Genomic DNA, 72,089 nt, shown 5'->3' with positions numbered 1-72,089 from the left:
AATTGCTTTCTTAAAAGAATTGGACAGAGTGTAGTCCAGTCAAACTTTCAAAAACCATAAAATTTAATCTACCATACCCAAAAAAGAAGCCATTAAGCTTTAGAGTTCAAATTTTACGGAAGAAACCTTTGACTTAAACACAAACATCAAAATCTGGAGAAAGTCCCAAAGTCAAAGAACAACCTTTTACAAATACAAAAAACCTACTTTCCACAAGTCTTTTAATCAGAAGAAAAATCAATGACTTTTTTTTTTCCTTCCTACTTTTCCTCATAATGACTTTTTCAAAGGAAATGAAATTCATGAAAGGAGCCTGATGGGAGGCGCTTGTCTGAACTATCAACTTTTTCATTTCTCTTTTTTTTTTTACAACCCAATCAAATTGGCTTCATATGCACCAAAAGCAACCGCCCTACAAACTACATTCACATAAATTCTTTCAGAGGAACAGATTGTTTTCTTCTTCTTTAACTCATTGGAGGTCACTGGAACACTTTTAAGGAAGTGGATACTACCCTTAAATCCCTTTTTGAAAAAAGACAAATTTTCGCATAATTTACAGAATCAAAAAGAAAAATTAAAGAAGAAACGGAAATTGCTCACAAGAAAGTGCTCTTATGCGTTTTCAGCTTTAATTTTGGTCAATCTTTAGACCAATTCATTAATAGGTGCGAAACAAAGTATTCAACATGAGAAGATATGGTGTTGTTCTGACTAAAAACCTTACGGTCCAAATTAATATCAGACTTTCAAAATGGACAAAGACACCAATTTATTTGGCTAAAGTCATGGGGAGACCAGATGGTACGATCTGGTTTTTTTTGGTATAAGAAAAAAATTCATAAGTGGATTACTCAACAGCCTTTATTTTTTGAGCCAAAGAGTTAGAGATCGTGTATTTAACGCGAAACATAGGTACAATTATGATATCAATCACTTATGCCAAAGTTGTGGCACTATTAATCATGAAGGCTTAAGTTAGTAATGAACTTAAGATACAATCTCAGAGAACATCTGAAGTCAAAAGAAACAAAGGTGAATTAGAGAGGAGACTTTTGTGACTCAGTTATGGGTACGAACCGATGTTCAAGCACCTTCAAGAAAATATTTAAAAAAGAATTATAAAAAAATACAAACCTTCCAAAAAAATATTACAAAAATTACGACAAAAAATATACAAAAAAGAGAAGAAAAAGAGAACTGAAGGAAACTTGCAAAAGTCAAAAGAAGGATAAACCTCAAAGCTTTAAGCAATCAAAAAACATGCTTCCAATATGTGGAAAAAAAAAGTGGACATTAGCAAGAGACTGCAGGTTAAGCAAGAAATAAAAGAACTTAACATAGGAAAGAAATTAAAAGTAACATGTTGAATTTCATTATCAAACAGTAGTTCATGAGATTCGAAACCACTTATTCAAGATCATCTGAAAAGAATTTATTAATAAAATAAATTTCAATGCTCAGAATTATCATCTAGTAATTCTCAAGAGAAGAACTTGTCAAGAAGATTAGGATTTGTTCATGAACAAATGTTCAAAATTGTTAAGGCTTATTTTCCAAAACAAATTGAATATTTAGAAATGATTGAACATATAAAGAACCAGAATTAAGATAAATACTTACAAAAATTGAAAAAGAAAATTTAGAAAAAGATTAAACTCCAAAATAAGTGAGGTTATTATCTTGAAGAAATAATTAACAAATTAAGACTAAAGGAATTACCAAAAGAGAATTTAACCCCTACAAGATTTACAAAGAGAAGTAGTTAAAATCAAACTAAAGAAGAAATAAAATCTAAGGAACAAGGTGAAGAGATTTAAACCAAGAAATGTGTATTTTAAATCAAAACTTAATAATAAGGGAAAAGAAAAGTATCTCTTCAGAAAGATGAAGATAGATGACTTTCAAATTAACAGGGGATTTCTTAATTATTTATCAAAGGTAACATTCACAAATGGTATTCTGACTGGTAAAATTGTAGTTATAAGGACTTTATTCTAAAGGTTGTGCTCTTCTCGATACAGGTGCAGACCTTAACTGCATTCAAGAAGGCCTTATTCCTACTTGTTATTTTGAAAAAACAAAAGTACAGTTATTCAGCGCAACAAAATCCCACACTCAAATACAATACAAAATTTCTAATGCTCATATTTGTAAAGATAACATTTGTCTTAAAACCACTTTCGTACTTGTCAAAAACATGCAGCAAGAAATTATTCTTGGAACACCCTTTTTTACAATGATCTATCCTTTTACGGTTAACGAAAAAGGAATTTTTACTTCCATCTGTAATCAAGAATTACGTTCGAATTTATAGATAAATGCAATTGAAAAAGAAATTAAGACTCCTCAAAGACTTAGGAACAAGTAAAATTAATCTTATTCAAAATAAACAAAAACATATTAAATCATTATCCAGAGAAATTTATCATAAAAAAATTGAAAACAAATCCAAACCCAGAAGTCAAAAGGCAAATAAGTTTATTACAAGAAAACTTGAAAGAAGTTTGTTCAGATTTTACCAATGCCTTTTGGAATAGAAAAAATTCATTCCGTCAAATTACCCTTATACAAAGATTTTTAATGACTATTAAAATACCTACAAAGCTAGACCAATTTCAAATGAATAAAGAATTACTTGAGTATTGTAAGAAGAAATACAAGAATTACTTAACAAAAAACTAATTAGAAGAAGTAAATCTCCTTGGAGTTGCGCAGCCTTCTATGTTCAGAATCAAGCTGAAATAGAAAGGGGTGCCCCAAGACTTGTCATCAATTACAAACCCTTAAACAAAGCCTTACAATGGATTAGGTATCCTATACCTAATAAAAGAGATTACTCAACAGAGTTAATACTGCTGTTATTTATTCAAAGTTTGACATGAAATCGGGATTTTGGCAAATACAAATTAATGAAGAAGATAAATATAAGACTGCATTCACAGTACCATTCGGGACACTACGAATGGAATGTAATGCCTTTCGGTCTCAAAAATGCTCCTTCAGAGTTCCAAAATATTATGAATGAATTTTTAACAAATATACAAATTTTACTATTGTCATACATTGACGACGTCCTTGTATACTCAGAGTCAATTAGTCAACACTTTAAACATCTTAACATATTTTATAATATTGTTAAGAAAAATGGTTTAGTTGTCTCTAAACCAAAGATTAATTATTCCAACCAATATTAGGTTTCTTGGACATCAAATTTACCAAAAATAAATTACTCCTATTCAAAGATCATTGGAATTTGCTGAAAAATTTCCAAATGAAATTACTAATAAGAACCAATTACAAGATTTTTAGGATGTCTCAACTACGTCTCAGACTTTATTCCAAATCTTAGAATTTTAATTAAACCTTTATTTAAAAGACTTAAGAAAAACCCCCCCCAAATTGGAATGAAGAATGTACTCAAATTGTTATTAAAGTCAAAACTCTTGTCAAAAATTTACCATGTCTTAGTCTTCCAGACCCAGAAGCATTCATGATCGTTGAGACAGATGCCTCTAACGAAGGATTTGGAGGTATACTTAAGCAAAGAATTAATTCAAAAGAAACTTTGGTAAGATTTCATTCAGGAGCATGGTCAGGTCCTCAAGTAAATTATTCCACAATTAAAAAGAAATGCTCTCAATGTTTTATGTATTCAAAAGTTTCAAGATGATCTTATCAATAAAGAATTTTTACTACGAATTGATTGTGCCAGCGCAAAAAATATTATTGAAAAAGATGTCAAAAATCTTGTTTCAAACACAAATTATGGCAAGAAGGCAAGCTATCCTCTCAGTTTTTTGACTTCAAAATTGATTTTATTAAAGGAAATACAAATTCAATTCCAGATTTTTTAACAAGAGAATTTTTACAGGGTAATTATGGCAAGAAGGCAAGTTGCTAGTGACTTTTATTCAAAAGCCTCTTCTTCAAAAGCCTCAGACATTGCTTTAACAAATAGATTCTCCCCACTGGAGAGTCTCTCAAAACCTTCAAACCCAAGCTTCAAAGATGTTATTGAAGGAAAAGTTTCTTCCAGACCATCCACTTCATCAAAAGGTCCTCCAAAAGGATTTTTTACCAAACATATTTATGAAGATTTATTTCCGATTGAACCTGAGTGGGAAGCCGCTCACCCTTTTGAAGTTATCAAAAATGTTTCTTCAGAGGATGTCATTTTGACACTCCTGATATTATAAAAAACAGAAGATTTTACCAATTAATTCTTATTGAAACCAACTCTGTTATCATTGATCATACTTATGATCTTCAAGAACCTCAAAAAATAAATTTTCAAAAATCAAAATTTTAAAGGTTATTACTCCAGGAGTTTGGGGTCAATATCCTCGAGCGTCAAAAGAATTTAAAGGGGTTTTTTATCCCTCAAACTTATGACTATCGAGATTATCAAAATGCTTGGTACTATGTTTTTTTTATATCAGAAATTTTACTCATTCTTGGTTTGTGCATTTTGACCAAAAAAATTGTCAAAACCTCCCAAAATGGTTTTTTAACCTGGTTCTCTTATTTTGGTGCCGAAGCTGGTATTTTCCCAAAAGAAATTAAAAATGATTTTGATTTATTCAGAAAAAATTTTTAAGCTTCCTCTTGACTATTCAAAGGGCCGCTGTGAAGAATCTGCCAGCCTGATGTCCTTCTGCTCATTATTCATGATCACTTGGATCTTTTGTTGGGACTATGTTATTGTCTCTCTAGAAGATAGTTCATTCGGGCATTCGAGAACTTTACGAAGAATTTTCAAAATTCGATGGTGGGACAAATTTATTATGCCAGAAGGTAAAGTTCGCGCATGGCTTTCAAAATCTTCAAGCCCAGAACCAGTTACTCAGAGTCAGAAAAGAAGATTATCATTGATGAAGAAGACGATACTATGTCAACAGTATCACTTTCTTCAAAAAAAGTCAAAATCTTCGGCAAAAGCAAAGTTACTCAAGATTATTGCCCAGCTTGCTTCGGACGAGTCCGGATCCGAACCCGACTCACCTCAGGCTCCGAACTTCAATTTGCTTGGATCGGATATTAAATCTTGGTACAAGTTCATGAACGATCCAAATGAAGACTGTTCCAAATAGTTATCAAGATTTTATTCCAAGGACAGGCCACCCTGTCGTCTTTCAAGAAATTCTTATCAAATCAATTAAATTTATTCCAAGGACAGGCCATCCTGTCGTCTTTCAAGAGATGCTTATCAAATCAGGATCTGAGTGGCAGAACAGTCTGCCATTTTATTATTGTAAATTATGAGTGAGGAGTGTTTTACACTTGTCCACCTTTCGGCCAGGGTTGTATTTTTTTTTTTATTTACGATATTGTATTTAAAGGTGGTGGGTCCTCCACACAAATGCAGCCGTCCATGTGCTGTCACCTTTATTTAAAGTATTCGTCGTTTGTGTCGGCTCGACAGTCTGTAAGGTTTCCGCGTGTGTTTTGAGTGTCGATGGGGCCCAAGGAGTACCCGCACTCATTTCCCCGGATTCCAAATCTTGTGAAGTCCGAGCCTGTCTTTCTTTAAATAAGGGGTTCAGCCTTGGTTGTTCCTCGCACCAAGTTGAGGGTTTAATTTCTCTTAGAGAAAGCCTGAGTCTTCGAGCTCCACTCAACTTCTCTCTTCTCCCATCCCTCTCCTTTCTGTAAGTCCTTCTTAACAAGAATTAATAAAATTGTGACTTTTATTCAATCATTTTATTTTTTCAAATAAGTATGCTCTGCACTTGCGGCCTTGACCGATCTTGTGCATCAGAAAAACTGCTGTTTTAAATTTATTCATATATTCTCAAGATTGCTCCAAGGTTTTTGGGTCGGATACTCGTGTCTGATTCCAAAGTAATAGCAGGTTCGCAAGAACTCGTTAGTCATCCTTGAAATCTGAGAAGAACTGCTTTCAATTTTATCATACTATTTATGATGCTTCTGTCCTTTTGCTTGACAATCGTTTAAACTTTCCTTTTTTTAAGAGTAATTTGGTAATCTGTTTCGTTTAAATTTCCCATTCTCCCCCAGCCTGAATCTCATTCCATAGAAGCTTCTTGGGATGAGAGGCAAAGGACTTTCTGTTATAATTTGCTTGTAACATAAGAGTTTCTCCCTTTTCACTTGTTTGAAGTGAATTTGGTAATATTGTTGAAGTTGTTGCTTTGTAATAAATTTGATAAATAAGTTCAAGATTTGAACTTCTTGAATCCATATTATAACCTTTAGTTTGAATGTCTAATGTTAATAGTTTGTATAATGATTCATCATTAAGATTTGCCCTAATATTTGGATAACATTCAAAATAAATTGGACCTTCAGCAATATTTGATTCTAACATCCCTAAGAGGGAATCGTTGAATTCATGATGCCTAGCATCACGAAGGACAACACAAACTGGTTTGTTAAGTCCTGCTCTGGTTAATGGAAATAGTCCTACTTGGACCATTCCAATATGAAGTCTATCATATTTTGACCTAAGGGATTCTAAATCTTCAGAACTAAAAAGTCTCTTTTGTTGTCTTGCTTCACAGGTTGTTAATGAAATAGATTTGTTAATTATTTTAACAAAATATTCTTCTTCTTTCTCAAGCGATCCTTTTTGTTTGATAATTTGACTTTCATGTTTAGTCATTTTCCAAATTTTATTTGAATCTTGACTTGGTAAACTTTTACCATTCCAATTTAATAATCGTCTTTCAATTTTGCTAAGTGATATTTGTAATTCTTTTTTATCAGTTCTTTTGCTTGTCTTAATTCGTTCATTCTTATCTTCTTTTAAGAATTTTTCTTTGTTCATGATACTTTGAACTAGTTTATCCATCTTCTTTTTTAAGTTTTCAAAAGTTTGAATGTTTTAGATTTTCCTAATCGGGAACGGCACCGGGACCACCCTAAACGCACTCCTGGCAACAGCGGGCTGACCAACGGATTTTCACTGCCTTACCAACGCTTAGCGAAAATCAAAGCATACAAGTTAAGAAAACTTTTGAAAAGATCAATGAATAAAACTGGCTCTGATACCAGATACGCCCAGATTACTCTTAAAAAAAGGAAAGTTTAAACGATTGTCAAGCAAAAGGACAGAAGCATCATAAATAGTATGATAAAATTGAAAGCAGTTCTTCTCAGATTTCAAGGATGACTAACGAGTTCTTGCGAACCTGCTATTACTTTGGAATCAGACACGAGTATCCGACCCAAAAACCTTGGAGCAATCTTGAGAATATATGAATAAATTTAAAACAGCAGTTTTTCTGATGCACAAGATCGGTCAAGGCCGCAAGTGCAGAGCATACTTATTTGAAAAAATAAAATGATTGAATAAAAGTCACAATTTTATTAATTCTTGTTAAGAAGGACTTACAGAAAGGAGAGGGATGGGAGAAGAGAGAAGTTGAGTGGAGCTCGAAGACTCAGGCTTTCTCTAAGAGAAATTAAACCCTCAACTTGGTGCGAGGAACAACCTAGGCTGAACCCCTTATTTATAGAAAGACAGGCTCGGACTTCACAAGATTTGGAATCCGGGGAAATGAGTGCGGGTACTCCTTGGGCCCCATCGACCACTCAAAAACACGCGGAAACCTTACAGACTGTCGAGCCGACACAAACGACGAATACTTTAAATAAAGGTGACAGCACATGGACGGCTGCATTTGTGTGGAGGACCCACCACCTTTAAATACAATATCGTAAATAAAAAAAAAAATACAACCCTGGCCGAAAGGTGGACAAGTGTAAAACACTCCTCACTCATAATTTACAATAATAAAATGGCAGACTGTTCTGCCACTCAGATCCTGATTTGATAAGCATCTCTTGAAAGACGACAGGATGGCCTGTCCTTGGAATAAATTTAATTGATTTGATAAGAATTTCTTGAAAGACGACAGGGTGGCCTGTCCTTGGAATAAATCTTGATAACTATTTGGAACAGTCTTCATTTGGATCGTTCATGAACTTGTACCAAGATTTAATATCCGATCCAAGCAAATTGAAGTTCGGAGCCTGAGGTGAGTCGGGTTCGGATCCGGACTCGTCCGAAGCAAGCTGGGCAATAATCTTGAGTAACTTTGCTTTTGCCGAAGATTTTGACTTTTTTGAAGAAAGTGATACTGTTGACATAGTATCGTCTTCTTCATCAATGATAATCTTCTTTTTCTGACTCTGAGTAACTGGTTCTGGGCTTGAAGATTTTGAAAGCCATGCGCGAACTTTACCTTCTGGCATAATAAATTTGTCCCACCATCGAATTTTGAAAATTCTTCGTAAAGTTCTCGAATGCCCGAATGAACTATCTTCTAGAGAGACAATAACATAGTCCCAACAAAAGATCCAAGTGATCATGAATAATGAGCAGAAGGACATCAGGCTGGCAGATTCTTCACAGCGGCCCTTTGAATAGTCAAGAGGAAGCTTAAAATTTTTTCTGAATAAATCAAAATCATTTTTAATTTCTTTTGGGAAAATACCAGCTTCGGCACCAAAATAAGAGAACCAGGTTAAAAACCATTTTGGGAAGGTTTTGACAATTTTTTGGTCAAAATGCACAAACCAAGAATGAGTAAAATTTCTGATATAAAAAACATAGTACCAAGCATTTTGATAATCTCGATAGTCATAAGTTTGAGGGATAAAAACCCCTTTAAATTCTTTTGACGCTCGAGGATATTGACCCCAAACTCCTGGAGTAATAACCTTTAAAATTTTGATTTTTGAAAATTTTATTTTTTGAGGTTCTTGAAGATCATAAGTATGATCAATGATAACAGAGTTGGTTTCAATAAGAATTAATTGGTAAAATCTTCTGTTTTTTATAATATCAGGAGTGTCAAAATGACATCCTCTGAAGAAACATTTTTTGATAACTTCAAAAGGTTGAGCGGCTTCCCACTCAGGTTCAATCGGAAATAAATCTTCATAAATATGTTTGGTAAAAAATCCTTTTGGAGGACCTTTTGATGAAGTGGATGGTCTGGAAGAAACTTTTCCTTCAATAACATCTTTGAAGCTTGGGTTTGAAGGTTTTGAGAGACTCTCCAGTGGGGAGAATCTATTTGTTAAAGCAATGTCTGAGGCTTTTGAAGAAGAGGCTTTTGAATAAAAGTCACTAGCAACTTGCCTTCTTGCCATAATTACCCTGTAAAAATTCTCTTGTTAAAAAATCTGGAATTGAATTTGTATTTCCTTTAATAAAATCAATTTTGAAGTCAAAAACTGAGAGGATAGCTTGCCTTCTTGCCATAATTTGTTTTGAAACAAGATTTTTGACATCTTTTTCAATAATATTTTTTGCGCTGGCACAATCAATTCGTAGTAAAAATTCTTTATTGATAAGATCATCTTGAAACTTTTGAATACATAAAACAATTGAGAGCATTTCTTTTTTAATTGTGGAATAATTTACTTGAGGACCTGACCATGCTCCTGAATGAAATCTTACCAAAGTTTCTTTTGAATTAATTCTTTGCTTAAGTATACCTCCAAATCCTTCGTTAGAGGCATCTGTCTCAACGATCATGAATGCTTCTGGGTCTGGAAGACTAAGACATGGTAAATTTTTGACAAGAGTTTTGACTTTAATAACAATTTGAGTACATTCTTCATTCCAATTTGGGGGGTTTTTCTTAAGTCTTTTAAATAAAGGTTTAATTAAAATTCTAAGATTTGGAATAAAGTCTGAGACGTAGTTGAGACATCCTAAAAATCTTTGTAATTGGTTCTTATTAGTAATTTCATTTGGAAATTTTTCAGCAAATTCCAATGATCTTTGAATAGGAGTAATTTTATTTTGGTAAATTTGATGTCCAAGAAACCTAATATTGGTTTGGAATAATTTAATCTTTGGTTTAGAGACAACTAAACCATTTTTCTTAACAATATTATAAAATATGTTAAGATGTTTAAAGTGTTGACTAATTGACTCTGAGTATACAAGGACGTCGTCAATGTATACAATAGTAAAATTTGTATATTTGTTAAAAATTTCATTCATAATATTTTGGAACTCTGAAGGAGCATTTTTGAGACCGAAAGGCATTACATTCCATTCGTAGTGTCCGAATGGTACTGTGAATGCAGTCTTATATTTATCTTCTTCATTAATTTGTATTTGCCAAAATCCCGATTTCATGTCAAACTTTGAATAAATAACAGCAGTATTAACTCTGTTGAGTAAATCTCTTTTATTAGGTATAGGATACCTAATCCATTGTAAGGCTTTGTTTAAGGGTTTGTAATTGATGACAAGTCTTGGGGCACCCCTTTCTATTTCAGCTTGATTCTGAACATAGAAGGCTGCGCAACTCCAAGGAGATTTACTTCTTCTAATTAGTTTTTTGTTAAGTAATTCTTGTATTTCTTTCTTACAATACTCAAGTAATTCTTTATTCATTTGAATTGGTCTAGCTTTTGTAGGTATTTTATCGTCATTAAAATCTTTTGTATAAGGTAATTTGACGGAATGATTTTTTCTATTCCAAAAGGCATTTGGTAAATCTGAACAAACTTCTTTTTCAAGTTTTTCTTGTAATAAACTTATTTGCCTTTTGACTTCTGGGGTTTGGATTTGTTCTTCAATTTTTTTATGATAAATTTCTCTGGATAATGATTTAATATGTTTTTGTTTATTTTGAATAAGATTAATTTTACTTGTTCCTAAGTCTTTGAGAGTCTTAATTTCTTTTTCATGCATTTTATCTATAAATTCGAACGTAATTTCTTGATTACAGATGGAAGTAAAAATTCCTTTTTCGTTAACCGTAAAAGGATAGATCATTGTAAAAAAGGGTGTTCCAAGAATAATTTCTTGCTGCATGTTTTTGACAAGTACGAAAGTGGTTTTAAGACAAATGTTATCTTTACAAATATGAGCATTAGAAATTTTGTATTGTATTTTGAGTGTGGAGTTTGTTGCGCTGAATAACTGTACTTTTGTTTTTTCAAAATAACAAGTAGGAATAAGGCCTTCTTGAATGCAGTTAAGGTCTGCACCTGTATCGAGAAGAGCACAACCTTTAAGAATAAAGTCCTTATTAACTACAATTTTAACATCAGAATACCATTTGTGAATGTTAACCTTTGATAAATAATTAAGAAATCCCTGGTTAATTTGAAAGTCATCTTCATCTTCTGAAGAGATCTTTTCTTTTCCCTTATTATTAAGTTTTGAATTTAAAATAAACATTTCTTGTTTAAATTCTTCACCTTGTTCCTTTAAGATTTTAATTTCTTCTTTAGTTTGATTTACTTCTCTTTGTAAATCTTGTATGGTTAAATTCTCTTTTGGTAATTCTTTAGTCTTAAATTTGTTAATTATTTCTTCAAGATTATAACCTTCACTTATTTTGGGAAGTTTATCTTTTTCTAAATTTCTTTTTAATTTTTGTAAGTATTTATTCTTAATTTCTGGTTCTTGAATATGTTCAATCATTTCTAGAATAATTTCATTTGTTTTTGAAATAACATTAACAGATTTTGAACATTTGTTACATGAACAAAATCCTAAATCTTCTTGACAAGATTCTTCTGAAGAAGTACTAGATGATAATTCTGAGCTTGAATTTATTTTATTAATAAATTCTTTTTCAGATGAGCTTGAATAAGTGGTTTCTGAATCTTCTGAACTACTGTTGATAATTAGATTCAACATTTTTCTTTTTAATTTCTTTCCTATGTTAAGTTCTTTTATTTCTTGCTTAACTCTGCAGTCTCTTGCATAATGTCCCTTTTTTCCACATTTGAAGCATGTTTTTTGATTCTTAAAGCTTTGAGGTTTATCCTTCTTTTGAACTTTTGCAGTTTCTTCAGTTCTCTTTTTTCTCTTTTTGTAATATTTTTTGTCGTAATTTTTGTAATATTTTTTGGAAGGTTTGTATTTTTTATAATTCTTTTTTAAATATTTTCTTGAAGGTGCTTGAATCTTTTCGTACCCATACTGAGCACAAAAGTCTCCTAATTCACCTTTGTTTCTTTTGAATTCAGATTTCATCTGAGATTGTATCTTAAGTTCATTACATAACTTAAGACCTTCATGATTAATAGTGCAAACAATTTGGCCATAAGTGATTGATTCATAATTTGTACCTAATGTTTCTTTAACACGATCTCTAACTCTTTGAGCAAAAAGCTTTGGTAATCCACTTATGAATTTTTCTTTCCAAAAACCAGATCTACCATCTGGTCTCCCCATGACTTTAGCAATAAATGTGTCTTTGTACCATTGAAAGTCTGATAATTTTGGACAAGTAAGGTTTAGAAGAATAACACTATTCTTCTCATGTTGACTACTTTGTTCGCCTATGAATTGTCTAAAGATTGACCAAATTAAAGCTGAAACGGCATCACTTTCTTGTGTAGCAATTCCGTTTTCTTCTTTAATTTTCTTTGATTCGTAAATTTGTCTTTTTTTCAAAAGGAGTAAGGTAGTGATCCCACCATTCCTTAAGTGTTCCAGTGAATCCATGAGTAAGAAGAGAAACAATCTGTTCCTCTGAAGCTTTATGTGAATGTAGTTTGTAGGCAGTTGCTGCCATAGCCATTTGATGTAAAAAGGAATGAAGTTGATGTTCAGAAAGGCCATCAATTCTCCATTCATGAATTTCATTTCCTTGAAAATTCCTTTGAGGAAGTAAGTCATTTGATTCTTCTGATAAAAGACTTGGTGGAGTAGGTTTTTTGTAATAGGTTCTTTGACTTTGACTTCTCCAATCTTTGATTTTGTTTAAGTCAAAGGTTTCTTCCGTAAAATTTGACTCTAAAGCATTAATGGCTTCTTCTTTGGTTATTGTATTAATTTTTAGGTTTGAAGTTTGACTGACTAACTCGTCAATTCTTTTAATAAGCAATTCATTTTGTTTGTCAAAGTTAAAATTCTTGAGATTATGATCAAGTATGTTAAATTCAACTGGTTCTTCTAATTTTTCTTTTGATTTACTTGATTCTCCTTTTTCGTAAGTACTACAAGTTTTTATATCAGTAAGGTTCTCTAACTGTTGTTCAATTCTCGTTGTTTGAGAAGCTATTGATTTAAACATCTGATTTGTATAATTATTTTGACTAATTATTTGATCAATTTCTCCTTTTCCTTTTGATTCTTTGTAAGGTGAGGCAAAGATTTCGTTTCCTTTATAATTAAATTTGATTGAGTTTTCTGGTGGATGGACAGATTTGACAAAGTAATTATCAGTGGTTTTCCAATTTTTAATTGGATTTTGAATAACATTGATTGTTTGTCTTTCTTTGACAAATTTGAAGAAAGGGATTTCTTCTTTTATTTGACTCATCTTTTTAATCCATTCTTCTCTAATCTGTTCTCTTTCTTCTTTGTTGTATTTTTTAAGGAATAATTTTCTATTTTTTGCATTAAGTTCGTGATTAAAATCTTTCTCAATTTTTTCCATATTTGGAACAAATTCTTCTTTATTAATAACCATAACATTTTTTCTTTCTTCGTAAAGATTTTCTCTTTGCTCTTCTGTTAAGATTTGTGATTCTGTAGGAGAATTTGACTCAGGAATTTCTTGATAATAACCTTGGGGTATTTCTGGTCTAAAGTCAACACCTTTGAGTTTAAGGTTGGTCTGACTTGGTTCATCGTAAGTGTAAAGACTTGAAATACTTTTCCTTCCTAAATCAATTGGTTGTCTAGAAGTTTGTCCTAGACTCTGACTTCTTGTGAGTAAGGGTTGAAAGTTAATTTTTACATTGCCTTCATTATCTTGAATAATTTTTGTGGCAACTGTTTTTTGTACTTCAGGAGTAATTTGGTAATCAGTTTCGTTCAAAGTTGTAAATTCCCATTCTCCCCCAGCCTGAATCTCATTCCATAGAAGCTTCTTGGGATGAGAGGCAAAGGACTTTCTGTTATAATTTTCTTGTAACATAAGAGTTTCTCCCTTTTCACTTGTTTGAAGTGAATTTGGTAATATTGTTGAAGTTGTTGCTTTGTAATAAATTTGATAAATAAGTTCAAGATTTGAACTTCTTGAATCCATATTATAACCTTTAGTTTGAATGTCTAATGTTAATAGTTTGTATAATGATTCATCATTAAGATTTGCCCTAATATTTGGATAACATTCAAAATAAATTGGACCTTCAGCAATATTTGATTCTAACATCCCTAAGAGGGAATCGTTGAATTCATGATGCCTAGCATCACGAAGGACAACACAAATTGGTTTGTTAAGTCCTACTCTGGTTAATGGAAATAGTCCTACTTGGACCATTCCAATATGAAGTCTATCATATTTTGACCTAAGGGATTCTAAATCTTCAGAACTAAAAAGTCTCTTTTGTTGTCTTGCTTCACAGGTTGTTAATGAAATAGATTTGTTAATTATTTTAACAAAATATTCTTCTTCTTTCTCAAGCGATCCTTTTTGTTTGATAATTTGACTTTCATGTTTAGTCATTTTCCAAATTTTATTTGAATCTTGACTTGGTAAACTTTTACCATTCCAATTTGATAATCGTCTTTCAATTTTGCTAAGTGATATTTGTAATTCTTTTTTATCAGTTCTTTTGCTTGTCTTTATTCGTTCATTCTTATCTTCTTTTAAGAATTTTTCTTTGTTCATGATACTTTGAACTAGTTTATCCATCTTCTTTTCTAAGTTTTCAAAAGTTTGAATGTTTTAGATTTTCCTAATCGGGAACGGCACCGGGACCAAAATCAATTCTTTTTAACTTAAGATTTGTTTGATTTGGTTCAACATAAGTGTAAAGACTTGAAATACTTTTTCGGGAATATCATTCTAGTAGATTGATTTGCCATTGTGTGAAGTAATTCTAATATTGTATTATTTTTACTTAATTAAAATATTTAAATGTTAGTTAAAAATAGAAATTAACCTAAATATTGATTAAAACTTTAATTAATAGTATATTATTTTATTAATAGCATAATTATTAATGAAATATAATTCAATTTTGGAACGAATAAAAAGAATCATCTATAAATTTAAATTAATATTAAATAATTAAAATTTATATTTAAGTATTAATATTATTTTTAACACAATTTAATGTGATAATAATATGCGATTTATAAAAATTAATGACAAGATTATTGTTAGTTAAAAAATAATATAATTTAATGTATAGAAAATATTAAAGTTTAATTAGAAAATTTGATATAATTATCAATTAAACTTTTAATAGTAAAATATTCATATTTTTATTTAAAATGTCATATATTGTTTTGTTATGTATTATGATATATTAGCTATTAATGAAATATAGTTCAATTCTAGAACAAAGAAGAACCCTTCATTAATTTAAATTGATATTAAATAAATTAAAATGTTAATTTAATTAAAAATATTACTTTTGTTTCAAATTAATATTATAGTCATACGATATAAATATATATTAATAAGAAGATTATTATTAATTAAAAATAATAATCTTACATTATTTTATTTAATAAAAAACATTTAAATTTTAATTAAAAATAATAAAATAATTATTAATTAGAAAATATTTATGTTTTTAATTTAAAATATACTTAAAAATAATCATGTGTCACTTTATAATAAAAGTAAGTTTCAAAATATCACTTATTTTTCACACAACAAAACATTAATTATAACTTTTAGCACTTTTCTAGTTCAATACTCATTATCAATACTTATTAATTCAATACCTTTTTTTTTTTCTTGAAAAACACTTTTGTAAAAATGGTTACAAATGATTATGTAGATAGTCATTTTTGACCAAACAAATCTTAACACAGTTAAAAAAATTAAAATTTGAGACAAAAACAAAGGAAAAAAAAAATTTCCACTTCACGATCGACTAATCCCCTTCTTTCTAGGCCGATTGACGCGGCTAGTGCAAATTTGAATTTTGAATTCCTTTCTTCTTATTAGTTGGGCATTTTGATTGTGTCACATGCTCTAACTATTCTCACAAGTTAGGCATCGAATGAAGACGTTAGTAGTTGGTTATTGGTAGTTATTTTAGTTTAAATTCTCAAAATTTTAAAATTAAAAGTTGTTTCACTCCATTTTGGTTATGAAAAAATTCAAGCCCCTTCGAGAAAAATTAAAAGACATTATAAATAAAAATTAACAAAGAGACATTATAAGAATTATGATGATAATTACAAAAATAAAAATGACAATAAAATAAATAAGAAGAAAACTAGAGGGTCAAACTACAGGAATAGAAAATAAGTAACTTGTTTCAAATGCGGAAAAAAAGGTCATTACAATAAAAATTGCAAAATAAAAGAAGAAATTAGAGAATTTGACTGTAGTGAGAAGCTTCAGAAACAAATTATTTCTTTAATTAATAGTAGTGACTATGAAGAGGAAGTTTCATCAGTCTCCGACGAAATAATAAATGAACTCCAAGAAAGCTCATCAAAATATTCATCTGAATCTTCAGAAGACAATAACAAACCTTATACGGAAGAAGCGGGATTTTGTTTTTGTTATTAATGCTCAAAATCTTTAAATGTAATTTGAAAAGAAAGTAAAGTCATGCTAGAAATATTAGAACATGTTGATAACCTAGAAGTCAAAAGTAAATACTTAACAAAATTAAAAGAACAACTAATGCAGGAAGAAAGACCTCAATTTTCAAAAGAAGGATACAATATCAGGGAAATAATAGATAGATATGAAGGAAAGGAGATTTTATCCACAAAATATAATCAACCCACAGTTCAACACGAAGAAAATAAAGCATTTTTGGGATTTTTATCAAAAGTGAATATTCATAAATGGTATACTAATGTAAAATTAGTCATTAATAAAAACTTTGTTCTTGAAACACGTGCTTTTCTGGACACAGGAGCTGATATGAATTGCGTCCAAGAAGGTCTAATGCCAACTCAATACTATGAAAAAACAACCACACAATTATATGGTGCAAATAGTGCAAAACTTCAAATATAATTCAAAAGATATCTAATGTACATATTTAGGAGGTGGTGGCTGTTGGCCTGGCCGAGTGGGGGATTGCCAGACTAGGGAGGGAGGGACTCGTTACTTGAGAAAAGAATAGCATGTTAGCTTTACAGTGATCCCAAGAGGATGGTGAATTGATATTTTTAAAGTCGATCAACTAGTAGCAATAGTACACAAACCTAATGTAGCGACCTCAATTTCTTAATATAAAATGTCACATAATAGATAAAATGGTCAACCCGAACCCGTGGGTAACGGAGACACTTGTCAATCATAGCGGAAACCTAAGCAATAACAATCATAAAATTTAAATCATCCATCCATCAAGCATAGTACTAGAGTTTACTACAATCATCATGATACTGAATTTATATACATCCTCCAAAATATCAAAATAACTCTAGGATCAAACACAAAATACTCTTGATTCTAGTACAAAATCTTACCCTCCTAACAGGGTAATATCATTGACTCCATGGCGGCTACAACCGGCCGGTCACTCAGGGTCTCCTGAAAAATTAACTAATGTTGGGAGTGAGACACATCTCAATAAGGGAAAATAAACTAAATACAGCTATGTGACAACATTAACATTTAATTCATTTATATATATACAACACATTTCATATTTCTGTAAACATTCATCATATTATACTGGGTAATCATATACTTTCATATTTACTAAATAATCACATCGTACATAAAATATCTGTGATAACTGATAATACTGAAAACATACCCAAGATGAATAGCTAGCTGGTGTCATGTATTACCCCCCATGATGGGTTGTGCAGTCCGAAGGCGGGACTCGACAATGGCTGGTCGACCACTGCCGAGTCAAATATGTCTATAAGTACAATGAGCCCGCCACACCCTGGTCCGGACTGCAGGTGGACGTCCACACTCTACTGAAAGCCACATCAACTATCCATCTCCCACCCCCTCGTGGGGTGGTTAGCACTAATCTAAACATAGTATAGCTACAATACCGAGCTCCTGGACTGAACTAAACTAACATTCGGGTTCTGATAACATATAGTACATAGCAGTATAGCATCTTTCATAATTTCATAAATACGGCCTCGTGCTGATCATACATAAATATGGCTTCGTGCCGATTATACAATAATACGGCTTCGTGCCGATTATACAATAAGACGGCCTCGTGCCGATCATACAATAATATAGTCTCGTGTTGATCAAACAATAATACGGCCTCGTGCCAATCATACATAAATATGTCATTATGAAAATAGTCATTTTATCATGCATTTATCAAAATCATAATGTACTGTACACTTCCATAATTTCTCAAGTCATACTGCATTCATATCGTTATCATTTCATAATATTTCTCTATATAAAATAATATTTATGCCACACATTTGCTGTATAAAACTATACATCGTATTCTGAAAATCATGATTTCTAGCATCTCATACATATATACACGCTTCAACATAATAATAGTATTTTTCTCAAACATGCATTAATTCCATAATATTTGAACATCTTACGTATTTTCAGGAAATCAATTTGCTCATAAATAATAATAATTTGCGTGAAAAGTAACTGTTTTAATTTATTCCCTTACCTGACTACTGAGAAAAGCCCCTATAAACTCTAATCTCACACCCATAGGGTTACCTAATTAATACCCTAAAATTAAAAACTTCCAGTATTAAACTTCAGTATTTCTACGTGTACATCATTTCCTATAATTGTCGTAAGACCAAATTTTTCTTAAAAAGCATTACCTCAACTCAAGGATGATTTCCAACTTGTTTTCACCAACGATCCGCTCCGGCAGATTTGGAGAGAACTTCCCCAGGAGCGTCGTGGTGACTTCATAATGTTGAACCGACATAAATCCGGCCCAAAATCGATGAGAGAGAGAGAGAGAGCCGAAGAGGAGAGAGAGAGGGCGAAGGTTGCTTAATAATGAAGTTATAAATCCGGATTTTTCTATTTATAGAACTGGATTCGTCGACGAGCCATGTCATTCGTCGATGAATCCTTCAATAATTTCATCAACGAAATTCAGTCCTCATCGACGAAATTCAGCCGGCTCAAACTCTCTCGGCATTTCTTCGTCGACGAAATTCAGTCTTCGTCGACGAAATTCAGTCTTCGTCGACGAATTTTCTTAAGCCCTCGTCAACGAATACCCTGTATTCGTCAACGAATCCCCTGTATTCGTCGACGAAGCTCTGATGATTCCTTTTTGGTTTTTCCTTCCTCTGTTACCGTTTCCATTTCCCCTCATCTTATTATTTAAATCCCATTATTATTTGGGTTGTTACACCTAAGGTCAATCTAGTGCAGAAAATAAATGAATGTATATTCAGTGGAAATTAAACTGCACAAGTAATCTAATTAAGCATGCACAATAAAGCATCAAGGAAAGATGACACTAGATATGTTATCGAGGTTCGGCAAATAGTCTACGTCCTTACCTTGGCTCACAAGCACAAAGATTACGCTAAGGCTTACTTAATGGGTGGAGCGGCACCTAAATACAACCACGTCAATTAGCATAGGGTTGACCTCAACCTTTACAGCCAATCCTTCTAGGCTGGATTACCGCCCTCTCAGGCCATGCCTAGAATACAACAGAATCGCAATACAATTTGCGTACAAATATTATGCTTCTCACTCAAAAAGATTTGCACCAGTAATAATCAAAGCACACCAATAATGTAAGAACATAAGCTCAATGGTGTATATGTGCAATCAACATTCAAGGTAATAACTATCTCAATTTAAGCACAAGAGTGTATCTACAAGCTAATCTTTAAAACTATGTAAAGATAAAAATCTCAATCACGCTTTAGGGTTTCAAAGATTTGTATCAAGAATAATTATAATATCTCAAAAATATTTTTTCAATATCAAAACACAAAAAGATATTCAAAAATAGGCTTGTAAAAATATTTTTGCACACATAAAAATACAAGTTCAATGAGTCTTGTAATAATAATGCAAAAACTCACTTAGCTATAAGATTTTCTCACACACAAATTTATTAAATAAAATCAATGGAAAAACCTAACTAAACCCTCAATTCGAAAATCAAATATGCAATAAACCAATAAATGTTTTTAGCACACTAGAACAATTAATAAATACTCACGAGGCTTGATTTCTCAAAAAAATGGTAGTATATGAGTGTATAGGTTTGTATGAAGAAATAGGGTTTAGGAAATTTCAAAAGATTTTTGCTTAATCAATATGCTAATTAGGTGCTAATCCAAGCAAATGAACCCCTATATATAGAGAAAGTTAAAAGTATTACTGTTGGGGATACACAATGAATTATTAAATTTGTTTTAAAAACGTTTAAGAAAATTATCCCTATTTAACGTAAAATAACCACGGTAAAAATTATGACAACCCGAGAGTTTCGGGCGCCTAACTTGTGGTTCGGTTGCTTGAACAGGCACAATAGAAAAAATTACTTTTAAAGGTTCAAGTGCTTGAATAAAGGTTCGGTTTATTGAGCCGAGACGATTTTCCAAAAGTCCACGATTCGGTCGCTCGGTATCAAGTTCAGTTTTACCAAACTTACATATTCGGTAGCCCAAGGTAGTTTTGAATGTGATCGTTCGGGCTGCCGAGTTGGTGGAAAAGGTAAAGGTATACGTTTGGTTGACTGAGGATGGTGAAGTCTTTTTTGGTTTGGTCGGCCGAAGTCAGGTCAACTATTTTATCAGTCCACGATTCTGTTGACTGAGGTGTTATGAACATAAAGGTTCGGTTGCCCGAAACCCTATTCTTTTATTCCTTCAAGTCATATTTTAATTCAATTGATTTCCTTGATAATATATGTGATTTTGGGGACTATCTTACATGTAAGTGCAATGAACTAGGGTAATTCTAAGGTATTTGAGCTTATTAGATCCTACATGCATGATATGCATTTAATTATTACAGATCTTTCCTATTACATACTCGAATTGAACATTAAATAAATTACAATGTATGAAACTTCTAAGTCTTTGTTCTTCAAGTCTTCTTATGCCATTAAATGATCTTACTAATATGGACCTGCACAGAAACTTGATGGACATTAAATATCAGAGTATTTGTTATAATTAAAACTGGGTATGACCTATTAGGTCAACAGAGCCCTCGAGCTTTCGAAAAAAAGCCAAGATCGAGGCTTTCACTTGCAACTTGCAAGGTTGGAGACTGGGAGGCTTTTCGCTTTGACTTGTAGACCGTACTCTGCAGAGATGGTCATCGCTAGCTTGGCCGAGTGGGGACTGGGGAGGGAGGCAGAGGTAGGGTGGCAACGACGGCAGTGGTGTAGCGCAAAGGCAGAGGGGAATGGGGATCGACCGATTCAGTGAGAGCTTGGCTGCTTGAGAAATGAGAGTGAAAGAAACCTTAGTCCCTAGATTCATCTATATTAAGGGACTGTATCCATTGTGGCGCAATCCTGGATTCACTTAAATTAATGAACCAATCATGTATATATATATATATATATATAAATTTAAATTGGTCTTTTGATTTTTCTGTTCGGTTATATTTTGGAAATTGAAATTGAAAAATTTATATTTTTTGACATTTAAACCAAAATTGAATATCGAAAAATTGAACGACTTGTGATTTCGATCCGATTCTCATATGATTTTCAAATTTTTGATAATTTTTGTACACCTTTAACTATAATAGAACCTAATTATAATTTTTTTTTTACTTGTAAAGTGTTTATTCTAAGTGGTTAGTGTTTTCCTTCTTCTCAAAGTTAGGTGACGGACAAAAAAGGGTAAAAAAAAAAATCAAGTAGGTAGATACAAAGAAATAAGGTAATTGTGATAAATCAATTTTAATAACAAATTTTTAATTAATTTATAATAAAAAATAGAGTAGAGCACGCAACTGAAGTGTACTGTTAAAGGGCTGAAGAGACCACTCGTCTGCCATGATCACTGTCGATCCCTCGTCTTCATCTAGATTTGCCTGGGAGTTATAGAGAGAGAAAGAGAGAGAGGTTACCGATGCGCTGCAAATGGGGAAAGTCGAAGAACAGCATCTGCGGGAACAGCAGATTCAGGGGACGCGACCAAGGACGAGGTCTTCTGGAATCTTCTGCGAGAGATGTTCGATGGGTCTTAGTAGAATCGCAGGGGAGTTTAATTTCAAATGCATTGTTATATTGGTTCTTGGATTAGTGGTGTTACTCTCTGCGATCTTCTGGATCCTTCCTCCACAGGCAAGACAATCAGGGTTTGACGCAAAAGAAGCTATCAAGCTCAGTGGTATCTCTCTCTCTCTCTCTCTCTCTCTCTCTCTCTCTCTCTCTCTCTCTCTCTCTCTCTCTCTCTCTCGATATTTCATGTTTTGAGGTGCAGTGTTGTTCCATAATCGGCATTTACTGATGTTTTGAGCAAATGATAATCGTTGTTTTACGTTGTTTTTCTGTAACTAGTTTTTGTGATACTCATGCGATTTTTAGAACTTGTCATATTCTCTCTCTCTCCCCGCGTGGGGGAGGGGCGGGTTAGGTTCTTCTGTTTTCTTACATATCTTTGATATTTTCAATTGCATGGCTGCGATCAACACTTGGAAGCACGGAGATGGTATGTGTGCAATACTAAAAATAATTTCCTGCTTCCCAAGCTTTATAACCGTATAAAAAGGCCCGTTAGGGGACGATTGACTAAATTAAGCATTAGGCATTGAATGTTGGATCTAATTCTGAATCTGTGAACTGGAATTAGAGCTAAAGTGAACCCCTGAATACCAAATAGTTTAAGTCTTTTGGAAAATATCTGAATATGGGTTTATTTATTTTTTTACTATTTTGACCCTTAATTTGTTTCATTCATTACATCTCAAGATTGAAAAATTATCATTGTTCAATAAAAACTAGAATAAGCAGGGCTCCTTTTAAATAGAAGTATCCATCTTCCATTACAGATAGTTTCAGCCATCCTGTCTCATTTCCTTTTATTCAAATATTTCTCATTTTTTGTCTTTCACACATTCTTTCTTCCATTCAAAGTTTTCACCCACCAATTGATGCATTTGTCCACCTTCCCTCGTAATGGGGATCAACATGCACGTCGAGTACCTTTCGCGGATATTGTGATACGTAGACGATCACTCAAAGTCTATCATTGGATGTGAACTTTATTTGCAGCAATTGAAGCTTCTCTTGGAAGCTAGCTTGGAAACAGGATAACAACTTGCAAGTCAAAGAGTCTTGGTTTTTCAAGAAATATGATAACTTGCAAGTCAAATAGTCTTATTCTTTCAAGAAACATTTATTTCATTTTAAATTCCTAGACTCCATTATCATAATTATTCTAATTCTTAGGCACCTATTTCCTATGACAAACTATTTCTTAGGAGCCTCATTACCTATGTTTTAAATGTTTTATTTTACTTTTATATTTTATTTAATATCTTAAAAAGCCACGTGCAAGTCATGTCCATGCTCATGTAAGGCTATAAATATGGCATCACTTGTATTGTAAAATGTATCTTTGCATTATCAATTAAAAAGGATGCCTTTGCTTAAACTTGTGAATTTGATTCCTCTCCTTGTGAGTGAGTAATGTGAGGCTACATTCCGTCTCCCCGGAGATTGGGTGGTGAGAGACCACGACAACATCAACGTCATCATCAACACTGCATGCCCACTCCTCTTTCATAGCTCACGGCCACAACCTTCCTCAAGCTTCATTCTTGTCTCAAGATTCCTAAGGATCAATAAGCTTGTTTGTGGTGATATCGAGTACTCATGTGTCTTGGTGTTTGTTATTCCGAACCTTTTGGTAAACTCGTTTCAATTCCTTGTTTGTGACCATCTAAAATAGACCCTAAAGGTACCTTGTTAGCCTTGAAACTTTGTCCGAATCCTTGATTGAAAAACCTTGTCATTCTCTTTGAATCTTCCTAAATTTTCAACATGAACATGCTTACTAGTACCATGCTTAGGGATATTTGTTTTGTACGCTAGGTCTTGTGATCTAAGATTTCTAATATAACATCTTTTAAAGTGAACTTGATTACTTGAATGAAATGATCAACTAAGGGTTTTTAAATCAAATCATATATGTTTTCAAAATCTCAACAACTTGTGATCATTAGAATATGTTTGTGATGTTCATGCTTGGTTAATTCAATTCTTCCCATATGTGTGATATTGTGTGTGTGCTACAAAGAGGGTCAACCGTAGGACTAGGCTTACTTAGAATCATCCTACATCACCTCACTATAGAAACATAATTTTGACCGAGTAGAAATCTCTACAAATTTCAGCTTTCTAAATTAAGCAAAAAGAAAATCCCTTTGCACAACATAAAATCTGGTGGAGAGCGGAGAGATGATGATAGTTGCCCATTTCTTTGCTTGAAATCTGCAAATGCCCTTAAAAATACAAATCTTCTTAATACACAAAATAACACACAAAAATCAGGGAAAGGATTTTTGTTAATTTCTCTAGCAAGATAAATCACGCCCCGATCAGTGCTTTGTTAGCAGATTGCTCAATCTCCGGCTTCTGGCTATTGAGATCCGTGTTCCATTTGCATTTGATGATGAGTTCTTTGCCATCATCATGCTACATGAAGATCAGTGATCAAGGAACTGAGCTGCTGTGAGCGGGAAGGCTGTGTGGTTGTGGGTATGCTTTTGTGTGGAGAGGAGAATGGAGGAAGTAGAAATTTGGGCATTTTTAGGGGCAAATGTGTCAAGAAAGAGGTATAAATGCTTGCTGCTGACCAAATCAGCAAAGGCGCCAGTGCATATTTGGTCAGAGGGTATTTAGCATCCATTTAGAACCTAAACAAACAATAATGGTTCACTTAATATTAAATTATTAAGATTTTAACCTCTATTTAGAGATTATTCAGTGCAAACAAATGCCCCCTTAGTGTCATTTTCAGAGATAGTTGAATTTGAAATTTACATCAATTTATACCTGATTTGAAATTGACATGTCGGCATAGTTGAATACCCTTTGTCTCTCTGGAAGCAAAGTGAGGTTTTGATTATAGGACATGCTAATTATTGTAGAGCAATGACAATATTAGTATATAACCTAGGTGGTAAAATCCACGTGATGCACCAAATTTGCACTTTTTTGTTTTGGTGTTTAAATGCAAGAACCCTACTTCAAACACCAAACTATGGTATCAATATTCAAGAATGAAATAACTATGAATTGCTGGCAATAAGCTTTTCTTTCTACCACAGTTGTAAGGGTATTTTGGAGTTGTAATGCAACTACTTGTTGAAGGTAAGAGTTTATTATCACTGTCATCTACATTTGTTGAACCACTATTTTACCATACGTTGAAATATGTTAGAAACATAGAATTCAAACCTATTATTTTATGCTGCATTTGGGATCACAGTTTTCAAGTCTTGCATTTGGATTTGGATTTGTCTAGATTTAAATAAAACTCAATTAAATTTTGTATAAAATCTTGCACGAATCCACATGATTTCAAATTCATGAATCTAAATGCATGCTTCCACAGATACACTTTATGTTTTCTTGAATAAAAAAAGGCGTAATCATGAAATAAAAGCAATTGCTTGTAATTTGTTACATTAAGCAACTATGTTGATTAGAGAAAAATAATCTAGTTGGCATGCTTCGTTTTTAGGAAATTTGTCAAATGTCTTGTATTTAAAATGATTGTTGAATAAAGCCTGGAATCATCTTTCACATTGATTATTTATGATTAAATGACAGAAAAAATGGATATGGATGTGAACTTTCTAAGTTGTTAAAATTTTGATACAATAAACAAAAATTCAATTAGCTTACTCAATTTAGGCATCTTTGCAAACATCTAGTGTTTAAGATGGAAGGAGAATAATGGCGAAATTCATCATTTTAGATGGCAATTTATGTGTTAATGGCAAAGCCTCAAAGTCGCCGTACTTGGTTGAGCCTTAGAAAATCCCATGCCAAGCTTTTTTTATTTTAACAAGGATTTGAGAGGTTCAGTGTCGTACTGTTCATTTTCTTGGAGAATTTTTGAACTGAATTAACTTTTTTACTGAGCTTACAATGGTGCAAATTGGACTGAAGAACTGGTATTATATATCTTGAATCCTTGATCTTTGTATATTGGGAAGGTGAAACAGATTACATGACTATTGGAAAATCTAGCTGGCTATTGAATGTTTGGAAAAGATTGAAGATTCCAAAAAGGATTTTAGAAGGGCAAAAATGCATGGAGATGAAAGGTCCAAAAATGTTTTTTATGCATATTTGGATGGAAAGAGTGTGGTCTTTGTGGAATGTGTGAACTTAAACGAGGAGCAGCAAATTGAGATCTTATGTCAACATTTAATAGCAAAGAGAAAAACAGCAGGGGCTAGCTGAAAATGGGGATAAAAAAATTCAAGGAAGAGGGGAAGAGGAACTAATTGAACAATAATGGGGGAGAAAAAAGGAGGAACAGATTTGTGGTTGTCTAAGAATTGGGGAGAGTGATGGCGGCTGCTGTCTAGAGAGAGTGAGAACACGCAACAGAAATATGTTGAAAACTGAAGTAAAATTAAAAAAAAAATGGAAAAGAAAAAATAGTCAAGAAAAGGTTTTGTTTTCGGGGGAAGAAGAAAAATTGAGAGCAACATATGAGAAAGAAAGATTTGTGGGAAACTGGTGGTGGAAAAACCAAGGAAAGGATGTCAGAGGAGATAAATAAGGGAAAAAAATGCAGGTGAGAAAATGTAACTTATAAAAACGAATGCATGACACGTGGCAGGCTATAGAGGAAGCTCATAAAGCTTCGGTTATTAAACATTATTATAGATTTTCTAGTAATCATCGGAATGACGGTTTTAAATGATGAGCAGTGTTTACTTGGATGGCACGAAATTGATCTCCCAATCAAGGACTTGGTTTTTACATTCTAATTTCTAAATTAATCCTGTACATGTAAACAATGTGGATGCTGCATTGATTCGCATAAACATACCTTTTCTCTTCCAATCTAAGGGGACATTTGTTAAAATTAGACAATAAGCGCTGAATGCTGAATCCAATACTAATTACATGAACCGAAATATGGAGTAAAATGAACCACTGAATACTGAATGGTTTAGGTCGTTTGGTAAAGGTCTGAATATGAATATTTTTTTTTTTACTATTTTTATTCCGTAAACATTTTGATGAGAACTTAAACAAAATAAATAATATAAAAACAGAAAATTGTTCACTTGTAAATAAAAAATGTACTTAGTTTTTCATGTTCAATTAAAGAAAAATTTTTTGTGTGTATTGGGAGAACCGAGAATATCAAACTACAATTCGGCGCCCCATCCCTAAGAAATCTTCAACATCATGATCAACCATCATCATCATGATCTTCTATGTCTTCTTCTTCTTCTTCTTCTTCATGTAAAATGAAGAAATTACACATCTAGCTGAACTGGTCTTGATCTAGCCTGAAGAGCTGAACTACCATTTCTTGGGAATTTGGATCTATTGCAAGATTGACAAACGTTGTTTTGTTTCTCCAAAATTGTTAGTAACTTTGGTGCTAATGGCGGAATTGTTTACAAACGCTTCTACTGTTCTTTGTCGAGGATAGGGAACATCGTAATGCAATTTGATCAGATATGCCCCTTGTTGTCAAGTGAGAGGGCTCGCCTACTTGTGTTGTTGAGAGGGAACTGAAGGGAGATGAATGAAGGGGGAGGAGAGATGGTTGTGTTGCCTCCGAATGACATTAAGCATCATTATTAATGCTGACTGAACAAGAGGCAATCAGAAGGAATTTAGAAGTACAACCAAACATGACTGGTCTCTTAACATAAAACCCATTGAGTGAACCGGCTCTGTTTAGAGTCCATTCAGTGCAGACAAACGCCCCCTAAGACAAAGTCTAGTGATTTAACAAGAAAAATGACCTAATGGATGTGGCAAAATTTTAAAATTATTTGGCATGGTAAAATGAACTGCATTTTCTTAATTTTTGATTAGTTGAAATACATCTATAGATTTACTCTAGATTAATATTGAGTTCAAATTCATCAACCTTGTCATATGTCCACTATAGATCAAACTGATGCATTTCAACAAGAAAAAAAAGTATTAAAAAAAAAGAGTTCATATTAGTACCATGGCTGCAATCTGAGTTCAACCGCTACTTCACTCTAGAAGAAGCAGCTTGATTGGGTTCCTCTTTTGACCATTGATGCAGCCTGATATTTATTGTCCTTTTCATTACATTGTGTTTTGGTATGTTTTTATTTTTTATTTATTTTTAAGCTGTATGGTTTAAGGGTTGATGTACATTGTTAGCTCACACATCCTAAGAGGTGAAAGCTTATGCTTTTAGGTAAAGTGGTTGCTTAACATGGTGTCATATCCCTGGAAGTCAGGCATTTCTGGTTGACTGTTTTTTGACATTTGTTTGTTAATATCCTTGCCTCCCCCCCTACACACACACACACACACACACACACACACTAGGGGTGGTGTGTGTTTACCTCTCCACGTGCAATCGGCTGCAGACTTGTGGAGGATTGTTAAGGGTTGATATTCATTTTTGGTGTCCAAGTATTATGTGAATGGCTGAATGATCTAGCCTTGAGTTCTGTATATTATATATAGACTTTACAAGAATGCTATACATGGAAAGTAAATAAAGTCTAGCATGATTCTAGCCCTATACATATAAACTATAATCTATCAAACCCTATACATGTAAACTAAAAATATATGCTAATTGTACAAAATAATGAATTGAAAAATAAGGAAATAATTATGGGCTGAAGTAAGGAAAGAAATCTTTTGCTTTGCTGTTTCGTTGACAGCCCCCCTCAAATTGATGTGGGTTGATCAACAAGCATCAATTTGCTACTTAGGAAGCAATGTCGATGACAAGTGAGAGCCTTGGTGAAGATATACGCAATTTGTAATTTAGTGGAAATGTGTGGAAGAGTGATAACACGAGCTTCAAATGCTTCACAGATAGAGTGACAATCGACTTCAATATGCTTCGTGCGCTCATGATAGACAGGATTGGCCGTGATCTGGATAGCACTCGTATTATCGGCATGTTGAGGTGTAGGATCGGTCTCAGAAAAATTTAGCTTAGCAAGCAAACCTTGAAGCCAAATAATTTCAGAACAAGCAAGAGACATCACCCGATATTCAGATACCATTGATGACATAGAAACTCAGTCTTGCTTCTTACTCTTCCAAGAGATCCATGCATCACCAGTGATGGAGCAATGTGTATCCGCACAAAACAGCCCAATCAGCATCGCTCTAAGCAGCAAGGCGAGTAGAATTGCCCGTAGGGAAGAATAAACCACGGGTAGAAGTGCCCTGAACATATTGTATGATCCTACGGACAGTCGCCAAATGAAGATGACAAGGAGTCTGAAGAAACTGGTTGACTTGCTGTACAGCAAAAGAAATGTTTGGTCTAGTAATGGTGAGATAGACAAGACTACCCACCAACTTCCGGTATAAACTGGGATTAGCAAGTAAGTCACCCTCCTCTTTGCAAATCTTGACATTTAATTCCATGGGATTATCAACAGAAGTACCCTTTTGAAGGCCAGCTGTGGCCACCAAGTCACTAGCATACTAATGTTGATTGAATGAAATACCTAAGGGACTACGATTCACCTCAAGACCAATATGTGAGAGACCCAAGATATTTCATATAAAAGGACTTTGAGAGATGAGTCTTGAGCTGAGCAAGTAAAGCAGAATCGGAACCAGTAATCACAATATCATCAACATAAACCAAAAGAACAACAATACCCGTGTCTGATTTCCGAAGAAACAATGAAGTGTCATACTTGCTTTGCTTGAATGAAAATTGTAATAAAGTAGTGCGGAATTCATCAAACCAAGCCCTCGGAGCTTGTTTGAGACCATAAAGAGAGCTACGAAGCTTACACACATGTGAAGTCGGAGAGGGAAACAAGACCGGGGGTGGCTTCATATAAATACACTCTTTAAGATCCCCGTGAATAAAAGCATTCTTGACATTCATTTGATGTAGTGTCCAATCATTGGAAGCAGCAATAGCCAGAATCGTACGAACAATAGTTATCTTAGCCACAGGAGCAAATGTGTCTTCATAATTGACACCATATTCCTGATTATTCCCAAGTGCAACAAGGCGACCTTTGTAACGATCCAAACTTCCATCAGATTGGACCTTGTTTGAGTGAACCCATTTACAACCCAGAGGAACAATGGTGGGAGGACAAGGCTCAATGTCCTAGGTATGATTGGCCTCTAGGGCAACAATTTCTTCCTGCATAGCTTGTCGCCAACAATCATGCTTGGCAGTGTTCGAGTAGGATGTGGGAATATCTAAATTGGACAATGCAGTAGTAAGAGCTGAAACATAATTGCCAGAACTTGAAGAGGGAAACCCATACCTATCTGGGGATACAGACACTTGAGAAGAGCGACATACCAAAGGATCTAGAGGTGCTGCAACTGACTAAATCTAGAGCGTGGTAGGATCAGATATCGGATGAGCTACTAGAAGAGACTGTGGGTGGGAGCGTTGCGTATACACAATACCTGCTTTAAAACGAGAATTGACTTGATGAGGATCTGAGAACTACTCCTCAAAGGAGGGAAGAATCATAGTAGAAGAGGAGGATATAGAGGACACATGAAAGAAATGTTGATTTTCAAAGAAAATAACATTCCTAGAAATGCATGTACGATGTAACGTAGGATCATAGCAAACAAATCCCATTTGACACACATTATATCCCAAGAATGCACATCGAATAGATTGAGCAGATAATTTATGTTGCTCATGAGGAGGTAAATGAACAAAACATACACAACCAAAGGTACGAAGGTTATCGTAACTAGGTTGCTTAGCAAATAAGCGGAAATAGGGAGACCCCATGAGTTGGACTTGAGAAGGTAAACCACCAATAAAGTAAGTAGCAGTTTTCAGAGCCTCAACCCAGAACAAGGATGGAATAGAGGATTCCAGCAAGAGAGTACGTACCACATCTAGGAGATGATGATTTTTCCGTTTGGCTACTCCATTCTGTTGGGGAGTAGCAGGACATGAATGTTGATGAATAATACCTTTAGAAGCCAAAAATGCCTGAAACTCAGTAGACACATATTCACCACCATAATCTGTGCGTAATGTCTTAATAGAAGCAGAAAATTGATTTTCAACATATTCTAAAAACTCAGTGAAAGTATGAAAATCCCCAGATTTAGAGCGAAAAAGGTAGACCCAAGTAAATTTGCTATGATCATCAATGAAAGTCACACAGTATTTAAATTTTTCATGTGAACTAACCAGGGGAAGGTCCCTAAACATCACTATGGATAAGATCAAAGCACTGAGAAGCTCTATTAGCATGCAAAGGGAAGGGAAGTGTTTTGCTTTTACCAAGTTTGCAAGAGGCACACTCAAGAGATAAAGAAGAACGTTCTTTATTACCAAGTAAACCAGAGTTCAGTACATGAGATAAGATCTGAGTTTTGGGATGGCCTAAACGACTATGCCACACCATACTAAGATCTGAAACATCATTACAAGCAAAAGACTTTATAGAAGAAACTGGAGAACGTGTTGGAATAGGCAAAAAGTAGTGGAAACAAGTGCCCCACTTTAGGTCCCTTCACGATCGGCTCCCCCGTTACCTGGTTCTGCACAACATAACTATTACCAGAAAAATTAACAGCACATTTGTTATCAACTAATTGACCAATAGAAATAAGATTTGTGGAAAGTTGAGGAGCAACACATCAGTGAACTTAGATGAGGCATCTTCAACAGCAGCTATTAGCAAAGAACTACCATTGGCAGTTTGAATAGCAGATTGATCAGCGTAGGGCCGAACATGACATAGGGTAGTGGCATTATTCGTCATGTGATTAGAGGCACCCGAGTCCACATACCAGAGTTCAGTAGAATTGTTACCTTGGAGCCCCACGGCTGATAATGCCGAAATTAGCATCTGTTGCACCATTACGGGTGTGCAGTAAATTGCTATAGGAGGTGTTGGAACAGAGGAGTCACCTGAAGAAAAGCCAGGGGCCGCAAAAGTCACTGTGGGGGGTACACTAACAGAAGCTTGTAATGCCTAGGCCTGATGATTATGCGGGCAGATATGACAGTCTTTGATAATGTGACCATTCTTTTTGCAATAAGAGTAGACTTTCTTGGAACACTTAGCAGCGATATGCCCAAATTCTTTGCAGCAAAAACACTGCAAGGTGCTAGTATGCGCAGGCGGTCCTCGTCGTTGAGCAGTATAAGCCATAGGGACAGACCCTAAACTACCATGAGATTGTGCCAGAGTAACTTGAGTACTATGCCGTTGTTCTTCACGAAGTAAATCACCAAAACAAACATTTAGAGAAGGAACAGGAGAGCGATTCAGTAGAGACAAGCGAACAAATTCATACTTGGGGCGGAGTTTCATAAGAAATTGATCACGACGAGTTTACGACTAGTCTCGTGAAGATGTTGAATAATGGGAAGAGAGGCAATAGGAACATCCTCAGTAACTAGATCAGAATATTCGTTCCAGAGTCAAAAACCCCGAATAATAGTCTTGGATGGAACGATTGTCATGTTGAAACATGGCAATCACATGCTCTAACTGAAAATGACGGGCACCGTTATCTTGATGATATACTGTATTTTAATAAGTTCGCATGGATTGAGCGGTGCGATAAGGTCGCAAGTTGGGGACAATATGTTTCTCAACTTAGCCAAGAAGCCAAAACATAATTTGAGCATCAAGCACGGCCCATGAAGGACGAGCCGCTGAATCCTTGGCACCAAGCACAGCCCATGAAGGACAAGCTATTGACTCCTTGGATTTATCAGAATTGGCTGCACAATTTGTGCCATCAATATGACCCCAAAGATCTTTTCTCTTTAGGAAAAGTTCAAATTGAAAAGCCCACGTAGAATAATTGTTGCCCGTAAACTTGGCACACAGGTGCGGAGTCCATGCTAAATAAAGGAGAAAATTGAGAAGCCCAAAAAAAAACAGACTGTGCCGAAAGAAAAAGACCAGCAGAAAATCTAGAAGCCCAAAAAGTAAACAACGCAGGTACAAAGAAACCAAGAACAACCTGCCTGCACTAAAAAATAAATCTTGAACAAAAAAAAAAACCTGCTGTGCCGAGAATCACAAGGACAAGAGAAGCACCAGAAACAGCAACAGAGAGAACCAAGATCAACCTTCCTGCACTTAAAAAAAAAAAAATCTTGAACCAAGAAACCTGCTGTGCCGAGAATTAAAAGGACAGAAACCTGCTGTGCCAAGACAGAGAAGTACCAGAAACAGCAACAGAAAGCTGTTGCCTTGCTTGACGAGAGTCACAAACAGCAACAGAAAGCTGTTGCCTGCTTGCTGAGAATCACAAGGACAGAAATCTGCTGTGCTGAGACAGAGAAGCACCAGGAACAGCAACAGAAAGCCGTTGCCTGCACTAAAATAAATGGCAAACCAGAAATCCTGCTGTGCTGACAGCCACTCAGCCACAGAAGTACCTAAAGAACAGAGAACAAAAAAATTCTAGAAGAGAAAAGAAACCACAACAGCCATGAAACCGAGAAGACAAAACAATTCGAAGGGGAAAAACTTAGCAGTCGGCTGGCTCTGATGCCATGTCAAAGTATTGTGTGAATGGCCGAATGATCTGGCCTTGAGTTCTGTATATTATATATAGACTTTACTAGAATGCTATACATGGAAAGTAAATAAGGTCTAGCCTGATTCTAGCCCTGTACATGTAAACTATAATCTGTCAAGCCCTATACATGTAAACTAAATGTATGCTAACTGTACAAAATAATGAATTGAAAAATAAGGAAACAAATGTGGGCTGAAGTAAGGAAAGAAATCTTTTGCTTTGCTGTTTTGTTGACATTTGGCTCACAACCTGCTAACAGTTTTGTTTTTCTCAGCTACTGTTCAGGCATATTTCAAGCTGCAAAGACCAGCTTCACGGCTTGTTCAACGCATTGGAAGATTAGAGTATGACATATTTGAAGAAATAGGTTTGCCAGAAACGAAGGTTTTGTTTCAAACTTCTGCCATATTTTTTTTTTAGAATTTTGATTTGTTTTAGTTAAAGCAAAAATTAACAAACAAAAATAGTATCTGCAGGTTGTTGTTCTATCCATGCACCAAGGAAGTGACCCTAACTATACTGATGTGGTGTTTGGTGTTCTTTCTGATCCAATGAATGCGTCAATAAATCCAGTGCCATTAAGTGTTCTGAGATCATCTTTAGTAGATGTATTCCTTCAGCAGTTCAATCTGACTTTGACAACATCTGTTTTTGGGAAACTATCTTCATTCGAGATTTTGAAATTTCCAGGGGGAATCACTATAATCCCTGAGCCGTATGCTTCCTTTTGGCAGATACCACAGATCCTCTTTAACTTTACTCTCAATAATTCTGTATCTGATATACGGAAAAATTTCAGTGCGTTGAAGGAGCAGCTGAAGTTTGGGTTGCGTTTGAAGTCCTACGAGGTATAATTTTTTTTTTTTTTCTATTAACTTTCTTGCACAATTTTTTTCATGAGATCAATGGGGTGTGTTTGGACTGGTATACAATACCTATATCTGGAACACCTTTTTAGAAGCTTGGGGCTTTGGTGCTTGTAAGATTCAGGATTGGAAGTGGAACATATTGAATCCTCTGGTTATGATTTTAAATATCGGTCGCGACTGCTATGTAATGTTTTTTGGGTTCCCGATATCGTTATATTCCGTGAAATCGGTGAGAAGAAAAATCAGGCCTGCAATGGCTGTTATAGACCGTGACCATTACGTAAGCTGCTATGGCTGTTGGCATAACAGATGCAGGGCTGTTACGACCAAAATATTTTTTACTTTTTAACTTCTCTCTTTTGTTTTTCCCCCCTTTCATAAATCATTCTCAATATACAGTGGGGAGAGAGGGGAGGAAAAAGATTATACTTTTTTTTTTTCAGATACTCACAAGAGATGCATTAATTAATAATTTGATAATACTAATTTGTTAAGAAAATATTGATATTTATGTTCTATATTTTTCAATTTCAACTTTCTTTTCTTTTCTAGTTATTGTAAATTTGTCTTATTCGTATGTCTTATGTGTTTAATAGATTAACAGAGTGTATAATGTATCTTGTTTTATTAATTATTTTATCACACAAGAATAATGAAAAAGTATAAATGCACACACACACATAATTTTTTTGTCAATGGTGGTCTAAAACAAATGTGAATTTCTTGTCCTTACCAAACAACTTAGTTGAACTAAATGATCCAAAATACACTAAAACTCTTTCTAAGAAGGGTTAAAGCTCAAAACATGCAGATATACTAATTTGCACGCGGTCGTGTGTGCTGCGTGTGCTTGAAAAAAATTCACAACCATTACATCCACTTCCTGATATGTAACATCTGTTACTCCCGCTTCCTGTTACACCTGTTACCATTACGTTACACTACCCACTACCACGATTTAAATCCATGCCTCTGGTAGAGAATCGTACTTGGATCTGAAGATGGTCTGGACCCTAATCCTATCGTATATTGAAATCAGGGATTAAGAAAGATATTTGGGATTGAAACTGCGGTAACAGGCTATAAAAAATCTGATTTGACTTGTATGATAAGGTTCAAAAGACCCCATTGGTACCTTCACTTTTGTATTGAATTTGATGACTGATGTTTAACTTCTTTTTTCTGTGTAGAATGTGTACATACAGGTGACAAACAAAGATGGCTCGACAAGAAATCCACCAGTTACAGTTCAGGCTTCAGTTACATCAGATCTGGGGAGCCTTCCGCCTCAGAGATTGAAACAGTTGGCCCAAATAATAGAAGGATCCCCTTCTGCAGAGAATCTTGGCCTTGATAACTCAGTTTTTGGTAAAGTGAAGGAAATAAGTTTATCTTCTTACCTAAACCTAACACTTAATTCAACTCCTTCAACTCCTCCAATTCCATCTCCGGCTCCTTCTCCAGATCTTTCTCCATCTTACTCTCCAATTCCCTCACCTTGCTTTAAGTGCAAAACTGCATATCCAAATCCAAAAAGTGGAGCTTATTATTCTTTGCCTCCCATTTCAACTTCTACACCGTCTGGGGTAACTGCCCATCCACCTTGCCCTTGTCCATATGGTGGTCTTAGTCCAAGCTCTTCAACTGGTTCTCAATCTGAATCACCCATTCCGTCTGCTATTTCATTCTCCGTTCCTAGTCCTTACTCACCTCTTATGGCTCCTACATCAAAATTATCCCCTGATCTATCACCTGCTCCTGTGGTATCATATGGTTCTGGTCCAGGCCACGAAAAGGGAAGTAGGAAGGGCTCGAAATATCGAATTTCGTCATGTAAGTTATTACAGCCAATTTATGTGATTATATTTTTCTTGTCTCCCATGTCATAGTATTGTTCACGATATGATCTGTTCCTTATTTATTTGGCTCATTTATTTAAAATTTTGAATTCTAGTCATCAATTGATTTGTAAATGAAGGCCAGAATGAGTGGCAAACTGGTTGTTAAATGGTGATTCTATGTTTTGGTTTCTTGTAAGTGGTTTAATCCATATCAAGGTGTTAGACATCCCATCAAATCTAGAGATATGGGGAGGGTCAGAGTAATTTTCCTTAATCTGCAATTTTAACTTTTAATTTTTGGAGTTGCCTTCAACTATGCTTATGCTTCATGTTTTTCAGAAAAATGTTTAGATTTTATTGAGGTGAAAGGAGCACATCCCCTCAACCACAAACACATCCCCATAGTCAAGTTTGCTATTTGTGTTGCTGTATATTATATTTAACAACTATCAAGTACTTCATGTATTGGAAAATATATGCATATATACAAAGACAACATAGAACATTTAAGTATGCAAACTCTCAGCTGCACACTAGACCCTAGGCAATTTACAGATTTGCTACTTGCACTCTTACTCATGCTTCTAATCATGCTTTATGAATTTATTTCCTCGAGTATGTCTTTGGCCATTGTTTATAAATTTTGACTGTTCTGATGGTTTGCATTTAGTAATTTGATTACATGCTTGTAAAAAAAAGAAATGTAACTCCAAATGCACAACGCTCTCATGCCATATCAAGGGCTTGGCAAGGCACAATATATGCAAACTTACCTGCATATTTGGAGAGGTTGTTTTGTAACTTGAGAGCCTTCATGTTTGGATGTAACTCTATTATCATGGTTTCAAGTTGCGTCTAAAATGTTACACTGAATGCACACAAGGATCCCACACTCTATTTGGATCTAGAGAGGACATGATGTACTGCTTTGCTAATCATGTGGTCAACACTATCCTAGTCCTCCCATGAACACTGCCATTGACTGTTTTGCCCTTTCCTGCTATCGCTGAAAGTGCTTTGTATGATTTTGTGGCCCTAGAAGGCTGTGAGATGGTATCTAGTTTGCTCAATACAAATTGATGGAGGATAGTAGAGAAATACGAAATTGATGTAGAAAAAAGAAGAGAAAGGGAAAAGGACCTGAAGAAGAATAATGAAGAGCCTTAGATACAATTTCGCCTAAAAGCATAAGCTGTGAGGTTGTGGACCATCTATGCATCTCAAGCCTTGACATCCCCCCACATGTGTTACTCGATTGCATGTGGAGAGAGATAATGAATCATAAATAACACCATTATAGGGAACATGATAATTTTTAGCAAACAAATGGCAATTGCAAATAGTGAGATTAGACCCTAGGACCTCATGTCAGCCATGGCTCTGATACCGTGTTAGGTTTTCCAACAACAAACCAATGCCAAACCAAGGGTTGGTCTATTAAAGGCAACTGCCACCACAATTTAAGGGTTACTAAATCCTTACTATCTCATTTGAACTTGTTTTAGGTCTACCCTTACCCCATCTAATGCCACTAACGGTAACTAGCTCATTCCTCCTCATGGGTGCACTATTTGGCCTACGTTGCAAATACCCAAACCATCCAAGTTGCCCCTCCCTTATATTATCTTCTATAGATGCTATGTGTCACGGACCCCCAAATTAGGGGTCGTGCGGCACTCGTTGAGAGCTCTCCCCCGACGAGCCAACCAACAATCACACGTTCAAGCCTGCAGGCACGAGCACTAGGTGAGTCTCAATACTCAAGAGAAACAAGGGACAATATGATATCACACGAGCAAGATATTCACATACACGGAATAAGACTACAACAATCATGTATATCACAATCCAAGGCAACAAAACACCATAATGAAAAGGACTACTTGTATTATTTAGATCCAAGAGAATAACCATATAAACGTTAACACAAATAATCATAGATTCATTCTAAATCCCTGGAGAATACAATTAGAGCAGTATCTCTCTCTCCCTTTTCCCTATTACATTGTCACTCCCTAACATCCTCCCCCACTCATTTTATCGACGTCCTCGTCGATGTGTTGTAGAAGGCCTCTTCACTCTGCTAATGTTGAAGCTAGTGTCGTTGTTGTCGAATTTATGAAATCTTCAATCTTTCGTATGGCTGCTGAAGGTTTTCTGACTTTTCCCAACTGTTTTTTTCTTCTCCCAGCCCCATCCACTGAACCAGATATTGTTGTTGTTGACGACCTTCTTCATTGACGACTTTGTTTGCAAGGATCTCCTGAACATCTTTGTTTACAGGCTGCCTTCTGGAAATTGTTGATCTCCTTATCTTGATCTGCTTCATCTGTGTGGAATGGCTTTAGGTTGCTTACGTGAAACATCGGATGGACTGGTCGTCTGTGGCTTTTCATCCACTCTGGTTGTTCAAGCCGATAAAATGCATGCCCCACCTTCTTGATCACTTTGATTGGACCTTCGTAACGGCGTAAAAACCTTTTATCCTTGTCGCGAAGAAATCAAAATGTCTCTGGCGGCACTTTTACAAGAACCAGATCTCCAGTTTCAAATTGTTGTGGTCGTCGCCCTTTCTCTGCCCATTTCTTCATTCGCTTCGATGCTTTTTCTAACTGAGTTCGAGTGACTTCGATGTTTTGCAACCAATTCTTTGTGAATTGGTATGCTTTTGGGCAATTTCCTTTGTATGGACCATCCAGAGTGTGCGGGAGAGTCGGTTGTTGACCCGTCACAATCTCAAAAGGGCTTTTATTTGTTGTCAAAGATTTCATAGAGTTAAAACAAAATTGTGCCGTGTCCAGTAAAGCAGCCCAATTTTCTGATTTGAGTTTACAAAATGCCGCAAGTATTCTTCCAGCATCCCATTAAAACGTTCGGTTTGACCATCTGTCTACGGGTGGTAGCTGGTGGACAGATTAAGGTTTGAATCCATCAAGCGAAAGAGTTCATCCCAAAATCCCCCAGTGAATCTGATATCCCTATCACTGATTAGGCTTTCTGGAACACCCCAATATTTCACCACATGCTTGAAGAATAGCTGAGTTGTCTTCTCTTCTGAACATGACTTCGAAACTAGTACGAAAGTTGCATACTTTGAAAACTGATCAATCACCACCAAAATCGTGTCATGCTCCTCTACTTTTGGCAATGAGGAAATGAAGTCCAAAGAGACACTCTCCCATCGCCTTGCAGGTACTAGCAATGGCTCCAACAAACCTGAGGTCTTCTTTCTTTCTACCTTGCCTTGTTGACAGATCAAGTAAGTTTTGGTATAACTCATCACTTCGTCTTGCATATTTGGCTAATAGTATCCCTGTGTAATCAATGCATGGGTTCTTCGCCATCTAGGATGTCCAACTCACAATGTATCATGACACTCTTTTAGTAAGGTTTTCCTCAAGTTCTCAGCTTTAGGCACGTAGACTCTCCTGCCTTTAGTCATTATTAGCCCATCTTCTACCCAGAATTGTCGTGTCTTCCCTTCTTCTATCAGTTTGCTCAATGTCTGCACCTGCTGGTCTGTACTTAAATGTTCCCTGATAAGATCTTTCAAAGGTAACGCCACTCTACTAGTTGATAAAATGATTTATGAGTTTCAATGCTGCCAATTCGGTTTTTTTGCTTAAAGCATCAGCCACTTCATTCGTCTTCCTTGTTTTGTATTCAAAATCAAAATTAAATTCAGTTAGCTTCTCTTGCCAATGGGCTTGTTTTGAGGTTAGTCTTGGTTGTGACAAGAAGTGAGTAACTGCCACATTATCGGTTTTTACCACATATTTAGACCCCAAGAGATAGTGCCTCCACACCTGAAGACAGTGTACCATAGCAAGAAGCTCCTTTTCTTGCGCTGTATAGTTTCATCTGGCACCCGTTAATTTTCTACTTTCAAAAGCAACTGGATGCCCTTCCTGCAAAAGAACTCCCCCTAATGCAAAGTCTAAGGCGTCTGCTTGTACTTCAAATGACTTTGTCACATCAGGAAGGATTAGCACAGGATCTCCTACAATCTTTTTCTTTAATTCAACAAATACTGATTGACACTCTTCTGACCACCCCCATGGTACCCCTTTCCTCAGTAAATTTGTTAATGACACAACTCTTCTAGAGTACCCCTCTATAAACTTTCGATAGTAGTTGGCTAGCCCCAAGAAGGATTGCAGTTCTAACGTATGTAGGTGCTCGCCATTCTTTGTTGGCTTGTACCTTTGTTGAATCCATCCGTATCTGGCCCTCTTCAATGATATGCCCCAAGAATTTAATACGCTTTTGAGCGAAAGCACACTTCTCCCTTTTTACATATAACTGATTTTCTCGGAGTTTTTGAAAGACTTGCCAAAGGTGATCTTTATGTTCTGCTAAGGATGTGCTGAAAACCACTATGTCATCAAGGTAAACAACTTCGAATTGATCAAGGTAGTCCTGAAAGCCTGATTCATTAAAGTACAAAAGGTAGCAAGTGCATTTGTTAACCCAAAAGGCATGACAAGGAATCCAAAGGCTCCATACCGGGTGACACAAGTGGTCTTAAGGTTCATCTCTCTCTACAATGCGCACTTGGTGATATCCCGATCTCAAGTCCAGTTTAGTGAAATATTTAGCTGTACTTAATTGGTAAGAAATATCGGCAATCAACGGAATGAGATACTTGTTGCGAACCATCACCTTATTAAGAGCTCGATAATCTACACACAAACGCAAACTTCCATCTTGTTTCTTCTGGAATAATACCGGGGCCTCAAAAGGTGCTTTTGATGGGCGGATGAATCCTGCTGCTATTAGATCATTTAGTTGCCTTCTAAGTTCAGTTAACTCAGGCGGCGCCATTCGATAAGGGGCACGTGCTGACGGTTTTATCCCCGGCAAAAGCTCAATTTCGTGGTCAATCTGTCGTCGAGGTGGTAAAACGCTGGGTAGTTGTTTTGGGATTACCTCCTTGAATTCTTCTAACACTTCCTTAATTTCAACCGGATATTCGCCTATTTCTTTATTTTCTGAAACTACTAGTAGAACCACGAAAGAAAGTTCTCCTCTTTTTACTCTCTTCTTGAAATGGAGGGCTGAAAGCAACTTCCTCTCATCGAAAGTGTTGTAGGCTGCGGGAACTGCACAAGGTGTATCTCCCATTATCACAAGGCAATTCATAGCTGGGATCGGCATTGAGCGTGTCACTTTAAGAAAATCTATCCCCAATATCACATCAAAGTCATCGAGGGGTGCCATGTTGAAATCAATTATTCCATACCACGAACCCATTTGGCAGGCTACTTTAGGTGCCACTCCCACCGTGGTTAACGCTTCAGAATTCACTGCTTTCAACTTTCTCACATCCTTGTCTACTTGTAATTCTAATCGCCGAGCTTCTGTATCAGCAATGAAATTATGGGTGGCCCCTGTATCAATCATGACCTTGATTTTCTTTCCATTCAAAAGTAGATCAACGTACATTAAGCCCTTTTCTTAAGATTTGTTGGTAACTACTTGACGCTCTAATTCCCCAAAAATCTCAATGCTCCCACCATATTCTGCTTTTCTTCTGGGGTTGCTGTCGGGGTTTCGGTTTCCCCTCGAAGGGCCTTTAGAGTATTCAAAGCCTTTCGTTCAGGGCACTCCGCCACTCAATGCGGTCCCATGCAAAGGAAACACGAGACCGGAAACTGACGCTCCCCACCACCTATTCGTCCACCCCTCCACTCCTTAGTCATGGACGCTCTTCTATCTTTCCAAGAACTATTCATTTCCCTGTCCCTTCCCCCATTTGTGGGCTTATACACTTTATTGGGCCTGGAATCATTATTGGCTGACGTTGGGAAATTTCGCTTTCCAGAACTGTCTGAAAAGTCATCCAACCGTTCCGCAGCGCAAGGGTGGAAGAGAGGTCACTAGCTCCTTGCCGGGGCATTTCATTCTTCGGCCATGTCTTCAAACCCCGGAGAAAATGAAATAGCTTATCTGATTCAGTCATGTCTATGATGTCCAACATCAAGGCCTGATATTCCCGTACATAACTCCTTATTGAGCCGGTCTGTTGCAATTCAACTAATTTGCACCGTGCTATGCACTCTACATTTTCTAGATAGAATTGGGTCTTCAACGCCTGTTTTAAACCGTCCCAGGTATTAATAGCACACCTATTGTGCTGAATATCATTCCTTTAGTTCTCCACCACAATTTAGCATCCCCAACAAGTTATATGGTTGCCATATTTACTCGGTCCACCTCCAGATCAACTCGTGAGCACATGAAGTAGTGCTCCATATCAAAGAAGAAATTATCTAGTTCCTTTGCATCTCGAGTACCCCCAAAATTTTGAGGTTTCGGTACCTTTAATCGAATACCCTCACTTGGTTCCGCAATCGGCCTTCAGGCTATCTGTGCCACTGCATTCACTTTCACCATCATCTCTTGTAAATCCCTCTAAACCTATCTCTTGTAAATCCCTCTAAACCTAGTCCACAGCACTTTGGACATTGCCCATCTCCTTCAAATCTTCCTTCAAAGCACTGATGGACTCCTTAACATTTTCTACAAGGAAATCGAAATTATCCGTTAGCTCCTGTAAGGAGGCCTCAAGCTCTATTGGCTCTTCCCGTTGGGATGTTAGAGATGGCAATATGCCTTCAATATGTTCCAACCTACTCTCAAAGGCTTCCAATTGCTCGATACTCCTTTGGAGGGCCTCAAGCTCCATTGGCCTTTTCTCCAGTGATTTTACACGTGGAATGAATTTTTCAAGTTCCTCGATTCTCTCCTCAAATTTTGATATCCCATAGAGAATTCCTCTAAGGTTTTCTTTGGCGGCCTCAAGCTCTGTTGGCATGCCTTTCTCCTTTATCAATTTTGCCACCAACCCTTAGAGTTCACAGCACGTTGTCTCCAAGGTTACAAGTTTTGTCTCAAGCGCCTCAATGCGCTATACTTTTCTAGACTTGTTTCTCATGTTACCACTCATGGTGCTCGCACACATTGTGGTCTAATACCAACTGTTACAGACTCCCAAAATAGGACTCAAGTAAGGGCCGTGCGGCACTCGTTGAGAGCTCTCTTCCGACGAGTTGACCAACAATCACACGTTCAAGCCTGCAGGCACGAGCACCAGGTGAGTCTCAATACTCAAGAGAAACAAGGGACAATATGATATCACACGAGCAAGATATTCACATACACAGAATAAGGCTACAACAATCAGGTATATCCCAATCCAAGGCAACAAAACACCATAATGAAAAGGACTACTTGTATTATTCAGATCCAAGGGAATAGCCATACAAACGTTAACACAAATAATCATAGATTCATTCTAAATCCCTAGAGAATACAATTAGAACAATATCTCTCTCTCCCCCTTTTCCCCATTACATTGTCACTCCCTAACACTATGCCTAACTGCGAATATGTTCATCCCTTAATTTTTCATTTAACACTATACAACTCATCCATCTTAGCATTCTTATTTCGACAATTTATACTTTTTGGATATATTGTTTCTTAGTTGTTCAACATCTTGTTCCATATAGCATAGTTGGTCTTATGGCCATCCCATAAAATTTTCGTTTTAATTTTAAATGTATTCTACTAACACATTACACGTATGAAACACATCTTCATTTTGCCCACCTTTGCTTTAACTCTATGTATAACACCTTAAATTTCTCTTTTAACTTGCATAATAGATCCAAGGTATCTAAATCCTAGTAGTGTTATCAATTTCTTGACCATCACATTTAATCTTTTCTCCAATATTCCTTTTACCATGACCGAAATTACTTTTCATATATTCTGTTTTATTTCTATTTATCGTTCCACTGTACCTAAAAGCTTAAGCTTTTAGCTTGTGGGCCAATAATGCATATCAAGCCTTAACATAGAAGAAGGAAGAAGTGTTGCTTGTACTTTAGAGAGAGAGGAGAACATGGGAGGAAAATCCTGATTAGATTTAGATGCCAACTAACTCCCTGACATATATAACTAAATGCCTTGATACATATATATTGAGATTTAGATGGTTTAGGACATTTTCTGTGAGGGGGGAGAGAATTTTGTTTATGAATTAATAGAGGTACAACCTTTTTTACACTTGACCAAACCTTTGGAAGGGTTGTATAGTCAAAATTTCACCTGGAATAACTTTACTATTATTACATGATAAACGATCCCCCTTTCCTAGTTAAGAAGAAATTTTTTTGGCTTTTATTTTGCCCACTCGTGAAAGTTATTAAGTATTCTTGTCATTTTATAAAGTAGATATTCAATATCACCAAATTGTAGGACATGGAATAATTTAAAATTGTGTCACCAACCACATTTTTATCTCCTTGTCCATGGCCTTCATGTATCCTTTCATAACCTTTATTGTTCTTTCTAATGTTTGCATAAACCTCCCAATGTTTGGTGAGAGATGGAGCTGCTGGATTGGGGGCTGTTTGCATAATGTGAGCTTCTCGGTTTTAGTGAATGATCTAAATCTTGGTTTAAGGCTACGAGAGGGATTAGCTGAGGTGATCTTCTTTCCTTGTTTTTGTTTGTTTTAGTGGCTGCTATTTTGAGTAGGATGGTGGATAGGGCTGTGGATGGAGGACTAGTGAAAGGATTGGAGGCGGGGAGAGTAGGGGTCAGGGTCTCGCACCTTCAGCTTGCTGATGATATTTTAGAGAATGATATACTCTCCTTTTTGAATATTTTGGGTCTCCTCCACATTTTCGAGAAAGTTTCTCAGCTTGAGATTAATATGGGGAAGAGCAGTATTGTGGCTATCAATATGCCTGATGAGAGTGTTTTTTTCCTCTTTTTTGATAATAAAAGAATTTCATTGATGGAATAGGAATGCACAAGATGGGGAGAGTAAAGCATCTCCTTTCAAAATTCTGGGTAACTCCAGGAAAATAAAGACAAAACAGAAGGAACATTAGAAACAACCCAAAAAAATCAGTAGGCTCTGTCAATTCAACAAGGAAAGCCAATTATGCTGAACATCCGAAAAACGCATCCCCCTGAAGCTCCCATTACCCACACAACAAAGAGAAGCCAAATGTTGAAACTTCTCCCAAACTCAGCAATGCACGTGTTTCGTTCCATCCACAAACTCCAATGGACAGAAAATAAGGCACAATTCCATGACTCCTTACCCTCCTTTTTCCTGCCAAAACCAACAAACTGAATTGCCAAAAACTCCTCCAGTGTCTTTGGGCAAACCCAGTATTCCTAAAAATAATTAAATAACTTATTCCAAATCCTCTAGGAAAAATCTCAATGTAAAAAAAATGCAAATCAGTTTCAAAGCAATTAAAACAAAACACATATATGCTGGGAGATAAAGCCTTTAAAAGTCTTCTAATCCATAGCAAGTTATTGGTGTTAATTGTTAATCCTATTAAGCTCAATCAGCTAGATAAAAGCTAACTTATCCCAAATCCTCTAGGGAAAATCTTAATGTAAAAAAAGATGCAAATCAGTTTCAACGCAATTAAAACAAAACACACACATGCTTGGAGATAGAGCCTTTAAAAGCATTCTAATCCGTAGCTAGTTATTGGTGTTAATCCTATTAAGCACAATCAGCTAGATAGAAGCTAACTTATTCCAAATCCTTTAGGAAAAATCTCAACGTAAAAAAGATGCAAATCAGTTTCAACGCAATTAAAACAAAACAGACATATGCTTGGAGATAGAGCCTTTAAAAATCTTCTAATTCGTAGTAAGTTATTGGTCTTAATCCTATTAAGCACAATCAGCAAGAGTAACAAGGAGGATAACTCCTCCATGTCCTTGTCATTCAATGGTCTCCTAAAATGAAAATCCCAAGAAATTAAAAGACCACCCAGTTCCACAATGAAAGAAGAAATAGATCCGTTTTGTTTTGAGCTTAATCGAAATAGGCGATGAAAAGAATTTGGACAAAACAATATTCCCCAACCATGGATCTTTCGGAACACGAATATTATAACCCTAACCCAATAGTATAGGGAATAAAGAGGGAATAAGTCTGAGAGATGGCTTTCGACGGACTCTCCAAAGAACATCTAAGGCCCGAATTGGTATCCTACCCGTTCCCATTGAGTCCAAATTTACTTTTTATAACTTCATGCCACAAGGAAGAAATCTCTAAAGGAAACCGCCAATGCTACTTGGCCAAGAGAGTCGTGTTTTTAGACTCCAAATTACCAAGACCCAACCCACCCTCCTGTTAAGCCTACAGACCACCCCCTAACTCATCAAATGATCCCTAACATCCCCCATCCCTGACCAAAGGAAATCTGTCATGATTCTGTCGATTTTTCTAGCCACACCCACAGGTATTTTGAAAATAAACAAAAAATATATCAGGATACTAGAAACACAAGCTTGAACGAAAGTAATCCTACCTCCTAAAGAGAAAAGCTCACCCTTCCAACCATCTAAATGCTTAGCCACTCTCTCGATAACAGGGTACCAAAAACTAGCAAATCTAGGATTACCCCCCTGAGGCACTCCTAAATAAGATAACGGCCTATCCAAATCAATACAACCTATCTCTGAGTCTAACTTCCTACCTTGATCCTCTGGCATATTAATGGTGGCGATACTGTTCTTCCCCAAATCGATCTTAAGCCTGAAAACCCTTTCAAAAATGTGTAGAATCCCCAAAATATTTGAAAAAATGACCTATGTCCTCTACGAAAAAGATAGTATCGTCAGCAAACTGAAGATTTGAAACCATTACTCCCTTCCTCCCCACTTGCAAGCCTTTCTCTAAATCTCTAACGACAGCTCTATCAACCATCCTACTTAAGGCATCACCCACTAAGACAAACAAAAAAGGGTACTAGCATCTGCTGGTTTGGGAAAAGATATATTATTTGGCTTCTCTTTGGTGTGTGGGTAGGGGAATTTTTAGGGGGTGAGCTTTTTTGATATTTAGTGCGATTGGCGTTAAGTGTTGGATTGTTAGTTTGTGCAGGTTTTATTTGCTCTTTTTAGATTTTTCCATTTTTTTTTTCTATGTTTTTTTATTTGGGTATTTTCTAAACTTTGCTAAGGAGATGTCTTGTTCTCTTAGTTATACATTCTCAATCTATTAGTGAACTTCTTTTTTTGCTATAATATATATATATTGTTCTTTCCAATGTGTCCATTCAAATAAGTTCCTTTGAATGTCTTTTCAAAGGTCGGTATTCCTTGTATAATAATACTTCATAACTTCCCAAAATTGTCTTTTAAGGTTTTCCACTAAGCCTAGTTGGGGAGCATACACACTAGTGACATTTACTATTTCTAGGCCTAGAGCTATCTTGATTTTTATATCCTATCCCCTATTTTTAACATTTATTACTTAATCTTTTATGTTCATGTCTACTATGAATCCCACTCCATATTTATGTTTCTCGTTTCTAGTGTACCATAGCTTAAATCCTGATTTTTCAAATTCTCTAGCCTTCTCCCCCACACATTTTGTCTCTTGAAGGCAGATTAAGTTAATTTTCCATCTAATCATTATTTTATTATCTCCACGCTTTTTTTCTGTAAGTGCCTCTATATTCCAAGTAGCTAATCTAATACTGTTTTCCTATTCTAACTTCTTAGCCCTCTGTTATCTAGACTGACCTAGTCTAGTCCACCCTTGTCCATTTTTTGCTGCACACTGATGCTATAAGTGCAACGCATTGCTTGTAGTGGACTCCCCAATGAATATTTGGTAAGGATTTATGTTGAAAAGATTTGAAAAGTTTTACACTGACTGTAAGCTAGTGTGACCCTGCTCCTTTATTTGTGCTTGGGGCCGACTCTGTGTACAAAGTTAATGTGTTTCAAACTGTTGAGTTTTATTTATTTTTAAAAATTTTCATTTTATGACAGTGATTTTTTTTTAGAGATGCAAACTTTTCTCAAACACTAACCACTGTAAGCAATCTAAACTAATTCAAACTAATCTAAGTTAATTAGTCTACTAATATCCTACCCTGCATCCAGTTCACACAATTAACTAAAGCACGTCCTAAATCCATATCTAGAAACCACACATACATCTCAATGAACTTGAAATCTAAAGCATGCCAATTCGGCGTGTGAATCAAAGCTAGACTAAAATAAAAACTCATGCAATAGCAGTTTTGAAAGATTTCTGTATAATCCAAGAATTGCAAATGGTTTTTGCCTTGACATCTGAGAAATGTGAAATCAAATGCATATGTTAAGCCTACAAACACACAAAACCTACTCTACCAACCAGCAATTAAGAACAAATTGAGAAAAATGCAAAACAGATCGAGAGAGGGAGCAGAACTCACTGATGTCCAAAAAAGAAGCTAGACAAATCTGATCGTGACGAATAAAGAAATGCTTCAATTGAAAACCCTAGAAATCCTTCACAAGAATCCAAATGAAAACCTGAATCTTGAGCAGAACAGCTGTTGGGCATAACGTATGAAACCCTTGGGGGTCAATTTCAGGCAAAGTTGGATGCCCCGATATAACAGGACATACGGCTGTCAAATACAGCAGTAAGTTATCCTTTGACACTGGAAATTTAACCTCTGATGGAAAAAAGTTCTACACCAAAAACAATCAAAGAATATGGAAACCAATGAGGGATTGTAAGAATTCCTCAATCCAATTCAAGATTCTATGATGGAGTTGAGGAGTTGCTGCTCCAAATGCTTTCCGGTTCGGTTGAGAGCGAATGGTCATGCTTGCTGAACTGGTTGAAGGGGGGAGAGAGGTAACAACCCTCTCCTTGATGAATCAGATGTAAACTCTAAAATATTCAAATTGAAATTGATCGACAAAACCCCCCTGAAAAGATCTCAAAGAAAACACGAGTGGACAAAATGAGAAATTAGAGCTCTTTATTTGTATCTGTCTGCTTGCACTGAAATGGAGCTGTCAAACACCATCCAGAAGCTCGTGCTCAACCTGACGAATCAAAAACTACTTTTCCCCCAAAATGTTGCTTGCTTCTGCACTTTATGGTTCAAGAATTTTGAAAAATTTCACACGAATGTGCTGTGTTCAAGCTCATCCCAAATCCAGATCTGCCAGAGAACTTCCACAGGATGTCTCAATCTCTGCCAGAGTTTAGTTTTTTATTGTTTATTTGTATAAAAGAAAAAAATTAATTAAGAAAGAATATAAAGAGATTATGAAAATCTAAATAAGAAAACCTCTCTTTAAACCTTTTCTGTTGTAATTAACAGGGCATTGTAGTTAAACTTACCTGACCCACTTAACAGCCTAGTGTTAGATGACCACTTTACCTAAAAGCTTATGCTGTTAGATTGTGACCAACATTGAATATTAAGCTTTAACACTCGCCAGCACATGCAGCCTGCTTGTACATGGAGGGAGAAACAAACAATAAATAACACCCATTACAGAAAATAGGACAAATTTTAACCACCACAAAATAAACATGGACTACAAGACTAGAATAAAGGGTGGTTGTACGTAGAGAGAGAAGCAAATGATAAATAACACCCATTACAGGAAATAAGATATCTTTTAATCACAACACAATAAATGCGGCTAACAACCCTAGAACCCAGGGCAGTTGTATGTGGAGAGTTAAATGATCGCGAAATAACACCCATTACAGGAAATAATATAACTTTTTAACCATCAAACAATAAATGTGGGCAACAAGCCTAGAACCCAGCACCTAGGACCTCCTGGCAACCATAGGATTGATGCTATGTTTGCTCATCATTTGACCTCAAAGCTTAAGCTGTTAGGTAGTGGGCCAACAATCTATATCAAGCTTTAATGCATAGTTTGCTTCTCCGCCTTTACAGTTATACTATGCTTTCTGTTTAATGAACCTTCTCCATAACTCATATCCTCATGCAGTCATGTGAAACACACTGGGCCTTGCATGAAGGCTTATGACCATCAACAGTGACCTCCAAGATATTCTGACCATCAACTCCAAGATTTTCTGACCATTAACATGGCCTCTAAAAGCTTCTGGCTAGCAACATGGGCCTTTGCACATGTTGGTCATGAGCCAGATCTTTTGAGCAACTGGCCTGTTCTTTTGGTAAACTCTGCTGGCTAACCTGGTAACTTAAGTTTTACCCAAGGGCTGGCTCAAAGCCAAAATTATTTTTAAATTCAGCCCATTTCACCCCATCTTGGCATGCCTAACCACCAAAGCCTGCCTAGCCACCTCTGTTGCGATTGTTGGATCCTACATCAATGATGAAAAGTCCTTTCCAAGGTAGCTTCTCAAGCCCAAAGAGAGAAGGATACCTTGATGATTGTATGCATATTATTGCAATGAAAAGTTTTATAATGTTTTATATCCAGAATTTTGGTCATTTTTATATATAGAAGGTGAATATATGGATAGTTGTGCATGTGCTCTAGTATTAGTGGTGCCCTAAACTCCTGTAGCTAGACCCTTACAAAATATTTGAGAGTTGCATTTTGGTCCATTTAAAGTTTTATTTTTTAGTATAATGATTATCTTTAAGCATGATTTTCTTGAATGCATTTTAGTTTGTTTGCATAGAATGACAAACAAGTAGTTCACTAATTGTATTCGAATTTTTTTATAAGAAATTCATATTTTTCAATATATATGTAATTTATTTATGTATTTTTTAATATAAAAAATGAAATTTCCAAAAGTCTTGCTCCTAGTGCCTTGAGGCTTACACGTCGCCTCATTAGGATTTGAACACATTGTTTAATACAAAGTAATCTAGATCATGTATCATGAAGTGAGCTTTGTCTAAACAAATTTGGATGGAATGAAAAAAAAAAAGAGGTGAAGGAAAAAAGAGAAAATTTGTCTATGTAGGATGCAAACTCCAATATTGTATGTATCCTGTTAATTTGTTTGCATAAATTAATGATGGTTATTTATGGAGAAATATTATGAGTCAAAAGTGGTATTACGACTTTATTTATTTTTTCTTTTTTTCTTTTTTTCTTTTTTTCCCTTTATTGTGATATTGGGCCTCCATATTTACATCCTGTGCGGTTTTTGCTTCTTTTCCAGCAGGTTCTTCCTACAAGAAGACCAGGCTATTAGTTTTGCCTGCACTTTTTGTAATATTCCCAATCCTTTGTTGGTGATTTTGATAGTTTTTTGCCCTCATCAAACACACTGAAACAGATTTGCCTGAAGCAAAATACTGCTGCTTACTGATGTTCGGTATTCAGTTTTGTTCTGGCTAGAGGAACAACTGTGAAAATGTCATTTGGATTTCCTATTTTTCTTTGGGCAGCCACAAATATGCACTAGTGGAAGGCGAATAGTAGGCTAAAGCCATAAAGGTGGCATTCAGATCATCTTCGAATTGTGTTTATAGTGTTGCAAGAAATGAGGGTTGTTCTTCCCGAAGGGAATTGCTCCTTTACAAAATGTAGTTAAAAAATTGTACACTGCCTTGCGGACTTCTGACATATTATTGTTTTATAGTGATCCAAGTGTAAAGAAATGTTCTGGTTTCTTATTCTTCTTGCACAGCATGTTTTGTTCCATGTGGAGTGGTCTCCCTAACCATGGTTTCTCAGGAAAATGTAATTTGAAAATAACCATGGTTTATTTTCAATTAGTGTAATACATTTATTACCTATAATTCTTCTTCCAGCGCTTTTTGGCTAGTTGAGTGGGAGAAGGCATGGTTATTGAGGTAATTAATTATTATTATTTGGTTCGGTAGGTATTCCCCTGCAGCTAATTAGAATGGACTATGGAGTAAGTTTCAATAACATTCAACTTTGCTCTACTTAATTAATTGAGTAATATATATATATACCTAATTACAAAAGCATTTATTTGAACATGTATGCAATTATGTAATTATTTACGTATGTAATTGGTTTAGTTTGACTTAATTATCTAAACCAATTAACATGCAAGTACATAATGACATAATTAGTGTAGTTCAAATATATCGATAGTCAATTTTTAACCACACAGATATTAAGAAGTTAATTCGAGATAAAAAATAAAAAAGAGAGAAATATCTCACAAGGCAACATACTAGTTCCATTCTTCTATGATTTTTTTTTTTTTGTTTGTTTTTGCAAATTAATGAAGAATTTCTATGCCAATCGCATATGGTTGACCAGTCTCTTTAGGGCGGTCAACCGATCTAGTGCAATTTTGAATTTTAAATCGTTTTCCATTCATTTCATCTTTCCATATTTTTACACAGTGAAAATTCTTCCCCTCTTATCTGCATTAAAAGGAAATCTTCAAGTTAGTTTTACATATTTCATTTTGTGTTCATAAGCATGTCATTTTGCTTTATTGCATATTTGAACATGATATGATTGATTTTGCATGATTTCTACGTATGCATATGAATTATGAGTAATTGCATGTCATCTATACTCAATTTAAAGTGGGATTGTATTTTGGATTCAATGAAAGTTGCATGAAAATTTTAATATAATAGAGCATGCATGAGGGATGGTCAACCGATTTAGGTAAGATTTGAGTGATTTATTCCTGTTTTACTCTTTTGATTTCTTGAGATGCTGCAATATTTGCATATTGTTTGATGAGATTGGTCAAGTCCTCTAGTATTGATTGTTGTCAATTTTTTAATTTTCCTCTTCAAAAGATAAAAAATCATCATTTTTCAAGTTTTATGGTCTTCCTCTTCAAAAAATCAATTTTTTTTTGGGGAGAATTATCTTTTTAATGAACTATCCATGATGTGATTGTCGGATAGATTAAAAGATTTATTTTTAGAAAGCAAAGTCAAAGATGTCAAGTTGGGTTTTGTGGTTTTCTTTCCAAAGAAACCAAAACTTTCTTACCGAAAAATTTACCTTTCTAATGAACATGATGTGGCTATTGGGAAAATTAAAAAGTATTTTTTTTCTAAAAAATAAAATCAAAGATTACAAGTTGAGGGACAGTAGAAGGGATAGGGATAGACTTAAAATAACTTGGAATGAGATAGTGAGTAAAAATTTTAATAGTCCTGAATCTGTCAAAAGAACTGGTCCATGATCGCATAAATTGGCGGAAAATGATTCATATATCCAACCTCACCTAATGGGACTTAAGACTTGGTTTTGTTTTTTATTTTTTATTTTATTTTTATTTTGTTTTTTTACTAAAAGAGGGCGACACCTCCTTTCTTTAAGACTTGGTTTTGTTGTTGTTGTTATTGTTGTATAGAGATTTCAAGTTGAGTTTTCTGATTTTCCTTTAAAGAAACCAAAGCATTCAAAATTCAAGGATTTTCTCAAATAAATCCAAAAAAAATTTTAAATTAAAATTTAAAAATATTTTTGGGAATTAGAGATTGTTTGATTCCTTTTCAAAGGATATGTAGGTAGTTACTTTGTAGATCTAGCCATACCAACCAAAAACCAAGTCTTTCTTTTTTCTTATTTTATCTTTAAAATTTGCATTATTGTATGTTCATTTTCGAGAGGAACAAAGTAGTAAAGTATCCATGAGGTTAAATCCTCTATATTGACTCTGAGAGTCCTTTCAAAAGAGACAAAGGTATGAAGGTTTTTTTTTTAAAGGAATAATACTTTGTTGTAGGCAGCCTTTACTGGCAATCGATTGGCAATTGCTACAGTTTATATTTATATTTTAAAATAGTTTTTTTCCCTATAAAAATGGCTTTTAAAAAAGGAGACGCGCGCGCGCACACGCACACACAAAAGATAAGTATGCTAACCATTCATGGAGTGGGTGTTATAGAGCACTAGTTCTTTTAAATTCCATTTGCAAGGAATTTAAAAGACTACCTTCCCTACTCACAATGGTATTCTCGAACCTAAATTTTTTTAAAAAAAGTTTTCCTTTGTTTTACCTTTTCAAAACTAAAATGAAGTGGCGACTCCATTTTCTAAAACAAATAGATAAGTTAGAGAACCAATGGTTTAGTTGTCCATACTTGATTTTCAAATGATCACCAAATATATTGGCAACCAAAATGGGTCACTCGAGTCAGTATTGACAAGATACTTATGTAATTAAGTAGGTATGTAATTATAGTATTGACTACATCTATAATTTAAAACTAAACTACATAATTATTATGTAGTTGATACTACAATTTCATTATCTATTTACATAATTTTGTAATTATAGATAATACAATTCAAATATGTACATCATTATTAAATTATGTATGCATGTAACTAATTTAATTTGATTATCCAAACCAATTAATATGCATGAACATAATTTCTTGATTGATTTGATTTAGGTATGTACATAATTTTGTAAGTGCGGAACTAAAATATTTATTTCACATATCATTTAAAATTAAACTATATAATTATGTAATTATGCAATTACATTATAACATGGATATTTATGTATATAATTTTATATATAATTTGGTTATAATATGCACATAATTATGTAATTATGTGTTTATGTAATTGGTTATCTAAAACAATTAATTTTCATGTACGTAATTACTTAATTAATTAGATTAGACGATAGCAATCTAGGAAGATTTAAATTAGTTTAAGAGAAATAAACTTGATTAAATTGGTAACATCATGAGAAATAAAGTTAGATTAGTTGCTCAAGGTTATACGAATAAAGCAATGTGATGATGGACTTTTTATTAGTTAAACTAAGTATGCTAAAGAACTTATGAATATATATCTATAGAAATGATAAATGCATATGATTTTGTGCTAGATTTCAGTCTAATCCTTGAGAGTCACCCTTGATTATTGTTAAAGAGTTCTAAGATACATTTTAGGAACTATTAATCTTAGTCTTTGGTATAAAAAATACCCCGATTTACAGTTATTAGGATAAACAAATGTTTATTTTATTCGATCTAAGATTGATAGAAAGAGTATGGATGTTACAAGCCAATTTTTTGGTTTATGCTTGGTTAGTTGGATTGAAAACAAAACATGGTAGCTTTAAGTACTACAAAAGTAGAATATGTTGCTATTGGGAGTTGTTGTGCTTAAATTCTTTAGATGATTAATTAGTTAAAAGATTATGGTGTGAATCTTACCAGGGTTGGAATTATGTGTGATAACTCTAGTGCTATATGCTTGTCTAAAAATCCCAAGAATCATTATAGAACAAAACATATTGAAATTAGACATTATTTCTTAAGAGAACATGTTTCAATGGTAATATCATTTTAGAGTATGTGAATACTGACAATCAATTAGCATTTATCTACACTAAGGCTTGATCTAAAGAAACGTTTTTAAAAATTTGTGGAGAATTGGGAATGTGTTACATTAAATAAAAGGCAAATCTTGGAAAAGAGAAATTTGAAATTAGGAGTTCATAGGCAGTTTCCAAAGTGGTTCTCCATTACTAGAAGTGTAATGACCCGAAAAATTAAAATAATTAGAAAATATAATAAATGAGATGGATTAAACTATAAATAGGGAAAAAGGAAGGATTTTTAGAACAATAGCAGTCTCGTCGATGAATGTTCTGTCCTCGTCGACGAGTGTCCTTTTAAAGCTCATCGACGAACTCCAGTTCCTCATTGACGAAGGAATCCCGAGAGAGAATTATAAACTTTGAATTTCATCGACGAAGTCTCTACAGTGCCTCGTCGACGAACCCACGTGTCTCGTCGACGAAGTTCTGCCTATAAATAGAGTTTTCTTTCATTTTTCAGCGAGAACTCGCGAATCTTCTTCCCTCTCTCTCTCTCTAAAACGGTTTTCCAACCTTCTTTCTTTGATTTCGAGCTAGATTTGACCTAGTTCAACGATTCGGAACCACCACGGGTTTTGTAGGACCGTTCTCTGTAAGACTGTAGGAGTTGATCCTTGGTTTGAGAGATTTGGGAAACATCTCAAAATCAAGGTAAGTGAGTTATTTTGAAATTTCCTTAACGAATGTTGTTATTTGGAGTCTAGGAAGTAGTAAATAAGTGCTTTTCTTAAGATTTGAGTCAATTGGAATTTATTTTAATTAAAATAGAATTTTTGGTTTAGAGTCCAAGTGAACGTTGTGAGTATCAGTTCGGGGATCCCACCAGCGTAGTTCAGAAGTCAGGTAAGGGGAAATTACATATTAAATCAGGTTTTTCATGAATTAAAATGGATTATGTTTATTTAAGTATATATGTTTCCATGTGGGTATAAAATGTCAGTCATGTAAAACTTTTTTTTTATGAGCCTAGGATTGCTTATATAGTTATGTATATGTGAAAGTAAATGGATGAAAGTGAAAAGTAATATCTGAGGAATTATGTAAGAAATGAAATGTATTTTCAGCATATAAATGTTAAATGTGGGTTGACCTATTTTATAGGAATATGTATGAATTTTACTGTTAAATTGTGTGGCATGAGTTTTTGTGCAAATATATGTTAAATGTATGAGATGCAAGCTAAGTAAGTAAAGCATTGGGTATAAAATATGATATGAATTATGTTACTTGTATATGCTGAATGCAACCATGTAAATATAAGACAGTTGAAAGATAGCCATGTTAACAGATTCTAGCACACTTCTGTGTAGACTAACTGATGACAGCTAAAAGGAGCTGTAGACTAACTGATGATGGCTAAATACCAGCTGTAGTACGAAGGAAAGAAATGAAAATGTAATGTAATGGCAATGAAATGATAAAGGAATGAAATGACAAATGTGGACGATGTAATGTTGATGATTACGTAAAGTGAAATGCAATGCAATGCAATGTTTAAGTTATGAACATGAACAGATGTGTATGATTGAATAATGACAGAAAGAATAATGTATTATGATATTAGAAGTATTTATATATGTAGAACATGTTACATTTGGGTGGGGCACACTCTTCGCCTGAGGGCTTGTTGAATAAGGCGAGTGCACTTATAGTTTCAGATGTGGTAGTAGCTGCATAACGTACTAGGGCAGAGGGAGCCTACTTGTATGAGCGGGTAGATTTCCTTATCCTTAGGGCCTTTGCTGGTAAACTATTGTTGAACTCTGTGAGTACGAGATTAATCTAATACTTGAGGGGTTACTGAGTAAGGTGAATGCTTTGGTATGCTTTAGTAATAACCTTCGGGTTGCTTATGTATCAGAGCAGAGGGGTGCTACTTGTATGGACGTGTAATCACCCTTATCTTTGGGTGATCTCGTTGGTTAAATCTTTTCTTGTGATTGATTAGATTCAGAGAATGTTTTCAGTATTATGTTAATGATTTGCAAATGAAATTAAAATGATATCTATATACCTCATGTTAACCACACATTGTTTTAATATGTATATTTCTTCCCTTATTGAGATGTGTCTCACCCGAATATGATTATTTCTTTTTCAGGTCATCCTCGAGGTCGAGCTTAGAGAGCTCGAGGGTTGTTAGTCTTTTGAGGATTGTAAAAGAGAAAGGGTATATTTTTTATATGCTGTGAGTTTGTACTAAGTTTAAGTATATGTGTTAGGTTGTATGTTGTTATGTTTTAACGATGTTGAAAGAGGAAGGGTTGTAAAAATACTGAAATGATTTTGGAGATGTATGTATCTATGGAAATGCAGGTGATGAATGGATGATTTATTATGGATTATAGCTAGAATTAGTAGACTTTGGTATTATTTATGGAGATTATGTTTATGTTTTCCGCTGTATATGTTATGAATTATGGATTATTAGGATTTTATCAAGTATAATGCACTGGACCCGAGATTATGGGTTCGGGGTGTTACATTATGGTATCAGAGCAATGATTTTAGGATTTTGAGAATTTAGGGAATGATTTATACCAGAGTATAGGAATGACTTATGATGAAAATAGGAGATGAATAGGTTAGGTATTGAGAAATAGGTATGGAGTAGGGAAGTATAGGATTTTGTTTTGTAATTTAGAGGCGAAAATACGTCGACTATTTCCTATGATTTTTCTGAAGCAGTCAATGACCTCAGAAAAGCCATGGTAAACCTTAGATGTTTTTGTTTCTGAATTGTGAGACTGGTCCTTATATGGAGGTTTTGGATTTTTATTGGATTTAATTTAATGATTATGTTTTTTGGGGTTATGATATGAAATTCTTATCTTTTCTCTGTCCTATTTTCAGGATGGATTCTGGAGATGAGAATGTAGAGGCTGAAGGAAGGGAGGATTCAGTGACCTCTAGTGAAGAAGAAATAGATACCTTTAAAGTGTTGTGAGGTATCGTCCGTCAAGTTAAAGGAGAGATGAAGAAGGAACCTAAGGAACAGAATTGTCCACCTGCAGGACAGGGCTATAGCATTAAAGAGTTTATGAGGATGAACCCTCCAACCTTTACAGGAGGACCTGATCCAGTGGTTGCAGAAAATTGGGTACAGGAGATAGAGGAGATTATGGTTGTACTCAAATGCAGGGATGAGCAAAAGGTCCGTTATGCAACTTTCAAAATGACAAGAGAGGCGAAGTGCTGGTGGCTTTCTGTGAATTTGCTAGAGGATCAGAGGGTGATATAGATAGCTATTACCTGGGAGAGATTCAAGGAACTATTCTTTGATAGGTATTTTCCTTCATTTGTCAGAGGGGAAAAGATTGACCCAGGGAGATATGACGGTTGCGGAGTGTGTGGCTAAATTTGTGGAATTGTCGCGGTTCACTCCATTTCTTATCCCAAATAGAGTAAGGAAGGCCAGGAAATTTGAGAAAGGCTTGAGGCGTAGAATCTACGAGCTGGTGGTCGGGTTTCAAGTCTAGAGTTTTTCAGAACTAGTTGATAAGGTCTCGGTGTTGGAGAAGAGTATTCAGAGCAGCATTGAGCCTTTAGAGCAGAAGAAGAGACCTACACCATCTAGTTTTCATTCTGAGGCCAGTTAGGGATCAATGAAAAAAGGGAAGGAAGTAGTGGGCCTTGTATGCCCGAAGTGTAATAAAAGGCATAGGGGCAAAGGCTGGTTTGGCACTCTGAATTGCTACAGGTGCGGTAAGCCAGGGCATATCAAGAAAGATTGCCGAGAACAATTGCCTATGGTAGCTGTTCAGAATCAAGATCGGGGAAAACAGCAAGTACCGCTTGGAAGAGGTGGTCCACCCCGATTGTACACACTTCGAGTTGAAGAGGATGCCATCAGAGAAGCAGATATGAGATTATATTCAAGATAATGATGATTTAACTTAATGAAGAATGATTGAATCACTTATATGATGGTATGTATGTTGAGTTCTTATGGTTGTAGTTAGCAAAAGAATTCCAGTAGAGTGAAAATATGATTAGTTAGTAAAATTTCGAGGACAAAATTTCTTAAGGAGGGGAGAATGTAATGATCTGAAAAATTAAAATAATTAGAAAATATAATAAATGAGATGGATTAAAGGATAATAAGGAAAAAAGGAAGGGTTTTTAGAAGAATAGTAGCCTCTTCGATGAATGTTCTGTCCTCGTCGACGAGTGTCCTTCTAAAGCTCGTCGACACTTGTCGACAAACTCCAGTTCCTCATCGACGAAGGAATCCCTAGAGAGAATTTGAAACTCTAAAATTCTTCGACGAAGGTATCTTCTCATCGACGAAGTATCTACAGTGCCTTGTCGATAAACCCACGTGTCTCGTCGACGAAACCCTACCTATAAATAGAGTTTTCTTTCATTTTTCAGCGAGAACTCGCGAACCTTCTTCCCTCTCTCTTTCTCTCTAAAATGGTTTTCCAACCTTCTTTCTTCGATTTTGGGCCGGATTTGACTTGGTTTGACGATCCGGAACTACCATGGGGTTTTTAAGATCGTTCTTTGCAAGGCTATAGGAGCTGATCGTTGGTTTGAGAGGTTTGGGAAACATCCCAAAATCAAGGTAAGTGAGTTATTTTGGGATTTCCTTAAAGAATGTTGTTATTTAGAGCCTAGGAAGTAGTAAATAAGTTTTTTTTTTCTTAAGATTTGAGTCAGTTGGAATTTATTTTAATTAAAATAGGGTTTTTGGTTCAGGTTCCAAGTGAACGCTGTGGGTATCAGTTCGGCGATCCTACCAGCATAGTTCGGAAGTCAAGTAACGGGAAATTACATATTAAATCAGGTTTTTTCATGAATTAAAATGGATTATGTTTATTTAAGTATATATGTTTCCATATGGGTATAAAATGCCAGCCATGTAAAATTGTGTTTTCTGAGCCTATGATTGCTTATATAGCTATGTATATGTGCAAGTAAACGGATGAAAGTCAAAAGTAATATTTGAGAAATTATGTAAGAAATGAAATGTATTTTCAATATATAAATGTTAAATGTGGGTTGACCTATTTTACAGGAATATGTATGAATTTTACTATTAAATTGTGTGGCATGAGTTTTTGTGCAAATATATGTTAAATGTATGAGATGCAGGCTAAGTAAGTAAATCATTGGGTATAAAATATGATATGAACTATGTTACTTGTGTGTGCTAAATGCAACCATGTAAATGTAAGACAGTTGAAAAACAGTCATGTTAGCAGATTCTAGTACACTTCTGTGTAAACTAACTGATGACAGTTAAAAGGAGCTGTAGACTAACTGAAAATGGATAAAGACCAGCTGTAGTACGAAGAAAAGAAATGAAAATGTAATGTAATGACAATGAAATGATAAAGGAATGAAATGACAAATGTGGACGATGTAATGTTGATGATTACGTAAAGTGAAATGCAATGCAATGTTTAAGCTATGAACATGAACAGATGTGTATGATTGAATAATGACAGAAAGAATAATATATTATGATATTAGAAGTGTTTATATATGTAGAACATGTTAAGTTTGGGTGGGGCACAATCTTCGTCTGAGGGCTTGTTGAGTAAGGCGAGTGCACTTGTAGCTTCAGATGTGGCAGTAGCTGCACAACGTAGTAGGGTAGAGGGAACCTACTTGTATGAATGGGCAGATTTCCCTATCCTTAGGGCCTTTGCTAGTAAACTATTGTTGAACTGTGTGAGTACGAGGTTAATCTAATACTTGAGGGCTTACTGAGTAAGGTGAGTGCTCTGGTATGCTTTAGTAATGACCTTCGAGTTGCTTATGTATCAGAGCAGAGGGGTGCTACTTTTATGGGCGGGTAATCACCCCTATCCTTGGGTAATCTCGTGGGTTAAATCTTTTCTTATGATTGATTAGGTTCAAAGAATGTTTTTAGTGTTATGTTAATGATTTGCAAATGAAATTAAAATGATATCTATACTTCATGTTAGCCACACGCTGTTTTAATATGTATATTTCTTCCCTTACTGAGATGTGTCTCACCCGAATATGATTATTTCTTTTTCAGGTCATCCTCGAGGTCGGGCTTAAAGAGCTCGAGGGTTGTTAGTCTTTTGAGAATTGTAAAAGAGAAAGGATATATTTTTGATATACTGTGGGTTTGTATTAAGTTTAAGTATATGTTTTATATTGTATGTTGTTATGTTTTAAGGATGTTGAGAGCGGAAGGGTTGTGAAAATACTGAAATGATTTTGGAGATATATGTATCTATGGAAATGCAGGTAATGACTGGATGATTTATTATGGATTAGAGCTAGAATTAGTAGACTCTGGTATTATTTTTGGAGATTATGTTTATGTTTTCCGTTGCGTATGTTATGAATTATGGATTATTAGGATTTTATCATGTATAACGCACCGAACTCGGGATAATGGGTTCGAGGCATTACAAGAAGTCTATCGCTCCATCTCTCCATGAAACCATAACCACTCAAACACCTCTTTTGGCATTTCAAATGGAACCTAAGGTAAGAGGTGGAAAAAAATACGGATTATGGAGTAGGATTCTACGGGAAGGATCTTCAAAGAAACAAAAACTAGTGTAGTTGAAATTTTAGATGAATCACCTATGGAGAAGGATGAGAATCCTACTAAAACCCCTTTTCAATATCATGCTCTTACTAAAAATATAAAAAACAACATGTTAAAAATAATTCCTTAGATAGTAATGAAATGGCTTCAAGTTTCCTACTTTCACCTTGAAAGGTACAGATGTTAACTATTATTTAACACTTTGTGGAAGGATAAAATTCTTGGATATTTATACTTATTAGGATATATTCCAACCTAAGATTGCAAATTTTGATTTCTTTAATTAGAATGGATTTGGTATAAAGGAATCGTTTGAAGCTTAAGGTTGGGTGAGATTTGTTACATTTACTTATGATTGACCCCTTTGTTTGTAAGACTATTTTACTCTAATTTAGAATAAGTAGGATTACCTAAAGCAACTACAATAAGATCCTTTGATAACTATGTTCATTTAGAAGTTGAGCAAAAGACATTGCAAATGCATTTAAGGTCCCTAATATAGGAATTCAATATTTAGATAATTTTAAAAAGAAGAAAGCTATAAAAGTTATTGACTACGAGTCAAAGATGTATAATTAGGCGTTTAAATTCATGCATTGATGATTATAATTTTAATTAAATGCCTAATTATGTCTAATATTTTAACATCGAGCTCATTTGATAATCTTGAGATAAATAGCCTATTTTTGTCATAAATTTACGGTCATTCGTGTCCTATTATTGTAAAACAATTTTTGGACATTAAAGAAGTACGTGGGTCATGCATGAGAGGAACCGTGTACGTGAGCCATGCGCGTGACAAGGAGACGCTACGTGTAGCCGAGCATTGAGTGAAGAACAGTGGGCTAGCAAAAGAAGAAGGGAGCGGACTAGGCCTTACATTGACAGTTGGTGCACTGGACTTAATTTGTGTAAGGGCTTTCGACTACCAAGAGAGGGCTGCTGGCCGTGTATAGCTTGGAACAAATTGGAAACGAAAAGAAAAAAAAAATTAAGAAGGGAAGGTCGGGTCATGATGTTACGCGGCCATGCAAGAAAAGCAAGAAGTGCATGCGTTGGGCCGTGTGCAGCATAGGAGCCCATAAGGTGTGTGAGGGCTTGAAGATAGCTGGGTCGTAAGGTGTGAGGGCCTTAAACATGGGCTGGCAATACAAAGAGTGCAGTTGGGCTTGCGTGTGTGCGTCTTGAGTGGGCTGGGAAAGCCGTGAGGTTTGGAGGGCCATGGTTGTGTGTGTGTGTGTGCGTGTGTGTGTGTGTGTGTGTGAGAGAGAGAGAGAGAGAGAGAGAGAGAGAGAGAGAGAGAGAGAGAACCAAATTGGAAAAGAAAAAAAAGGAAGCTGGGTCTTGATGTGACCTGACCATGCAAGAGGGGTCCAAAAACGTGAAAAGGCACTGGGAGAGGGCAGTAAAGGGAGGACCCATGGGTGTGCTTTTAGGGAAGTTAGGGTATTGAATGAAAAAGGGGCTAGGGTTTAGAAGAGGGGGAGCGTGTAGGATGCTGTGGAGGCAGCAAGAGAGGGGGCGCAGGAGTGCTGCTGCGGGCTTGAGTTTTTTTTTTCTTTTCTCTTTTCTCTCTTCTCTCTCTCTCTCTCTCTCTCTCTCTGAATTCAATTTTGTTAGAATTAATTTTATTGTTGAGTTTTTATTTTATTCAAAGTTTGGATTAATTTTTGTTTAAAAATAGTTTGTTTAGTTTGAGAATCGTCTTTTTAATTAGATAAATTCCTGTTTAAATCTCTCTCTTCTTAATTAAGGTTTGTCTTACTTCATATTTTTAGTTTGAGTTATTGAGTATTTTGTTTGGGTATTAAGTTTATGTTTAAGATTTTTATTTGGCAAGCTTCTTTAATGGTTTTGCTTCCCTCAAGTGTTAGTTCATCATTTTGTTTAAGTTTATTATTAAGTTAAGTTTATTTTTATCTTGTTGGGTTATATTTTAGTTGGTGTTAATTGATGATCTTATGGTTATTAGATTTTAATTTTGTATGATCTAATTATAAAATTTCATACTTTCATTTCGTTGGGTTTTAATCACTATCTAGCATAGTTGGTCTTTATTTAGTTAAATGATTGCGGGTTTGTTTCTTTTGTTATTCTGGTACTGAATCTGATGTTTATTTAGTTCATTTAATGCATGTTAATTTTTTAGTTAGGATTTATGTATTTCCATTGAAAAAATCTCAAATATCCTAAGAAATCGAATCTAAACTATGTTCAGTAAACTTTTAGTTTTTTTTTTTTTTTGAATTACACTAAGTTTGGAACTAAATTGCATTCCCTGAGGAGACGATCAGACTCTTGGGCTAATTATTACACGACTGAACTCCTATACTTGAGATAGCTTCCGAACTGTTCATTTTTCGAGTGAGTCAAGTTTTTGGTGCCGTTGCCGAGAAGTGTTAGTTTTAGTTTCAAACTAGTGTTTTTCCTGTTATTTTAATTTTTCTTATGAAAAAAAAAAATAAAAAAATATGAGTTTTGAAGAAAATATGGCTACACTTGCACTACGCACGCTTATGAATTTTTTCAAGCCCACACGAACCATACAACCATCTTACATCATATTGCCTGAGAATGCTAAGAATTTTAACATTAAGCTTGAAATGATATCTGTGATACTTCAATTTTATAGGATAGAGTGTGAAAATCCGTATAAGCATTTAACTGATTTAGAGCTTGCATGTGTTACATTCATAGATGGGACTGCTACTAATCAGGCAATTAGATTGCGTCTATTTTCTTTTTCATTGAAAGACAAGACTAAGACGTGGTTGAATTCTCTTAGGCCTAATTCTATCTTTAGTTGGGCTTATATAGAAAACGAAATTCTACATAAATTTTTTCCCTTACAGAGAACTCAATTTTTGTAGGAACGAATCAGTTAATTCATGCAAGAAGTTGACGAGACATTTCACAAAAGCTGGAAGAGATTTAGAGATCTGGTCATGTGTCCCCACCATGGATTTGAATCATGGCGCCTAGTCAACTATTTCTACACTATGTTGACTCCTGAATCAAAACAGTTCGTTCATACTATGTGTTCAAGATATTTTTTCAACAAGGAGCCTAATGATGTATTGAATTTTCTGGATCATTTAGCTAACTATGCTCAGCATTGGAACACTAGGATTGACAGAAGACCAATTGTAGCTCAACCATTGAGAGCAATACATGGTGGAGAGTGGTATGAACTAAAAGATGATTTTTATGTTGAGGCACATATGGTTGAACTCACCAGAAGAGTAGAGGTTATGGGGATGGAAAAGGAGAATAGAATAGAGTAGCTTTGGAATCATCCTTCACAGTCCTATGCACCCCTTTATCAGCCGTCATATCATCAAGTTGCCTTTCAGCATCAGTATCAGCCACAACAGGTTTCTCAGAGTTATGCACCTTCAGGATATCAATCTAATGCAGCACCTGTTCCATCGGAGAAGTCTCTTGACGATGCTTTTCATTAGTTCATGTAGATTAATACTTGGACCATGAATGAATTGCGGGACACTATTAATGAGAAGAGCACGTAGTTGAATATCTTAGAAAAAGGGAAATTTCCAGTAGAACCTTAGCCTAATCCTTAAGAATACCAGTACCAATAGCAACAAATACATAATGTTTCTCTTGAGATAGCGGAGGCTGTTATTACTTCGAGAAGTGGAAAAGAAGTTTCCTAACCTGAGATACTCATCGACAGACCAACAGTTGTCCCAAAACTTGAAGTTACAACTGAGATAGATGAAGTTAAAGAAAAATAAGAGGAAGCGAGTCCAGAAGTGAAGAAGTCAGTTAATGAGGAGGTCGAGACAAGTAAGGAGTACCAACCTGTGGTACCTTACCCTCAGAGATTGATAATCGTGGAACCATCATTCCCTACTGATGTAAATGCAAAGGAGTGCAATGCCGAAACAAATCCCCGTAGTGGGACGGTGATGGGTACACCTGATAAAAAGGGTGAACAAAATGGTGAATGTTTAATTTTCAAGGAACCAGGTAAAAAATTTAATGTTGATGCTTATGAAGAACCAAAGGTAACTACTTTGACAACTTTGCCTCAAAGACCGGTTCTTAAAGAAGTGAATTTCTTGGAAAATATACTGAATAAAGATCCTTTCTTCTTAAAACAAGGAAGGCAATCTACACATGTTTTGTCTAGTACCTTAGAACGTATTGATTTAATTGAGGCTAAATTTTGTGCAGGTAACAAGACTGATTTATTGTGGCAACTCAAATTTGGAGACTCGTCGGTTCAATTTATAGACTTACATCCACCAAATGAAATTCTTCCAAAGTCTCCGCTAGACAAACTGTAATGTTTTTCTTTCCTTTCTTTTCATTTTGTTTTACTTTGTTTTATTTTTAGTTTATTTTCAGGTACATTTTTCCATAGTTTTAGTTTTTCTTTTCCCTTACTTCTCCACCCTGGTATGTCTCTACTTCCCTCCCTATGCTTTCACATTGAGGACAATGTTTCATTTTAGTTAAAGGGAAAGAATTCGCATGTGCAATTGTGTGCTTCCATGTGATAAAATTTTAATGCGAAAATTATATGTGATGTTTGCATGTTGGTTAGGTCCACCTTTTGGGAAATACTGGTATTGAGCTCAAAGCATGCTAAATTCCTTATTTGTGAATGTTGCATGCCAATTTTTTTTTTTTTTCCTTTCTCTTTTTGAGGATATGGAACATGTAGGATATAGTGCAAATCAAAGTTTGAATTAAAAGAGAATTTTATCCATTTCACTTAGTTTCAACCAAGGGAATGATGTTGAAAGTCTTACTACACACACTACACAGGTTAGAAGACTTAGAAAGACTACCTTAGATTGTTTCTGGTTGATATATACTTCAATTGTTTGACACTCCAATGAATCATATCCTAATGATTTAGAAAAAGAAAAGAAAGAAATAGAAAATTTTTTTGAAGCAAATGAAAACAAGAAACAAGCTAGGGATCAATTGCAAAAAAGAAAAAAAAAATCAAACAGAGGGGAACAATTGTGTATTGGAAAGGGCTACCTATTACGGGGTCCTAACTAAACAAAAAGTGGGTTCCTTTTAAAGCGTAGTAGTGTGAAAGCCACCATTGTACATTCATGCATTGGAAACGGCTACCTACTACCGGGGTGCTAACTAATCAAGAAAGTGGGTGCCTTTTAAAGTGTAATAATGTGAAAAAAGCTAGTACAATGGTTTTGAATTACAGTAAGACCATGCAGTTGTCTCAGATTAGTTGGTGTGTTTGAAACCTTTAATGTCTATTGGTAGTCAATCTTGGAATTCTAACCTTATTCTCATGCACGTGAGTTTTGTTACACTCCATTATCTTGATTGTTTTCTTAAATGGTGTATAAATCTCTTAGTTGATACATAACTTGGGTTAATCTGTGTCCAATGTTCCTAAACTCATTAAGCATATTTCATGGCATGTAATTTTCATAAGTATTGAAATTTTAGTTGCTATTCCCCTGGTTTGAATGCATTCACATTATTTACTAAAGACTAGCAAAACGTTAGTTAGGGGGTGTAATTACGCGTTAAAGATCCGTAATTAGGCGTTTAAATTCATGCATTGATGATTATAATTCTAATTAAATGCCTAATTATATCTAATATTTTTAACGTCGAGCTCATTTGATAATCATCTTGAGATAAATAACCCGTTTTTGTCATAAATTTACGGCCATTCGTGTCCTATTATTGCAGGACAATTTTTTGACATTAAAGAAGTACGTGGGTCATGCGTAAGAGGAACCGTGTACGTGAGCCATGCGCGTGACAAGGAGACACCGCATGTAGCCAAGCATCGAGTGAAGAATCGTGAGCTGGCAAAAGAATAAGGGAGAGGATTGGGCCTTACGTGGATAGTTGGTGCATTGGGCTTAATTTGTGTAAGGGCATTTGGCTACCAAAAAAGGGCTGCTGGCTGTGTACAAGCTGGAACAAATTGGAAAAGAAAAAAAAAGAAAAAAAAAAGAAAAAAAAAAGGGAAGATCGGGTCATGATGTGACCCGGCAATGCAAGAAAAGTAAGAAGTGCATGCGCTGGGCCGTGTGTAGCATTGGAGCCCATAAGGTGTGTGAGGGCTTGAAGACAGTTGAGCCGTGAGGTGTGAGGGTTTTAAACATGGGCTGGCAATACAAAGAGTGCAGCTGGGCTTGCATGCGTGCGTATTAAGTGGGCTAGGAAAGTCGTGAGGTTTGGAGGGCCATGGCTGTGTGTGTGTGAGTGAGAACCAAATTGGAAAAGAAAAAAATGGAGGTCGAGTCTTGATGTGACCCAGCCATGTAAAAGGGGTCCAAAAACGTGAAGAGGCACTAGGAGAGGGCAGTAAAGGGAGGATCTGTGGGTGTGCTTTTAGGGAGGCTAGGGCATTGAATGAAAAAGGAGCTAGGGTTTAGAAGAGGAGGAGCGTGTAGGATATTGAGGAGGCAGCAAGAGAGGGGGCGCCAGAGTGCTGCTACGGGCTTGGAGTTTTTTTTCCTTTCTCTTTTCTCTCTTCTCTCTCTCTCTCTCTCTCTCTCTCTCTCTCTCTCTCTCTCTTTGAATTCAATTTTGTTAGAATTAATTTTATTGTTGGGTTTTTAATTTATTCAAAGTTTGGATTAATTTTTGTTTAAAAATAGTTTGTTTAATTTGAGAATCTTCTTTTTAATTAGATAAATTCTTGTTTAAATCTCTCTCTTTTCGTTTAAGTTTTGTCTTACTTCATATTTTTAGTTTGAGTTATTGAGTATTTTGTTTGGGTATTAAGTTTATACTTAAGATTTTTATTTGGCATGCCTCTTTAATGGTTTTGCTTCCCTCAAGTGTTAGTTCATCATTTTGTTTAAGTTTATTATTAAGTTAAGTTTATTTTTATCTTGTTGGGTTATATTTTAGTTGGTGTCAATTGATGATCTTATGGTTGTTAGATTTTAATTTTGTCTGATCTCATTATAAAATTTCGTACTTTCATTTGGTTGGGTTTTAATTACTATTTAGCATAATTGGTTTTTATTTAGTTGAATGATCGCGGGTTTGCTTCTTTTGTTATTCTAGTACTGAATCTGATGTTTATTTAGTTCATTTAATGCATGCTAATTTTTTAGTTAGGATTTTTGTATTTCCATTGCAAAAATCTCAAACATCATAGGAAATCGAATCTGAACTGTGTTCAGTAAACTTTTTGTTTCTTATTTTCTTTTGGAATTATACTAAGTTTGGAACTAAACTGCATTCTCTGAGGAGACGATCTGACCCTTGGTCTAATTATTATACGACTGAACTCCTATACTTGGGATAACTTCCGAACTGCTCATTTTTCGAGTGAGTCAGTTATTTTCATATCACCAAAAGCTAATCTTGATTTTGCCTATTTTAAGTGTTGAGAACAAAGTTGTTCATAATATTATTGCCAATTTATTGCTCACAAGGAAAAGAATTGTTAACCATGGTGACAAATATAGATATTTTGTTCTTGTAGGGAATTGTTGAAAGAAGGCCGATTAATCTTCCAATCTTTATGCTGAATTATATAGCATCTATTATTAATAATAAGAAATCTTCCACACTACCTTATAGACATTTGATCACTAGGATGATTATGAAAAATGAAGGTTGATTTTGGAAAAGTAAGAATTACTTTTGTACGACCTTACATTTTTTTTATGCTCATTCTCTCACTGCTTTGAGGTTTGTTAAGATTGATTATGGTTAGGTAAGAGAAGAAGGCTGTAATTAGAAGACTAGTGCCATCAACGTCTATTAGACCATCCCTTGCAATTCAACTATATACTTACAACAATATTCATGACATTCAAAGCAAATTGTATATAGTGGGTAAGAAGCAAAACTCCTTAGGTGATAGAGTTGGAAATTTAGAGGTGATGTATTCAAAAATTGCAAAAAATCAAGAGAAAATTCTACATCAAAATGGGAAAAAATAAATAAATAAAAAAGTCCTAGCTTTGGTCCAACCTCAACCTCTTTACCCAAGTGATGCCCCTCTTCAGATTTTGAATAGTGAATGTTTTGAACACTTTTTAGGCTGTATAAATAGCTTTACATGCTACTAGGACTCCCTATTTGTTTTAGTTTCAAACAAAAAGGGTGATAATTATATTATGCTAACATTGCTATTGTTACTTTGTTATGATTAGTGCTAATATGTTTGACCTATATTATTTGTGCAATTATTTTTTAATAATCCGATGTTTTTGAAAATGTTGATACATTGGTCATGCATATATTAAAGGGGATCTTATTGAAAATATTAGCATATATTAAGGAGAAGCATAATATACATATATAATTTTGTCATCATCAAAATGGGGATGATATTGGATTAGACTTTGATGATTGACAAAACATGCATTGAGAGTGAGATGTTGATGCATGACAAAACATAGATTGTGATTGATAATTGTCAAATTGTGCTTTTGTTGTATTGAAATTATTAGATGATAAGCTTCATAAGAAGATGTGGTAGAAGTTGTGATAGAAGAATTGATAGAAATTGTGATAGAAGGATTAATAGAAGTTATGATAGAAGAAGTGATAGAAGCATTGATAGATGCTTCGTCACAAATGTACTTTGATAGATGATTCACTAGAAGATTAAATTAGTTGTATTGGTAAATATCTTTTGGTTATCAGTAATTATTTTACATCTAATTATTGAAGCACTAATTATGATTATCTTTTGTATTATATATTTTTTATTACTTATTTTGTGACTTCACAATTCATTTGAATTGTTGACTTCTAAATTCTCTTGGAACCCACGATTACACTTAGGAATTTTATTGTCTCGAAGGCAAGTTATGTTGATGATCCAGTTACTAAGAATTATATTTGAAGAGCATTAATGAAAGGTCAACTAGTGTGCAAACAATGATTATGTTTATTCTATAAACATATAGTTGAAGCTATTTAGCTTAAGCCTAGAGTAGAATATATACATTAAGGAAGGCATTTTTAGATCCTTTAAGAGCTTTATTTCTATTGTATATCTATTTTGGTTGAGCGTAATTGTAATATCTTCCGAATAGATTTACACAAGTCTCTTTAGTCTTATTGATTTTGAACAAGAATATTCTTGAAGTGAGCTAGAAAAGAACCTTTGCATTAACTGTAATTTTCATTTTATAATTGGGGTAGTTTCCACAAAGGGGCTAGGTGTCTTGAGTGCAGGTTGCACTTATTTTGGTTAGAAGCCAAGTCAAAGAATCTATGAGAAGGATGGGTTATCTTGATTTAGTGGTTCTTAGTGCAATCAATTGATTGAACTGGTGAAAATTCTCAAGAAAGTTTGCTTGGGGAGTGGATATAGGTATGGTTAACTGAACCACTCTATCTGCCTCTTTTGCTTGTGTCTTATTTTGTGAGTTCATTTTATGATAGTTGTGTTGATTAAATTTGCATCTATTATCAGTTTCTTTGGTTGAATACTAACTATTTTACAATTCTATTAAACAAAAATTAAAAAAAAAAAAAAATTTAGAACCACCCAATTCAACCCCCTTTTGGGTGCCATTTACAAACCAACAATGGGTAATTTTGAGTTCGTAGGCAAAGAAAGTGGGAAAGAACTAGCGAGGAAAAGGGAAAAATAAGAGGTGTGAGTAGGCTCTCATTTTTCCCATCAAGTATGATGTGCATGAATCAGCAAACTAGTAATTCACTGAGGCAACTATAGTAACTGCAGACTAGGTGAGCAAGACACAAATTTTGACGATATTTATAATTTTGGAAGAGAAATTAGATTTTTTGGGTCATCAACAAGCTTTTTGACCCCATAATACATGCCCTGTTGCAGTAATATGACTAGATGATGCATCAAGTGTTGCAAGTAGAAAGATGTCAAGTCTTTGCTACTACTTTGGTGCTAGTACCAATTTATTATTTAATTACTATTATATTTTTGTTTTATGGGATAGTGACAGGAAAGCACTCATAGGCCCCTTTTCAAGGTATGAGTCCATCATTCATTTCCCAAGATTCTGTGCCTATTACAAAACCATTCACTTAGAGAATGAAGATACATATTACTAGTTAGCAAAGTGTTGCTGGCAACAAAGATGTAAGATGTAAGGAAGGAGAGAGAGTGCCAATTGAAGTTGTTGCAAAAGGTTGCAGCCAATTGATAGTAAAGGGGGAAGAAAGCTCTAAAGAAAAATGCCACAAACCATGTAGAGAGGGGCATCCAA

General features: G+C 35.1%; 1 protein-coding gene across 2 annotated transcripts; it reads left to right on the top strand.

Moving 5' to 3' along the window:
• The first annotated feature begins 21,788 nt into the window (after positions 1-21,788).
• On the top strand, positions 21,789-51,838 carry LOC131164456 (uncharacterized). Of its 2 annotated transcripts, none has more exons than XM_058121650.1 (5): positions 21,789-22,174; positions 33,824-33,933; positions 34,026-34,397; positions 35,609-36,251; positions 51,231-51,838. In XM_058121650.1, the coding sequence occupies exons 1-5, from the start codon at positions 21,925-21,927 to the stop codon at positions 51,305-51,307; spliced, it is 1,452 nt and encodes a 483-aa protein (XP_057977633.1). In that variant the 5' UTR covers positions 21,789-21,924; the 3' UTR covers positions 51,308-51,838. The 2 variants fall into 2 exon arrangements, with proteins under 2 accessions (XP_057977633.1, XP_057977634.1); XM_058121651.1 differs by having other exon boundaries at positions 21,793-22,174; positions 51,234-51,838.
• The last annotated feature ends 20,251 nt before the right edge of the window (positions 51,839-72,089 follow it).

Source organism: Malania oleifera, chromosome 9 (assembly GCF_029873635.1).
Source record: "Malania oleifera isolate guangnan ecotype guangnan chromosome 9, ASM2987363v1, whole genome shotgun sequence".
Classification (NCBI taxonomy): Eukaryota; Viridiplantae; Streptophyta; class Magnoliopsida; order Santalales; family Ximeniaceae; genus Malania; species Malania oleifera.
This window is presented reverse-complemented; position numbering and strand designations above follow the sequence as displayed.

What these genes read in the sequence shown, in the direction of transcription:
- LOC131164456 (XM_058121650.1), top strand. Translation starts at nt 21,925, where the DNA reads ATGGGGAAAGTCGAAGAACAGCATCTGCGGGAACAGCAGATTCAGGGG. An exon ending in AGAAGCTATCAAGCTCAGTG is followed by an intron (nt 22,175 to 33,823) that starts GTATCTCTCTCT and finishes TGTTTTTCTCAG; the next exon opens with CTACTGTTCAGGCATATTTC. An exon ending in TAGGTTTGCCAGAAACGAAG is followed by an intron (nt 33,934 to 34,025) that starts GTTTTGTTTCAA and finishes TAGTATCTGCAG; the next exon opens with GTTGTTGTTCTATCCATGCA.